Raw genomic sequence first — 72,089 nt, 5'->3', positions numbered from 1 at the left:
AGTCTATTTAGATGATATATTGATTTTTAGCATGAGTAAAGAGGAACACTTAGAGCACATTAGGATTGTGTTGTCTAAATTGAAAGAAGAACACGTAAACATGAATCTAGACAAGTGTGAATTTATGAAGTAGGAATTAGTGTACTTAGGCTTTATTCTTTCACAAGGAGATCTAAAAATGGATGAAGACAAAGTTGCAACAATATTGAGTTGGCCAACTCCTAAAAATGCCAATGAAGTGAGGAGTTTCCATGTCGTAACTCACTACTATAGAAAGTTCATCAAGAACTTTAGTGGGATATGTGCTCCCATGATGGATACTATCAAAAGTGGAATAAATACCAAGTTTGAGTGGACACCAGTAGAAAACAAGGGATTTGAAACATTAAAGAAGGAGGTAGCTACTAAGCCTATTCTTAAGTTTCCTACTTTCAATGAACCTTTTGTTGTCAAATGTGATGCAAGTAATATAGCAGTGGGAGGAGTCTTAAGCCAAAGCAATAGACCAGTGGCTTTCTTTAGTGAAAAGCTAAATGTAGCAAAACAAAAGTATTCTTCCCATGATTTGGAACTTTATGCACTTGTTGTATCCCTCAAGAAGTGGAGGCATTATCTCTTGCCTAAAGGGTTTGTAGTGTTCATTAATAACTAGGCTTTGAGTTTTCTTAACTCTCAAGACAAGCTAAGCCATAGACATGTCAAGTGGGTGGAGTATTTGTAGTCCTATACCTTCACCATAAAGAACAAGAAGGAGTAGCTCAATAAAGTAGTTGATGCTTTGAGTAGGAGGTTGCTTATTGTCTAAGAAATCCAAGCAAGGAGCATAGGGTTGGATAATTTTAAAGAACTCTACCAAACTGATGAAGATTTTGCAGCAACATACAAGGTGTGTCAAGAGCACCTAAACCACTTTCATGGTGAGTTCATAGACTATACATTGTAGAATGGATTACTCTTCAAAGGTGGGCAACTATGTGTGCCAAAAGGTTCCATGAGGGAGAACCTTATTTAGGAAAAACACAATGGAAGTTTGAGTGGCCATTTTGGCTTGAATAAGACCTTGGAATTGGTTCAAAGGTACTACTACTGGCCTAAAATTCAAAGAGATGTCAAAAATTATGTTGATCAATGCATCATATGTCAAAGAGTAAAGGGGACTTCTACAAATACGAGTCTTTATCAACCTCTCCCAATACCAAGTAGACCATGGGAATGTGTAAGTATAGATTTTTGTGGTTGGTTTACCTAGGACAAAGATTGGTTTTGATAGCATCTACATAGTAGTGGATAGATTTAGTAAAATGAGTCATTTTATTCCATGCAAGGTCACTCATGATGCAAGTCATATTGCCTGCTTGCTTTTCAAGGAAGTTGTGAGGATTCATGGTTTGCTAACTAGCATTGTATCTGACAGGGATAGCAAATTCATGGGACATTTTTGGAGATCCTTATGGAAAAGTACCAATCTCTCTTCTAGTTTATCCTACCATCCTCAAACTGATGGTCAAACTGATGTGGTCAACAGAACACTTGGCAACTAGTTAAGATGCTTAACCAAGGAGTATGGTTTGACATAAGATATGGTCCTTCACCAAGTAGAGTTTTCTTATAATGACATCATTAATAGAACTACAAGAAAGAGTCCCTTTAAGATTGTGTATGGGATACATCCTAGGGGTGTATATGAATTGAGAAACCTAGATGGACAAGTACCTAACAATGGTTATGCTGAAGATTTCAGTCAATCTATGAAAGAAGTGTATGAACAAGTAAAAGAGTCCCTCATTGATAACACCAAAAAAATCAAGGATAAAGTTGACCTCAAGAAGAGAGAAGTTCAGTTTGGTGTAGGGTACTTTCTCATGGTTCACCTTAACAAAGCAAGAATGGACAAGGGAACCTCTACAAAGCTACAAATGAGAAGAATTGGCCCATGTCCAATACTAGCCAAGTATGGGAAAAATGCTTACAAGGTTAAGTTGCAAGAAGATCTAGATATTTCTCCCATTTTTAATGTAACAAAATTGGTTAGGTATAAAGGCCCTCTTATTGAGGTGGATCAGCATGTGGAGGAAGCTTAGAAGGATGCTCAAACATCAACTTTACCTCCTAAGCCAAAGCTTTAAGTAGAGAGGATTTTAGATTCTCAAATTCATATAAAGACCAAACATGGCACATAAAAAGAGCACTTTGTAAAATTACATGGTAAACCAAATTCAAAGGCTACATGGATTCCTGAGAATCAATTCAACCTTAAAGGCATAGATCTCCACCTTTTGTCTTTAGAGGGGACTTAGCTTCTTTGGTGGGGAGTACAGCGTAGGGGCACCTTGAAACATAGAGCCCTCAACTTTTTCATTTTGGTTGTTTTATGCTCCAAGAGAGCCTTTGTAAGTAGGAATAAGGGTCATTGGACCTAGGTGTGATAGCTAGGGTGTAGGAAGTCAAAATATCCTTGAAAGAGTCATAAATGGCCTAAAAATCCCTTACCATAAGATAATGAGTAACCTAAAGGATGATTCAATTAGATTAGGGAAGGGTCCCTAGCATGGAATTGCTAAGGGATAGCCTAAATAACAAGTTAGAAGTGTTAAAAGGAGCAAGCAAGAAGAATTACAAAAGTTGCTATATTACAATTTTGCAATTTTTGCAAAAATGTTGATTTTGCAAGGAAAAGTTGATTTTTCTTTTTAAAACACTAAGGATGCTGATGCAAACCCTAAGGATGGAGGGAAAATACCTAGGAGGAGATATAAAAGACTTCCCAAACCCTAAAATGGCATAAGTGGTTATCATTTTGTACAGATAGCAAGCCGTGGTGTGGTTTTTACTTGCAAAAGACTAATTTTCTAAGTTTTTAAGGGTTTTGAATATCGTTCTTGAGTATTGTACCTATTGGATTCATAGATAAGGTTAATTACAAGTTTGTCTTTTTTTCATTTTTTATTATAGTTTTAAAAATCTTTCTTTTTTAGACAATTTGTTGTCCTCTTCCAGGTAGTTTGGTTTTAAAATAGTGTAACTCACTATCCCACCATTGGAATTGTATGAAATCTTGGGGATAATGAGTACACTCAATGTAATATATTGTGGAAAAATAAGGGCCCTTCAAAACACTAGCAAGCAATTTTAAGCTCTTGCCCTAGGTGAGCTAGAGCATGTCCGGCTAGGGAATAATGTTGTTGCAGAGCTTGTTTCTTGCAAGGTGATGAAGAAATTTTGAAAGTTGAATATGGAGATTGAAAAGGAGTGATAGGGTACTCCTTGGGTGGAAGGATAAGGTGTGTCTAATCCATTAAGGCACCCTAAAAGACCAAACAACAAGTTAACCTTGTGAACCCTTTAAAACCCTCAAAATCAGTACAAGGGTTGTACGACCATTCTAGGGAATGAAACCTATAAAATCTCAAAGCTCTCACAAATTGGGAAAAGGTCCATGAAGAAACCTTTGAAATTTTAGTGGAAGAAAAATGGGAAAATCCCTATTTTGTAGGTGAAATGGGGCTAATTGGGGCTCTTCCTTGTAGCCCTATTTTGGGGAAAAAGGGTGAAATCGGGTGGAAAATTAACCTTAGAAAGTTGTTGTAGCATGAAAAAGGAGTACTTTTCAAGTTTTCAAGACTCCTTCCATGATCCTATAAGTTATTTAGAAGAATGGTCAAAAAGACCTAGTTTTGTTGAAGACCTTGAATGCTCTTCATCTAGTATGAGAGCCTAGCAAACAACAAGAAGTGGAAATTGTCCAAGATAGTGGAGTAGGGTTTTGGATTTGGGGATATTTTCTTTAAAATGGTCCTATATTTCCATGTGGTGGTCTAACAAGATACATTAAGTCTCAAAGGTAGACAAGAAGCACGAATCAGTGCTTGGGTCATCCCTACTTCTCCCTATCATGTATGAACCACATATTGAAGTTTCCCAATCATTGATTTATAAGTAGTTTGGTTTACCTCCTTTGAATCATCATTCTTTGAGAGCTTATGTATAGTAGACATAAGTTTACAAACTGGTTTAGAATCTTCCATTCCAAATGCTTTCAATGTTTCCTTGATGTATTTTGATTGAGTGATAAATATCCCATCCTTCATCTAATTAACCAAAAGACACACAAAGAGTTTGATTTCCCCAAGAATAGATATTTTAAATTCTTTCTTCATTTCTTTAGAGAATTATTTACATAGGTTATCATGTCCTGTAAATAATATATCATCTACAAATATTTTTGCAAGCAATATCTTGTCTTTGAGGTCCTTCCTTGATATACAAATTGTTATCATCATGTCTATTCTCAAAACCAATTTTTACTAGATATCCATGAAGTATTTCATATCATGCTATAAGAGCTTTCTTTAATCCGTGTAAGGCTTTATGAAGTTTACATACCATGTGTCTTTGGCTTGGATCTATGAAACCTTCAAGCTAATCAATGTAGACTTCTTCCTCTAAGACTCCATTCAAGAAAGCTTATTTTACATCCATGTGATATATTTTGAATCCCTTTTGTGTTGCACATTCTAGAAGTGTTCTGACTCCTTCAAGTCTTGCAACAGACTCAAATGTTCCCCATAATAAATACCTTCTTTCTTGCTACTTCACCTTTTTCATTCATCTTATTTCTTAATATCCATTTTGTACCAATCACATTTTTATCCTTGGGTCTAGCAACAAGAGACCACGTTTTATTCTTTTCTATTTTCTCAATCTCTTCATTTGTTGCTTCTATCCAACTTTCATCTTCTAAAGCATCTTTTGTAGGTCTAGGTTCAACTTCACTAAGTAAAACCTTTTAATTTATTCCTTGTTAGTATGCCTTCTATCTCTCCTCCCATTGTTTGATCAAGTGCATGATACCTTCTAACATATTTGGCAAGCCTTGGATCTTTCTTTCTTTGCTCATAACTTGGTTCACTTGATTCTTCAAAATCTTTATCTTGATGCTTGAGTTCCTCTGGTTGAACTTGATGTAATTCGGGTAGTACTACCTGTGACTCGGGTTGTGTTGTCTAGAACTACAACTCAGGTTGAACTAATTGTGACTTGGGTGACTTTTTTGTGACTTCGGCTGAATTTCTAGTAAATTTCTAGGTGTAATTAGTTGTTGATTGATTTTAACCTTTTGTGGTAAGGTTTTACATTCTTTTTAGCATACAAACCTTTTGTAATCTTCATGCTCTTTGCTGCTCTATTCTTCACTTCCTTATGCAAACTCATCAATTTTCACATGTGCACTTTGTATGACTTTGTGAGTAGAAATATTCAGACATTTGCATGGTTTTCTTTTATTTGAGTACCCTAAGAGTATTGCTTCATCACTTTTTGCATCAACCTTTCCTTTCATTACATCTTTTAAGATATAACATTTGCTTCCAAACACTCTAAGATAGCAAAAATTAGGCTTATATCCATATAATAATTCATAAGGTGTTTTATTTGTACCTTTCTTCAATTGAACTTGGTTCAGTGTGTGAAATGTCATGTTGATTGCTTCTCTCTAGTATTCTGGTGCAACATTCTTCTTTGATAATAATGTTCTTACAAATTCCATGATGGATATGTTCCTTCTCTCTGTTATTCTATCCAAATTTGGAGTTTTGGGTGTTGATGCATGTCTTATGATTCCTCTTTCATTGCATAACTCATTAAATTCATTTGAGATGAATTCTCCTCCTCTATCTAATCTTAGGCATTTTAGATTTTTTCCCAGTTTATTTCTCAAATCTAGCCAAATACCATTTAAAGTTTTGATAAGCAGTAGACTTATCTTTTAAAAACATTATAGTCATCTCTAAGATAATCATCAACAAATAGAATGAAATATACATCTACATAGTAGCTTTCTACTCCAATTGGCCCACAAAGATCTATGCGAACTAGTTCAAAAACTTCTCTAGAGTTATAGGACTTACTTTTAAATATTATTTTACTCATTTTACCAATTTGACATTGTTTTCTCATTCCCACCTCAAGTTTCTTTAGATAAGGTATTCCTCTTACTTTGTTATTCTTGCTTATATTGACTAGGCTATCAAAGTTAACATGACACATTCTTTTATGTCATAGCCAACTTTCTTCAACTTGAGCTAATAGACAAGAGCTTTCATTGAGGTCTATGTAAAAAAAAATTACATTTTGTTTGATTTCCAGTCCCAACTAGTTTTCCTTTTCCATCTGGTAGTTTGGCTTTGGTATTCATGAATTCAACTTTGTATCCTATATTGTTTAGCTGACCTATACTAAGTAGATTATGTCTTAATTCATCAACCCAATAGTCATTCTCACATTTGATTTCATCAGTTAATACTATGAATCCTTTTCCTTTTACATAACATGGTTTATTGTTTCCAAATCTAACACTTCCACCATTATAGTGTCTAAATGTTAAAATTTTGTTTTGTCACCAGTCATGTGATTAGAACAACAACTATCTATGATCCATGTATAATTTTTGCTAACATGAGAGATAAGTGTCATCTTTTCATTTTCCTCATTATCAGATTCATCTTCAACAACAATATAAACTACTTCATTCTCATCATCATCACTATCAAAATCTTTTGCAATGTAACATGATTACTTACCTTTGCCTTTATAGTCCTTGTAGCTTTTGAAGTCTTTCTTGCATTTGAATTTGTTGAACTTATTTTTATCTTTATATTTTTTGTTTGGACACTATCCAGCAATGTGACCAACTTCTTCACATGAGAAATAAATCAATGGAATCTTTCCTCTGAACTTTCCTTTTTCCTCTTGCTGCCCTTTTTGCTAGGAGAGCTTCAATGACTTCAATATCCTCATTTGAATCATTTTCATCTTTACTAACAACTTGTTTTCCTTTTGAGTATCCTCCTTTTTCACCAAGGGTTAGTTTATATTTGAATTCAGATTCAAGATTCTTAGAAGGAGCATAACTATCAAAGGTGTGCAACTCAAAAGTAGTCAATCTTCCCACAAGAGTATCTAGGGTTAGATCACGTGTTGGATTGAACTCATCTCTTGAATAGATGGAACTCTAATTTCATAGAATAGAAGAAGAGTTCTTATTTTTTCATCATCAATTGTACCTACTGTAACTTTGTTTGCACTAACAATTTCTTTGACCCTTTCACTATACTGGGTGATGTTCTCACCTTCTTTCATTTTCAATCGATCAAACTTTCCTCGCAAACTTTCTAATTTAGCTCTTTGCACAATTTTTTCACCTCCAAAAACTTTCTTTAGCTTTTCCCACTTGTCAAAAGTAGTAGGACAATCCATGACTTCGTCAAATTCAAAATTGTTCAAAGAGAATGCAATATCAATCATCATAATGTTGTGATCTTTTGCTTCTTTTATTTGCTCCATAGTCATAGGCTTGGGTGGTGGCACATATTTGTTCTCTAGGTAGAGTACACCAACATTTTTGATGCTTGATATATGAAGCTTCATTAACTCCTGCCATGCTGAGATGTTTTCTCTATTAAGTTTAGGAATCTCCCTTTTGTAAGACATTGTGATCTTTAGCTTAGGTCCTTAAAAAAATTCCTTGCAAGCACCAATGTATTGATACCAATTGTTGGAAATGTAAGAGGAGTAACTGAGAGGGGAGGGGTGAATCAGTTACCACAAAATCAAATCCTTGTCCCTTAGATGTCAATACAATCTTCCACTTAACATACAATACTGAATAGGTCGGTCACTAAAATATAACTTATGCTCGATTAACAAAGCAATCTTAAGATGTATTGACCTGTTTTATCCTTTAGTGACTTAGTTGAAAAAATAAAAAGCATAAGTAAATAACATGAACACATATGACACCAAGATTTAACGTGGAAACCTAATTTGGGAAAAACCACCTTGCAACTCTAATTCTCAATAATTTTCACTCTTCTAAAGTGAGCCTTGTTAGGAACCAACTCTATTAATGGTTACAAAACATACTGTCAAGTATGACCTTGTTAGAGGATTTAGTTCACCCTATTAGGAGTGGTCTGGTAGAGGTTACAACTTAAATTTCACAGTTTCCTGCTTTGCCTTGCCTTTGCTTACATATCCATCTATTTCATATTCATTTTTGATACCCTTATTGTCCTTACAACTTGACTTTTCTTATATTACATCATAAGCTAGGAAAATTCAACTTGAAAATCCTTTCAAAATATTAATGAACTTCAAAATAGTCAACCTCAATTAATAAAACATTTTGTAGTTTCAATCTATTGTCACTCGGCCAACACTAGAATTGAACACTCGATTGACACTAATACTTCTTCATTTCTTCATTGCTTGACCACTTGGTCAATACCAAACTCTTTCAATGCCCAATCACTCATTCAATACTAAAAGTAGGAATCCTTTCATTAACCAACTACTCGATTAATAATGGAAAGTCTTCATTACTCGATTGATTGGTCAATACTAAGATATACAAGGTTAATACTGAAAACTCAATATTGCTCTATTAATACTAACATTTGTGTAAACATAAATGGAAATATACAATTGAATAATTGATTCCAACAAATTCCCTCTTTGCAATTTATGGCAGCACAACATGTCAACATAAATTGATAGAAGTGTAAGTAATTATATAATATCCTTAGTTTGATTTTTGATTCTCATCCATACTAGCTCCCTCTAAGATTTTACTTGGATTTGTCTCTATTACTTTTCTGTCATTTTCTCCCTCTTAGTTGTAGACTCCATCAAGAATTTCCATCAATCTCATTAATACTGAGCTTTTCACAAACTTTCATATCACTCTTCCACGTTGACATTAAAATCTCTCTCTTTGACATCAATTGCCAAAGTATACAGACATCTAAAATTACAATGTAACTTATGTATTGATTCATATGCAATATGCTCTATTATTTTTCCATGTCAACTTGATTGATCTTCCATACAACTTGGTTGATGCCTTACTATCTTTTGCTTTAGTGACCATCGGAAAGGGGAATAACCCCAAGTTTACCTCTTAGATACATGAATGCATCCTTAGGTAAAGCTTTGGTGAATATATCTTCTATCTTCTCCTTGGTGTTCACATATTCCAATCTAACCTCTTTATCTTGAACCAATTCCCTTAGGAAATGATATTTGATTGCAATGTGTTTTGTCTTTGAGGGCATCACTAGATTTTTGGATATATTGATTGCACTTACGTTATCACAATAGTTAACCACTAGTTCCTTTATTTTTTCCTTCATTCTTGACATCATCTACTTGATCCACATTATGTTAGAACAATTTACTACTACAACAACATACTCTACTTTTGTTGTGGATTGAGAAATACAATTCTAGTTCTTTCTTGTCCAAGACACTAGCCTCTTCCCAAGAAAGAATGCTCCTTGACTAGTACTTTTTTTGTCATCAATGCTTCATGCCCAATCTACATCAGTGAAGGCTCTTAACTTAAGATTTCATCCTTTCTTGTACCATTACCCATAATCTTTAGTTCATTTTAGATATATCAAGATGCTTTTAACTGCCATCATGTGTATTTCTCTAGGATTAACAAAAAATATTGCAACTATACTAACTACCATTGTAATATCAGGTCTTGTATAAGCCACATACTGAAGTTTCCCAATCATTGACTTATAAGTAGTTTGGTTTACCTCCTTTGAATCATCATTCTTTGAGAGCTTATGTCCAATAGACATAGGTGTACCAACTAGTTTGGAATCTTCCATTCCAGATACTTTCAATGTTTCCTTGATGTATTTTGATTGAGTGATAAATATCCCATCTTTCATTTGATTAACTTGTAGACCCACAAACATAGAGCGGCCAATAGAATCAGTCAGATTAAAAAGGAAGACAATATGATAAGGGAAGATAATGAGATAGTTGAAGAGGCCATCAAGTATTTTTCCTCTATTCTTACTAAAGATCTCAATTTGGCTGAAGAGGATCAAAATATTATCATTGATACCATCCCTTCTGTTATAAATGAGGCTCAGAATAGGACCTTACTAGCTATTCCCAAGTTGGATGAAATTAAAGAGGAAGTTTTTGCTTTGCCTGCTAAAAAGGCCCTTGGTCCTAATGGGTTCCCAACTTTTTTCTTCCAAATGTACTGGGATATTATCCAATATGACCTTGTCAAAGCTATTCAAGAATTCATTGGTGCTAGGAATCTGCTTAAAGAAATTAATGCTACTTTTTTGGTCTTGATTCCAAAAGTTATAGGGGCTGATTCTTTTGGATTTTTCGAGCCTATTAGCCTTTGTAATTCTCTCTACAAGATTTTTGCTAAAGTCTTAACCAACATAGTTATTAAATTACTTCTTGGGATTATTTCTCCATAACAATTTGGGTTTGTGCCTAGTAGACTAATTCTTGATTCCATCATTGAGGTCCATGAAGTTATTCATTCTTTGGAAGCTGGTAAACAGGAGGGCTTCTTGCTTAAACTTGATCTTTCTAAAGCTTATAATAGGGTCGATTGGGGGTTTTTGGATAGAGTGCTTGAAGCTTTTGGTTTCAATTCCAGAGTGAGAAAGATAATTTCTCAATTGATCTCCTCCCCTACCTTTGTGGTTATTGTTAATGGAACCCCTTCAAAAAATTTCAAATCTTCTAGAGGACTCCGTCAGGGGGATCTTTTATCTCCTATTCTTTTCATCATCCTAGCTAAAGGTCTGGGTAGACTTATTAATTCCAAAAGAAGTAGGGGGGATTTTGTGGGGCTAAAACCTTCTTCAGGTCCTCTGGTCTTTACCCATCGTCAATTTGTGGATGATACAATTTTGGGAGGTGAGGCCTCGGTTAGAGAAGCTTGGACTGTCAAAAGGATTCTCAATAGCTATTCCAAGGCCTCTGGACAACTCATAAACTGGGATAAGAGTTCGGTTTTTTTCTTCAACACTCCCCTTGATAGACAAAGGAAAATTTCTTACATCCTGGGCTGTAATATTGGGACTCTTCCCTCCATTTACTTAGGCCTTCCTTTGGGAACCAAACCACTTGACTAGTTTTCGGACAATCTCATTGACAGGTTTAATAAAAAATTGGTGGGTTGGAAAGGTGTTACTTTAGCCAAGCTGGTAAAGTATTATTAATCAAGTCTACCCTTCAAAACCTTCCAACTTCTGCTATCAACCTCTTTACTATTCCTCCCAAGGTTGTTGAGCATTTGGAGGCCATTCAGAGGCAATTCATGTGGTCTAGAACCAATGAGAACAAAAAATACCCTCTAGTGGCTTGGGAGAATATATGTAGACCCAAGAATAAAGGGGGCCTAGGGATTAGAAAGCTGAAACAAGTTAACAATGCTCTCCAAGCAAAAAAAACTGGAGAATCTTCAATTCTAAAGGGGAATGGAGAGATATTTTGGAGCTAAAGTATATGGAAAACCTGAGTCTCAAACATTTCATTAACAAAGAAGTTGATCCTAGGGGTTCTATTATTTGGAATGGCATACTGAGGACTAAGAGCTTTGCCTTTGACAAAGCTAAATGGAAACTTGGCAATGGAGAAGATATCAACTTTTCACATGATGATTGGCTCAGTGTTGGCCCTATCTAGGAAATTAAACCCTTTAATAGATGGGAAAATGTTTGCATTAATAGATTTGGGAGCAGGGTGAGTGACTATAGGAACTAGAATGAATGGATTGACTTGGTTGAGATATCCTTGGATCTCAAGGCACTCATGGACCTAATTAGACATATCCCCTTACCTCTCAAGAAAGACACCATAATCTGGGGGGAGATTATTAACATCATTTACATTGTGGCCTTTGGCTATGAGAATCTACAAAATTTTGGTCCTTCCCTTGTGTGGGTTAAAGCCTGATTCTCGGGGCTCATTCCAAAAATCAACATCTTCTTCTGGATTATGCTCCAAAATCGCATCCTGAGGGTGGATAACCTCACAAAGAGGGGAAATATGATGCATAACAAATGCATTCTTTGTAAAAATAAATGTGAGAGTGTTGATCACCTTTTCATCCATTGCCCTTTCATTAACATTATATGGTCTCTTTTCCTATCTTTTTTAACATATCCTGGTGTTTTCCTTCCAACATCCTGGATGTGTTTGAGCAATGGAACCATGGTAGATTTGGGAGTGATGATAGGGTTTTGTGGAATTGGACCTTACCCCATGTATGCTGGGGGGTATGGAAAGAGTGTAACAATAGAATTTTTAGGGACAAGGAAACTTAGGCTGAGGTTGTTTTCCACAAATGCTTTAATTCTCTAATGGAGAATTATTCTACTATGAAAGGTCCTATCCCCTCTATTGGCACCAATCAAAATAATAAAAGGAAGAGGGAAGGGTGTATATGGTTGATGCCACCTGGGGGATGGTGTAAAGCTAACTTTGATGGGGTGGCCAAAGGCAACCCAAGAAAGGTTGGAGCGGGAGGTATTATTAGAAACAACTTTGGAAAAGGTATTGCTATGGTGGTTTCTCCCCTTGGAACTCAAACCAACCATTATGTAGAGGCTATAGTGACTCACTATATTATTAAGCTGGCTAAAGATATAAGTGTGAGAAAACTTTGGTTGGAAGGTGATTCGAAAAAACATTATAGATTGCCTTAATGAGAAGAATAAACCTACTTGGACAACAAAGAATATTATAGAAGAATGTATTCTTCTTCTTAAATCTTTTGAAGAAATCTATGTGGCTCATGAGTACTGGGAGGCCAACCAAGTGGCTAACAGCTTGGCTAATTGGGCCATCAAGTACAAAGATATGGCCAAGTGGACGAAAGGTAGTAACCTCCTATCAGAAATTAAAGATATGATTGAACAAGAAAAGATCCTGGGAAGATTGGGCATAATTAAAAATCATTATAATAGATAATATGACTTAGGGGAAGGTCATAAATTTGATGTATAAATTTATTATGATAGTTAGTGCTTTATGAGGAATGTGTAGAAATGTGATGTGGAAGTACGATATCTCTCGTACTTCTCACATCAATCATCTTTATCTTTTTAATTCAATGATAGATTTTAGATTGCTTGATAATAAGACTAAGAATAGGCTAAAGAAAATGAGAAGAGACTCTTTTACTCTGAGGGGTTTCGATACTGGGTTTTTGGTTAGCATCAAGGACAAAATGGTTGGGGAAAGGCACAGGAGGGAATCAGAAGATGAAGCCCATAAATAGCACAGGAGTTCGAAGGTTTGGGAAATTTTTAAAAAGGGGAACTCACAACCTTTATAGAAAGGCTCCATGGTTGGAAGCCCTTGGTCACCAAGGCTATGGTGAAAAGCTAGAATGAGGGCATTGTGAAAATCAATGGAGTTAAGTTTACTGTGATTGAGGATGGCATTTCTACGGTCACTAGCATTCCCATCATGGGGAAGAAATTTTACAGAGACCGAAAAATCTCTAGCCAAGTGGTGGTGGAATTTACCAACAATTAAGAGGAGAAGAAAGCTCTTGTGAAGAGAGGTACCCATTATCTCCCAAATTCAATAAAGCGGCTATGGAGGTTTGTTTTAAGGGCTATTATCAAGTATATCACCCTTGATACTAGATTTGATCGGCCATGCACTTACCACTTCGTGATTTTAAATCACTTCAGGTATGGGGCCAAAATTTCTATCCCCTTTTATCTTTACTCTTCAATGAATGAAAATATAAATGAATATCAATAGAAGCACACTAGGAATCTAGTGCTCCATGAGGGGCTTTTACTTTTAATTTATGAGTTCTTCAAAGCTAGGACAATGGGAAAAAAAATTAAACCTAAAAAGGATGGGAAGAAGGATAGAGTGGACTCAGAAGAGTCAAAAGATAACTATTTGCCATCGGACACAGAAGATAGCCTAGATATGCACACAGAATCGAATAAGGATGATACTCTATAGAGAGGCTCTGGGAAACACAACATCAAATAGGAAAATAAAAGAGATACTACTCCTCAACCCAAGAATGACCTTAATTCCTCCTCTAATATGGAGTATAATGAAGTGGTTAAAGGAATGGACATGGGGGAGGAGAGTGCTAAAGGCGTGGAGGAGATTAGAGAAGAGGAGGGTTTGGAGAGGAAAAAGGGAAAGAAAACCATCACTATAAAAATGCCAAAAAATAAAGAGGATTTTGAGAATACTGTCAGGGGTCAAAAAAGAAAACATCTTGAAGCCAAGAAGGAGAAAAAAGGGGTTGAGAGGGATGTGTTGAAAGAAAGTGAGAGGGATGATCAAAACCAAGGCCTTGAGGATTTTGGTACCAACCGATACAAGTGCTCGATTACTGGCAGAGATAAAAAGGTGGTACGGAGAAATTTTGACACTACCTTAGCCAAGATGGGGTTAAATAGAGAATTAATTAGAACTCAAGTAAAAGAGGATGATGAAGGCAAAATACTAATGGAGAAATTAATCGATCTGACCTTGATTATTTTCAGTGACAATGCTAAGGAGCACTTGGATATGGATGCCATCAACAATGCCAAGAACAGTGTTGTCAATAGTTTTCGTACTACAAAATGGATCTTTCATGAACTCTAAGACCTAAAGTATAGGGTGTTCAGCCTTGAAAGAAAAAACTATAGCCTGAAGAACATAATTGTTGAGGAAGAAAAGAACAAGAATGATAGGGTGAAGGAAGTCATAAAAAGGGTTGAAATTATGGAAAGCTCCATGAGGATCATTGTAGAACAAAGCTACATTATCCTTAAGGAAGCCAATGAAAACATCAAGGTTCTTACCACCAATATGGAGGATTATAGAACTAGTAAGGAAGAGGATCTGACCTTCCACAACACCAAGGAAAAGACCCCTAAGGACTACTCTAGGAAGTGCACAAGATCCAACATGAGGAAGAAGGAAACTCCAGATCTTGATAAAGAGCATTGAGAAATGAAGGAGGCAGAAAGTAGACTTTTGGAGCTCAAAATCAATGCAATAGTAATGTTAAGAGAGATTTCTTAAGCACCCTGGCTTTTTTGGGATGGCCTAGCTTTTTGTCCTTTCTCCCTAGCTTTTCATTGGTTCCTATCTTTTTGTAAGATGTTTCTTTGGTATGCTTTTAGTTACTATTGCTACTTTAAACAATCTTTTATGACTATTCTTTTTATTGTATGGGTTTCAAGGCCCTGTTAAATCCTATTTTCCTTAATCAAAAATTTGTAGACCCACAAACAATTTGATTTCTCCAAACATAAACATTTCAAATTCTTTCCTCATTTCTTCAAAGAATGATTTACATAATTTATCATGTCCTATAAATAATATATCATCTACAAATATTTTTGCAAGCAATATCTTGTCTTGAGGTCGTTCCTTGATATACAATTTGCTATTATCATTTGTGTTCTCAAAACCACTTTTTACTAGATATCCATGAAGTCTTTCATACCATGCTCTAGGAGATTTCTTTAATCCATATAGGGCTTTATGAAGTTTACATACCATGTATCTTTGGCTTGGATCTATGAAACCTTCAGGCTAACCAATGTAGACTTCTTCCTCTAAGACTCCATTCAAGAAAGCTTATTTGACATCCATCTAATATATTTTGAATCTCTCTTGTGTTGCATATGCTAGAAGTGTTATGACTCCTTTAAGTGTTGCAATAGGGGCAAATGTTTCTATTGGAAATATAGATGAAGTCACTGAGAGGGGAGGGGTGAATCATTTACTACAAAAATAATTCCAAAAAAAATCCCTTAGATGTCTTTACTTACTATTGATACTTAGTAAATAGTGCAGCAATACTGTAACTCAGTAGATTAACTAATTACTGATCATTTAACATTCATTATTATTATGCTTGCAAAGGTTAAAATAAATGAACACAAGAGACACCAAATTTAACGTGGAAACCCAATATGGAAAAAACCACCAAGTAACTAGTCACCAATTTTCACTCTTCTGAAGTGAGCCCTGTTAGGAGCCAACCCTGTTAAAGGTTACAATGCACACTGTTAGGTGTGACCTTGTTAGAGGATTTTAATCACCCTATTAGGAGTGGCCTGGTTAGAGGTCTTTAGAACAATTCAATTGAACTATCGCCTGGTTAGAGGATTTACAAAATGGCTATTAAACCAACTCTATAAAGAGATTCTAGATTCACTGTTACAATGATTAGAAAGCAACAATGAAGTGACCTGAATGATATGCAACTTATCTTTTGTTGATTATAGATCTCTGTTCAGCTTCACTAGATCCTTACTGATTGAATACAACTTTACAGCTCCAACAGGATATCTAATCCTTCATCAGAATTTGCTCAATATTCGCTTATTCCATCATCATCCATATACACACACGCTTCAATTCACAACTTGAACATCTAAATATTACCTTTCAGATTATCAAGTTGGCTCAAATATAAGTTACAACAACTGAAAAAATCATTACATCGGTCGGCTGCACGAAATAATTGAACTTAATATCAAAACAATAAAATCCTTCACTGGCCGACCCAGCTCGGTAACCACTGCAAACCCTGCAAAAATCCTTTGTAGACCGAGTAAACTCGGTTAGCACTGACCTTCCATTGCTGACCTTATGACCTCGGTAGAAGCTAACTCTCTGCCACATTTCCTTTGATAATCGAGTGATCTCGGTAAACATTAGCTTTTCTTCGTTAATCTTGGGAGCTCGGTTAACACTAACTTTCTACTACAAAATCCTTTGATGCCCAAGTGAGCTCGGTAAACATTAACTTTTCTTTGTTAACCTTGGGAGCTCGGTTAACATTAACTTTCTGCTACAAAATCCTTTGATGCCCAAGTGAGCTCGATAAACATTAACTTTTCTTTGTTAACCTTAGGAGCTTGGTTAACACTAACTTTCTGCTACAAAATCCTTTGATGCCTCAGTGAGCTCGGTAAGAACTAACTTTACTGAGTAATGTTCAAGAACATTCGGTAGACACTATAAATTGCTTTACTAATCATCTAAGCTCGGTAGACTCTGTCTGATGACTGATATGACATTTGTGTAACATCAAAGACAATACACAATTAACAATTGTATCCAACAATCTCCCTCTTTGGCATTGATGGCAACACAACATGTCATAGCAGAATGAAATTTGAAAACAAGTCTAACAAGTCTTCTTCTGTCAGAACAAATTTCTATATTAGATAGAAAACTCTCCCTCTTTCAATAATCTCCCTCTGTGAGGGAATTCCATTACTTCTCTCAAACAAATTTCAAAAAGATATGACAGTAAAACTCTCCCTCTTTGACAACACATGCCAAAGACAACACAACTCAAATGAATTTTAATGTACCTTGAGTACTGATTCATATGCAATATTTTCTGATTATGTTGCATCAACTGATAGATCTTCAACTTGGTATGAATTGATGCATCACTAAAACTTTATTTTTAGTGAACTTCAGATAGGGGAGTGACCCCTAACTTACCTCTTAGATACAAGAATGCATCCTTAGGTAATGGTTTTGTGAATATGTCAACAATTTGTTCCTTTGTATGGACATATTCCAATCTGATCTCCTTATCTTGCACTAATTCTTTGACAAAGTGATATTTTATTGCAATGTGCTTGGTTTTGGAATGCATCACTGGATTCTTAGATATGTTGATTGCACTTGTATTATCACAGAACATAACAACTGGTTCTTTGATTTCTACCTTCATGCCTTCCAACAACTATTTAAACCAAACAATATTAGAACAGTTTACTACAACAGCAACATATTCTGCCTCTACTATAGATTTGGATGTACAATTCTAGTTTTTGCTTGTCCAAAAAACCAACCTTTTTCCAAGAAAGAATGCTTCTCCACTTGTACTTTTTTTGTCATCAAGGTTTCCTGCCCAATCAGCATCAGTAAACACTTTCAAATCCATATTACCTCCAAATTTGTACCATAAACCATAATCTTCAGTTCCTTTCAAATATCTCATTATTCTTTTGATTGCCATCATGTGATTTTCTCTTGGTTTTGCTGAAAATCTTGCTACAATACCAATTGCAAGGGCAATATCTAATCTAGTATGGACTACATACTACAATTTTCCAATCATAGATCTATACAATGTTTGATCTACTTCTTTTGATTAATCTTCCTTGGTAAGTTCTAATCCAGTACACATAGGAGTCCCAACTGGTTTACAGTCTTCCATACAAAACTTTTTCAATATCTCTTTGATGTATTTTGATTGAGTGATGTAGATACCATTTTTATTCTGTTGAATTTGAAGACCAACAAAGAATTTGATCTCTCGAAACATAGACATTTCAAATTCCTTGTTCATTTGTTCTGAAAATTCTTTGCAAAGATCATCATTCCCTGTGAAAACAATATCATCTACAAATATTTCTGCCAAGACAATCTTATTATCTAATCCTTCCTTTATATACAAGCTACTGTTATCATTAGTTCTTTGAAAACCAATATGAATAAGATAGTTATGCAATCTTTCATACCATGCTCTAGGGGCTTGTTTCAGACCGTACAATGCCTTGTGTAATTTGCAGACCATGTTCTTCTTATCTGGATCAACAAAACCTTCAGGTTGTTCAATGTAAACCTCTTCATCTAGTATACCGTTGAGGAATGTTGACTTGACATCCATCTGATAAACTTTGAATCCTTTGTGAGCAGTGTATGCTAGCAAAGTTCTGACTCCTTCCAATCTTGCAACACGAGAAAAAGTTTCTCCATAGTCTATTCCTTCTTCTTAAGCATATCCTTTGCATACTAGTCTAGCTTTGTTTCTTGATACCTTACCATCTTCATCCAACTTGTTTCTGAATACCCACTTAGTTCCAATCACATTTTTATCTTTAGGCCTAGGTACAAGAGTCCATGTCTTATTTTTCTCTATTTGTTCTATCTCTTCATTCATAGCCTCAATCCAACTATCATTTCCCAATGCATCATTGATATTTCTAGGTTCAAAATCAGCAAGTATACAAGTACCTTTCACCTTACTTCTTGTCATGGTTCCTTCAGATTTGTCTCCAATGATTTGATCTACTGAATGCTGTCTCCTAACATATTTTGCTAATACAAGTTCCTTTCCTTTTGAATGAATTTCATTGTTATCCTCTTGCACTTCAACTTTAGGTTCTGGTTGTTTTGGCTCGGTAGATATTGGCTCGAGTCCTTCAGACTCAATAGACACTTGTTCGATAGCATTAGAATGTAACTCGGGTTGTTGTAGCTTGGTTTGAACTTCCTATAACTCGGTTACTGATGACTCGGGAGTAGAAGATTCCTGATTGACTGGTACTGTATTAAGTTCAGTGAAAACAAACCTTCTATAATCTTCTGGTTCCCTTTTGCTTTCTTCTTCAGTCCTTTCTACAAACTCATCAACTTTCACATGTGCACTTTCTATGACTTTGTAAGTAGACAAGTTCAAACATCTATATGCTTTACTTCTGCAAGAGTATCCCAAAAATATTCCTTCATCACCTTTTACATCAAATTTTCCTTTTCTAGATTCTTTCAAAATGTAATATTTACTTCCAAATATTTTTATATAACTTACATTAGGTTTATAGCCATACCATAGCTCATAGGGAGTTTTGAATGAGTCCTTTTTCAGCTAGACTTGATTCAAGGTATGAATTGCAGTGCTGATAGCTTCCTTCCAATATTTGATAGCAATTCTCTTTTCGATCATTAAGGTTCTTGCACAATCCATGATAGATCTATTCCTCCTTTCGGCTATTCCATTTTGTTTAGGAGTTCCAGGGGCTGATACCTGTCTTTTGATTCCTCTTTCAATGCAAAAGTTATTGAACTCATGTGAAATGAATTCTCCACCTCTATCTGACCTCAAGCATTTCAATCTTTTCCCTGTTTCCTTTTCTACTATGGCCAAATACCATTTGAATTTCTCAAATGCTTCTAATTTGTTCCTTAGATACATGACAATCATCATTCTTGAGTAATCATCAACAAAAAGAATGAAGAACTTTTCTCCAGTATAGCTTTCAATTCCAATGGGTCCACATAAATCAGTATGCACAATTTCTAATATATCTTCAGACTGATAGTTTTTACTTTTAAAACTAGTGTTTCCCATTTTATCAATCTAACAATTCTTGCATAGATTGACCTCAGGTTTCTTTATGTTAGGAATGCCTCTTACTTTCTTGAATTTGCTTATCTTCACCAAATTATCAAAATTGACATGACACAACCTTTTATGCCATAATCAACTTTCTTCAACTTGAGCAATAAAACATGAACATTCATTAAGTTCAAGATAAAACAGGTTACCTTTAGTTTGAGTGCCTGATCCAATCAGCTTTCCTTTGTCATCCAGTAGTCTTGCTTTTCCATGCATGAATTCCACTTTGAATCCATTATTGAGTAGCTGTGCCACACTCAAATAATTATGCTTTAGTCCTTCTACCCAATAGGCATTATCACATATAGGTTCTTTGGTTAGAGAGATTCTTCCTCTTCCTTTTATACAACAAGGTTCTTTGTTACCAAATCTTACACTGCCACCATCATAGTCTTCAAAGTATTCAAACTTAGTCTTATCACCAGTCATGTGATGAGAAAAACCACTATCTATGATCCATGTATCATTTTTGCTCATATGAGAAATGAGTGCCATTTTCTCATATGAGAAATAAGTGCCATTTCCTCATCATTATCAGATTCATCTTTCACAGCAATGTAGACAATTTCATCTTCTTCTTCATCATTAGAATCTTTAGCCATAAAACATATTTTCTTACCTTTATCCTTGAATGATTTGAAGTCTTTCTTGCCATTGTACTTGTAGCCTTTCTTCTCATCTTTGTTCTGCTTGTTTGGGCACCTAGTAGCAATATGACCAACTTCTTCACATGAAAAACATATTAGAGTAACTTTACCTTTATATTTTCCTCTACCTCTAGAATATTTCCTTACTAGTAGAGCTTCAATCATTTCAAGATCATTGTCTGAAGTTTGGTCTGATTCATCTTCACTTCTTGACTGAAATTCCTTTTTCTTTTTGCTTTTCTCTTTGAGTGAAAGCTTGGCTTCAAATGTTGATTCAATGTTCTTGGAAGCTGGAACATAGTTGTCAAAGTTGTCTAGTTCAAATGTAGTTAATTTTCCAACTATGGCCTCTAGATTTATCTTGTGATTTGCTTCACATCTTCTTTCTTGAATTGCAGAAACTTTGATTACATAAATGGGAAGTAGAGTTCTAAGGACTTTACTTATTACTATCTCCTCCTTTTTATCTCCTCCAGATGCTTTGATTGCACTGACACATGCTTTGACTCTTTCAACATATTTTGCAATATTTTCATCCTCTCTCATCCTCATCTAATCAAATTGTCCTCTCAAACTTTTTGCTTTGGCTCTTCTTACATTATCATCACCTCCATAGATTTCTTTTAGCTTTTCTCACATTTCAAAGGTAGATTTGCAATCCTTGATATCATCAAATTCTTCATAACTCAGAGCATACGCTATATCTATCATCATAATGTTGTGGATCTTCTTTTCAGCAATATCATTGACAAATAGTGTACCAAATGGTTCTGCATATTTTTCATCATGGTATTTTAGTCCTGTATCTCCAATAGAAGCTAGATGAAGTCTCATCAACCCTTGCCATGCTGAGAAGTTGTCCATGTTAAGTCTTGGAATTTCCCTCTTATAAGACATCCTGATCTTTGGCTTAGATCCTTGAAATCTTATCATGTAAGCACCAAAAGCTCTGATACCAATTGTTGGAAATATAGATGAAGTAACTGAGAGGGGAGGGGTGAATCAGTTACTACAAAAACAATTCCAAAAATAAACCCCTTAGATGTCTTTATTTACTGCTGATACTTGGTAAATAGTGCAAGAATATTGTAACTCGGTAGATTAACTAATTACTGATAATTTAACATTCCTTATTATTATGCTTGCAAAGGTTAAAATAAATGAACACAAGAGACACCAAATTTAACGTGGAAACCCAATATGGAAAAAACCACCAAGTAACTAGTCACCAATTTTCACTCTTCTGAAGTGAGCCCTGTTAGGAGCCAACCCTGTTAAAGGTTACAATGCACACTGTTAGGTGTGACCTTGTTAGAGAATTTTAATCACCCTGTTAGGAGTGGTCTGGTTAGAGGTCTTTAGAACAATTCAATTGAACTGTCACCCGGTTAGAGGATTTACAAAATGGTTGTTAAACCAACTCTGTAAAGAGATTCTAGATTCACTGTTACAATGATTAGAAAGCAACAATGAAGTGACCTGAATGATATGCAACTTATCTTTTGTTGATTATAGATCTCTGTTCGGCTTCACTGGATCCTTACTGATTGAATACAACTTTGCAGCTCTAGTAGGATATCTAATCCTTCAGCAAAATTTGCTCAATATTTGCTTATTCCATCCTCATCCATATACACACACACTTCAATTCACAACTTGAACATCTAAATATTACCTTTCAGATTATCAAGTTGGCTCAAATATAAGTTACAACAACTGAAAAAATCATTACATCAATCGGCTGCACAAAATAATTGAATTTAATATCAAAACAATAAAATCCTTCACTGGCTGATCCAGCTTGGTAACCACTGCAAACCCTACAAAAATCCTTTGTAGACCGAGTAAACTCGGTTAGCACTAACCTTCCTTTGCTGACCTTGTGAGCTCGGTAGAAGCTAACTCTCTGCCACATTTCCTTTGATAACCGAGCGAGCTCGGTAAACATTAGCTTTTCTTCGTTAACCTTGGGAGCTCGGTTAACACTAATTTTCTACTACAAAATCCTTTGATGCCCGAGTGAGCTCGGTAAACATTAACTTTTCTTTGTTAACCTTGGGAGCTCGATTAACACTAACTTTTTGCTACAAAATCCTTTGATGCCCAAGTGAGCTCGGTAAACATTAACTTTTCTTTGTTAACCTTGGGAGCTTGGTTAACACTAACTTTCTGCTACAAAATCCTTTGATGCCCGAGTGAGCTCGATGAGAACTGACTTTACTGAGTAATGTTCAGGAATGTTCGGTAGACACTATACATTTCTTTACTGATCATTTGAGCTCGATAGACTCTGTTTGATGACTGATATGACATTTGTGTAACATCAAAGACAATACACAATTAACAATTGTATCCAACAGTCTCCCCATAATAAATACCTTCTTCTTGAGCATAATCTTTGCAGACAAGTTTTGCCTTATTTCTTGTTACTTCACCTTCTTCATTCATTTTATTTCTTAATATCCATTTTGTACCAATCACATTTGTATCCTCAGGTCTAGGAACAAGAGACCAAGTTTTATTATTTTGTATTTGTTCAATCTCTTCATTCATTGCTTCTATCCAACTTTCATATTCTAAAGCATCTTTTATAGATCAAGGTTCAACTTCACTAAGTAAACTAGTACCTTTTAGTTTGTTCCTTGTTAATATGCCTTCTATCCCTCCTCCAACTATTTGATTAGGTGCATGATACTTTCTGACATATTTGGCAAGCCTTGGATCTTTCTTTCTTTGCTTAGAACTTAGTTCACATGGTTCTTCAAGGTCTTCATCTTGATGCTCAAGTTCCTCTAGTTGAAATTGTTGTAGCTCGGGTAGTATTGCTTGTGACTCGAGTTGCACTGCCTAGGGTTGCAACATGAGTTGAACTAACAATGACTCAGGTGCCTTTGTTTGTGACTCGGATTGAATTGCCAATGAAATGCTAGGTGCACTCAGTTGTTGATTGATTTCAACCTTCTAAGGTAAGGTTTTAGGTTCTTCGAAGTATACAAACCTTTTGTGATCTTCATGCTCTTTGTTGCTTTATTCTTCACTTCTTTATGAAAACTCATTAATTTTCACATGTGCAGTTTCTATGACTTTGTGAGTAGAAATATTTAGACATTTGCATGCTTTGCTTTTATTTGAGTACCCTAAGAGTATTCCTTCATCACTTTTTGCATCAATCTTTCCTTTCATTACATCTTTTAAGATATAATATTTGCTTCCAAATATTCTAAGATAGCAAACATTAGGCTTATATCCATATAATAATTCATAAGGTGTTTTGTTTGTACCTTTCTTCAATTGAACTCAGTTTAGTGTGTGAAATGCCATGCTAATTGCTTTTCTTTAGTATTTTTGTGCAACATTCTTCTATGATAATAATGTTCTTGCACATTCCATCATGGATTTGTGCCTCCTCTCTACTATTCCATCTAGGTCTAGAGTTTTGGGTGTTGATACTTGTCTTTTGATTCCTCTTTCATTGCATAACTCGTTGAATTCATTTGAGATGAATTCTCCTCCACTATTTGATCTTAGGCATTTTAGATTTTTTCCTAGTTTATATCTCAAACCTAGCCAAATACCATTCAAAGTTTTCAAAAGCATCAAGCTTATCTTTTAAAAACATTATAGTCATCTCCAGGATTATCATCAACAAATAGAATGAAATATACATCCCCACAATAGCTTTCTACCGATTGGCTGACAAAGATCTGTGTGAACTAGTTCAAAAACTTCTTCAAAGTTAAAGGACTTACTTTTAAAACTTATTTTACTTATTTTACCAATTTGATATTATTTGCACATTCCCACCTCAGGTTTTTTTAGATAAGGTATGCTGCTTACTTTGTTGTTCTTGTTTATGTTGACTAGGTTATCAAAGTTAACATGACATATTCTTTTATGCTATAGCCAACTTTCTTCAACTTAAGCTAATAAAAAAGAGCTTTCATTGAGATCTAGGTAAAAAAAATTACCTTTTGTTTGATTTCTAGTTCCAACTAGTTTTCCTTTTCCATCCAGTAGTTTGGCTCTGGCATTCATGAATTCAACTTTGTATCCTATATTGTTTAGCTAAGCTACACTAACTAGATTATGTATTAATCCTTCAACCCAATAGTCATTCTCACATTTGATTTCATTAGTTAATTCTATGAATCCTTTTCCTTTTACATAACATGGTTCATTATTTTGAAATCTAACACTTCCACCATCATAGTGTTCTAAATGTTCAAATTTTATTTTATCACCAGTCACATGATGAAAACAACCACTATCTATGATCCATGTATCATTTTTTCTAGCATAAGAGATAAGTGCCATCTTTTCATTTTCCTCATTATTAGATTCATCTTTAACAACAATATAAACTACTTCATCCCCATCATCATCACTATTAGTATATTTTACAATGTAACATGATTTCTTACCTTTGCCTTTATAGTCCTTGTAGGTTTCAAAGTCTTTCTTGCCTTTGAATTTCTTGAACTTATTATCATCTTTATATTCTTTGTTTGGACACCTTGTAGCAATGCGACCAACTTCTTCACATGAGAAACAAATCAATATAATCTTTCCTCTGAATTTTCCTTTTCCTCTTGCTACCCTTTTTGTTAGGAGAGTTTCAACTTCAAGATCCTCATCTGAATCATCTTCATCTTTACTAACAACTTGTTTAACTTTTGATTATCCTCCTTTTATACCAATGGTTAGTTTAGCTTTGAATGCAGATTCAATATTTTTGGAAGAAGGAGCATAATTATCAAAGTTTTCCAACTCAAAAGCAGTCAATCTTCCCACAAGAGTATCTAGGGTTAGATCACGTGCTAGATTGCACTTCATCTCTTGAATAGCTGAAACTCTAATTGCATAGAATGGAAGAAGAGTTCTTAGTACCTTTTTTATTACTATTTCATCATCAATTGTACTTCTTGCACTCTATTTGCACTAACACTTTTTTTAACCCTTTCACTGTATTGGGTGATGTTCTCACTTTCTTTCATTTTCAATCGATCAAACTTTCCTCTCAAACTTTCCACCTTAGCTCTTTGTACATTTTTGTCACCTCCAAAAGCTTTCTTTACTTCATCAAATTTAGAATAGTTCAAAGAGGATGCAATATCAATCATCATAATGTTGTGATCCTTTGCTTCTTTTATTTGCTCCACAATCATAGGCTTGGGTGGTGGCACATACTTGTTCTCCAGGTAGAGTACACCAACATCATTGATGCTTGATATATGAAGCTTCATTAACTCTTGGCATGCTAAGATGTTTTCTCTATTAAGTTTAGGAATCTCCCTTTTGTAAGACATTATGATCTTTAGCTTAGGTCCTTAAAAGCTTTTCCTGTAAGCACCAATGCTCTGATACAAATTATTGAAAATGTAAGAGGAGTAACTAAGAGGGGAGGGGTGAATCAATTACCACAAAAAAAAATTCTTGTCCCTTAGATGTCAATACAATCTTTCACTTATCATGCAATATTGAATAGCTCGATTAACATTAGAATATAACTCATGCTTGGTTAACAAAGAACTCTTAAGATGTATTAACCTGTTTTATCCTTTAGTGACTTAGTTGCAGAAATATAAAGCATAAGGAAATAATGTGAACACATATGACACTAAGATTTAACATGGAAACCCAATTTAGGAAAAACCACCTTGCAACTCTAATTCACAATAATTTTCACTCTTTTGAAGTGAGCCCTATTAGGAGCCAGCCCTATTAAAGGTTACAAAAAATATTGGTAAGTATTGTGTGCACCCTAAAATGGTTGCCTAGACTACGGGCCCCCATTCTTCAATTTATTAATAATCCTGAATCAATTTATCAATTTCCTCAATCAATGCATTGCAATATCTTAATAAATCAATTCAAATCATTTCCCTTGATCAAATTGCAATTAATTCAATTATTTGAATATTTCTTAAGGTTTGATCATCTTATTCTAAATCTTATTTAATTAAAAGAAAACTTCTTCTTAATTTGATAAAATAGCTCCTATTTAGTTTTTAAAAAATCTTCTCTTTTAATTAAATAAAATAATTCCCTTTTAATTAAAATAAAATCTCTCTTTTAATTAAATAAATAAAATCCTCACTTAAATCTCTCCTTACGATGAAAAAAGGAAATAAATTAAATAAAAATAAATGAATAAATCTTTCTTTCTCTACACTTAAATGCACATATTTCTAAGTGCGATTCCTTAATTTCCTCTTTCCACTTTCTTATCAAACACTCCTCTTTTCTCATTGGTGGAATTTTGTCTCACATGGATCAAATTGTATTATCCCATGTTGGTTGTGAGAAGCCTCTCACCTCCACAATTGACTATATAAGGAGCCCTCTTCTTATCATTTTAGAAAAAAAGAAGAATAGATGTTAGTTGTTATAGAGGAAGATTTTATTGTTATGTTATAGGTCTAGAGAGCGATTTTGGAGAAGGAATTTGAGCATTAGGTTTTGAGCCTTAGGGTTTGGATATTGGAGCTTCATTGCAACTTATGTCTTCTTGTCTTCTTCTCTCATGCATCCATGGCTTCCATTGTCATGTTTCATTCTTGCATTTTTAAATTAGCTCAAAGTCATATTTGCTTCATAGATTACTATTGCATTATTATTTCCTTTCACAGATTAGATTTCCTTTCTTGCATTGCTTTACATTATTATTATTTAGATTACCTTGCATCTTCATTTGTATGCATATTGTAATCTTTGAATCTCTCATTTTATAGTGTACTTGCATATGAGCAAACTAGGTCAAATTGAGGGCCTCCATTACAAACCCTTGCACTCCATGAATAGAGAGTTATGGATCGCCATTCAAGATCTCATTCTTGAGTAATTTTGGATATAATGATTCATATAAGTGTGTCAATATTTTAGAACACAAGTACGACCTTGTTAGAAGATTTAGTTCACCCTGTTAGGAGTGGTCTGGTTAGAGGTCTTCAAACACTTCAATCTAAAAATGTCACATTGTTAGAGGATTTGCAAAATGACTGTTAAGTCAACTCTATTAAGAGATTTCTTTACTAATACAATGGTTAGAAAGAAACAACAATTTGACCTGATTTAAGAAGTAACTTTCTTTTCTGATTCAAATCTTTGTTTTGGCTTGACCTCTGGACCTTTCTGATCAGATGTTTCTTTACAACTTAACTATCACCGCTCCTGCTCTGCCTTGCTTTGGCTCACATATCCATCTATTTCATATTTATTTTTTATACCCTTCTTGTCCTCGGCTTCATTGCAACTTCTCTCTTCCTGTCTTCTTCTCTTATGCATTTATGACTTCAATCATCATGTTTCATCCTTGCATTTTCATATTAGCTTAGAGTCATATTTGCTTCATAGATTAATATTGTATTGTTATTTCCTTTCATAGATTAGATTTCCTTTCTTGCATTATTTTCCATTATTATCATTTAGATTAGCTTGCATCTTCATTTGTACACAAATTTTGATATTTGAATTTCTCATTTTATGGTGTACTTGTATGGGAACAAACTAGGTCAAACTAAAGGCCTCCATTACAAACCCTTGCACTCCATGAATATAGAGCTATGGATTACCATTTGAGATCTCATTCTTGAACAATCTTGGATATAATGATTCATAGAAGTGTATCAACATTTTAGCACACAAATATGACCTTGTTAGAGGATTTAGTTCACCTTGTTAGGAGTGGCCTAGTTAGAAGTCTTCAAACACTTCAATTTAGAAATGTCACCTTGTTATAGGATTTACAAAATTACTGTTAAGTCAACTCTATTAAGAGATTTCTTTACTGCTACAATGGTTAGAAAGAAACAACAATTTGACTTGATTTAAGAAGCAACTTTCTTTTCTAATTCAGATCTCTATTCTGGCTTGATCTCTAGATCCTTCATGATAAGATGTTTCTTTACATCTTAAATTTCACCTCTCCTACTCTGCCCTACTTTCACTCACATTCCCATCTATTTCATATTCATTTTTGATACCCTTCTTGTCCTCACAACTTGACCGTTCTTACATTACATCAGAAGCTAGGAAAAGTTAGCTTGAAAACCCTTTCAAAACATCAATAAACATCCAAATAGTCAACCTCAATTAATAAAATATTTTGTAGTTTCAATCTTCTTTCACTCAGTCAACATTGGAAGTAAACACTTGATTGACACTATGACTTCTTTCAGTCAATACCAAACTCTTTCAATGCTCGACCACTCGGTCAATACTGCAAGCAATAATCCTTTCATTAACCAATTGCTCATTTTACATTGGAAAGTCTTCATTACCCCACTACTCGGTCAATACTAAGATATACAAGGTTAATACTGCAAACTCAATATTGCTTAGTTAATACTGACATTTGTGTAAACATCAATGATAATATACAATTGAATAATTGATTCCAACAATACATTCAAAATACAATCTTGAGCTTAGAAACTCAGGCTTACAAAGTCAAATTCTTGTTATCTTCCTTCTATCTAATCTCATTATGCTTTTCCTAATCTAAGATCTCAAAATTTATAGTCATTAAGACAACAAGTTGGCATGTTAGGCAAGTTATTATAAAATATAGGTCATACCCCAAAGGAGAAATCAACGAACTTACAATCTAACAAACTAACATCCATGGAGACAAAGATAAGTCCACATGAAATCCATGAAGAGATCCCCAAGGCCGTTGAAAGCCTTGATACCATATGTAACCTTGTTGAAGCCAAACCCACATGTTACTCTAGCTACCAAGAAACAACAATGCCTCGAACAAAGAGAAAGATAATTGTCACATATAATGGATTAATTTCTGCAAACATAGGAATATGATCCATGATAGATCCACACTAAGGAACTAACCACATGGAAAGAGAAAAAAATGAACAATAAAGACCATTCCATGAACACCATACATGAACAATAAACATGAAATCTTTTTTGTTGATGCAAGATTGCTAAACTACCCAAAATGCTCATGCATCAATTAATCATAGTAGGAACTGTTGGACTTAAAAAAGAGCATCTATGTTATGGGGTTGAATTTCTTATTTGTCTCCCTTTGTGTTAGTAATGGATGCTTATTAACTTATGCTCTTGTGGTCTATGGATTTTGTCCAAATACTTGTAAGGAAAGCTCACGAGTTTGAGTTACCTTGGAACCTTTAGAAGTGTAACACATTCTTCTACTCATGTGTAATCTTATGGGGATCAAGATGCATTCTATTGCATGTATTCATCTTAGATATTTTAATGGTTACATGGTACACATTGTTACATGATGTATTTTCCATGTTTCAATTTTTATTTGTATATTAAGTGTATACTTTGTTTCAAGGGTTTCTTGGCAGACCTTTAACTTAGGCTTAGCACATGGTCAACTAAGTTCAATTCAATTAAAATGCCTCGCATGTAGTTGACCATCATTTGCATGATTTATATTATATTGTCTTGGTAGTATTCTCATTAGATTCATGATGGTAATCTAGCGAATGGTGTTGTCATTGAACCTTGCATTATTCAACAATTTTATATATTTTCACCTTATGGATTATGCAATTTGTATATCATCAACTATAGGTTATCTCGAAAGGCTTCCATTTGAATATGATTATGTATTCCTATTTTAGCTTTAGGATTTGTATCATCACATATTAAGAAACACTTATTTGTTATGCCAACAATTAAATAATCAAGACATTAATCTCTTAAAAATATCAATGACATTATCTTACGAACAAAAATATTTTAATTTACCAAAAAAAATGCCTTTGACATTAATAACAAGAGACACAATGTGTCAAAGTTCTTGCTAATAATTGGAAAAGAAGGAGAATGGAGATTTATAGGTAGAAAGGAAGGATATGAAGAGAGAGCTAAAAAAGAAAATGATATGTTATTATATGGATAATTAAAGGTAGAATGATAGAGAGAGTTTAAGAGAATTTTAAAAATATTAATAGTTATATTATTTTAAGAAATATATAAATAACAATATAAATTATATTATATGAATGAACTAGTCATTTCTACCAATTCAGTTATAAGTTGAAATATTTGATTTAAAAAAATAAATTGTTGATTACTTAATTCAAACTACCAAAATATCTGATTAGTTTGAGGGGTAGTATTAGTTTTACAATTTGTAAAATGGTTTAAAAAAAATTAGAATAAGATTGTAAAATAGTAGCTAGTAAAATATAGTGTAAACATAAATTAAAAAAATATTTTACAAATGACAAAAATAAATATCTATTGGTGTAAATAAGTATTTACTATTTACACTTACTTAAGTTTACTTAGGTTAATGCATATTTATTATTATTTATTTATTAGCCACCTAGGAGTATGCGTACTCTTATGAGTTGTTATGTTGATAACACAAGAGCCCACACCTCTTTTATGCACATGGTGTCTACAACACAGGAGTGAGCACACTAATTAAACACATGATATCTACAACCTTGTCATTCTTATCCACTCATCTAGAATGATGGATAAGGCATGTGCTTAGTTGTCATGATGCTTATCTTATCTCCTGGTTCTTTTTAGAGACATTTTAGGTGCTTCCTGAGAGACCTTTATATACAAGCACTCTTAGTGTGTTTGCATATCACATCACATACTGAATAAAGCAATGTATTATGACATACTTTGATTAATAAATCATATTCATTTTTAGGTCTACATTTGTGCTTGTGTTTGAGTTCTTAGTTCTTATGTGAATTTTTTTCGTAGGCAAATTCTTACAATATCAATGTAAAACTAATCAATATATTTAAAATAAGAAATATAAAACATTTAACTCTATATTTAGAAAAATATATAGTGATAATTAATATTGATTAGACATTCATTTGTGAGGTGAAAGATAAAAATAATTTTTTTAAAGAAAAAGTTAATCAACTTATCAAAAATGTGAAAAAGAAAAATTGTAATTAATGCATGATAGACTTGTTAGAAAATATTTGTATTTTCTTACAAATGACAAAAATAAACATCAATGTAAAACTTCAAAAGTTAATCCACTTGTTGTGGAAAAAATAAAGTTGTAATTAATGCATTCATGCATGATAGAGTTGTTAAAAAATATTTGTATTTTTGTTGGAGAAAATTGAAATTTCTCCCTACCAAAAATAGAATGGTCTAATAGAATAAATGAAGAATGTGATTTATAAAATAATAAAAAATTAAAAAACGATATAAACATTTGAAGATTCTTTTAATCTTTTAAATCTTATGAATTGATTGGAAAAGAAAGAAAGTTCCTCCCAATAATTGAAAAAGAAAGAAAATAGAGATATATTGATAGAAAGGCAATATAGAAAGAAAGAGAGCTAAAACAGAGAGAGTGATATGCTATTTTAAGGACAAGTAAAGGTAGAATGATAGAGAGAGTTGAAGGGAATTTTAAAAATAATAATATTATTATTATTTTTAAAAATATATAAATAAAAATAGAAATTATATTATATGAATGAACTACTCATTTCTACCAATTCAATTATAAGTTGAAATATTTAATTTAAAAAAAAATTGTTGATTACTTAATTCAAATTATCAAAATATCTAATAAGTTTGAGGGGTCGTATTAGTTTAACAATTTGTAAAATGATATTAAAAAATTAAAGCAAGATTGTAAAATAGTAGCTAGTAAAACATAGTGTAAATTTAAAGAAATAACATTTTACAATAGGAAAAAATAAACATCAATGTAAAAGTAATAAATATATTTAAAATAAGAAATATAAAATATTTAATTCTATATTTGAACTTGGTAAGAAAAATAAATTGTGATAACTAATATTGACTAGACATTTATTTTTGTTCAAAGTGTTGTGAGGTGGAAGATATAAATATTATTTTTTTGAAAATTTAATGAACTTGTCACAAATGTGAAAAATATAAAGTTGTAATTAATGCATTCATTAACTTACTTCAATTTACTTAAGTTAATGCATATTTTTTTATTATTTATTTATTAGCCACGTAGGAGTATGCGTACTCTTGTGAGTTGTCATGTTGACAACACAAGAGTCTGCACCTCTTTTATGCACATGGTGTCTACAACACAGGAGTGATCATATTAATTAAGCACATGGTGTCTACAACCTTGTCATTCTTATCCACTCATTTAGAATGATGGATAAGGCACGTGCTTAATTTTCATGATGCTTATCTCATCTCCTGGTTCTTTTTAGAGACATTCTAGGTGCTTCCTAAGAGGCCTTTATATATAGGCACTCTTACTGTGTTTGCATATCACATCACATACTGAACAGAGCAATGTATTAGGACATACTCTGATTAATAGGTCATATCTATTTTTTAGTCTATAGTTGTGCTTGTGTTTGAGTTCTTAGTTCCTAAGTGAATTTTACCCTTAGACAAATTCTTACATGGTATCAGAGTTATACCAAATTCTTACAATATCAATGTAAAACTAATCACTATATTTAAAATATAAAATATAAAATATTTAACTCTATATTTAAAAATATATATAGTGATACTTAATATTGATTAGACATTCATTTGTGAGGTGAAAGATAATAATAATTTTTTTTTTGAAAAGTTAATCTACTTATCAAAAATGTGGAAAAGGAAAGTTGTAATTAATGCATTCATTAATGCATGATAGACTTGTTAGAAAATATTTGTATTTTCTTACAAATGACAAAATAAACATCAATGTAAAACTTCAAAAGTTAATCCACTTGTTGTGGAAAAGATAAAGTTGTAATTAATGCATTCATGCATAATAGAGTTGTTAGAAAATATTTGTACTTTTGTTGGAGAAAATTGAAATTTCTTACCAAAAATAGAATGGTCCAATAGAATGAATGAAGAATGTGATTTATAAAATAATGAAAAATTAGAAAAAGATATAAATATTTAAAAATTCTTTTAATCTTTTAAATCCTATAAATTGATTGGAAAAGAAAGAAAGTTCCTGCCAATAATTTAAAAAGAAAGAAAATAGAGATTTATAGACAGAAAGAGAGAGAGCTAAAATAGAGAGAATGATATGCTATTTTAAGGACAAGTAAAAGTAGAATGATAGAGAGAGTTGAAAGAAATTTAAAAAATAATTATTATTATATTATTTTTGAAAATATATAAATAACAAAAGAAATTATATTATATGAATGAACTACTCATTTCTACCAATTCAATTATAAGTTGAAATATTTAATTTTAAAAAATAAATTGTTGATTACTTAATTCAAACTACCAAAATATCGAGTAAGTTTGAGGGGTAGTATTAGTTTAACAATTTGTAAAATGCTATTAAAAAATTAGAGCAAGATTGTAAAATAGTAGCTAGTAAAACATAGTGTAAATTTAAAAATATAGCATTTTACAATAGGAAAAAATAAACATCAATGTAAAACTAATAAATATTTTTAAAATAAGAAATATAAAATATTTAATTCTACATTTGAACTTGATAAGAAAAATAAATTGTGATAACTAAAATTGACTAGTTTTTTATTTGTTCAAAGTGGTGTGAGGTGGAAGATAATTTTTTTTTTTTTGAAAATTTAATGAACTTGTCACAAATGTGGAACAAATAAAGTTGTAATTAATGTATTCATTAACTTATTTAAGTTTACTTAAGTTAATGCATTTTTTTATTATTTATTTATTAGCCACCTAAAAGTATGCGTACTCTTGTGAGTTGTCATGTTGACAACACAAAAGTCTGCACTTCTTTTATGCACATGGTGTGTACAACACATGAGCGAACACATTAATTAAGCACATGGTGTCTACAACCTTGTCATTCTTATCCACTCATCTAGAATGATGGATAAGGCATGTGCTTAGTTGTCATGATGCTTATCTTATCTCCTAGTTCTTTCTAGAGACATTTTAAGTGCTTCGTGAGAGCACTTTATATACAAGCACTCCTAGTGTGTTTATATATCACATCACATACAGAATAGAGCAATGTATTAGGACATACTCTGATTAATAGATCATATCTATTTTTTGATCTACAATTGTGCTTGTGTTTGAATTCTTAGTTCCTGGGTGAAATTTTACCCTTAGACAAATTCTTACATGATATTAGAGCTATACCAAATTCTTATAATATCAATGTAAAACTAATCAATATATTTAAAATAAGAAATATAATATATTTCACTTTATATTTAAAAAAATATATAGTGATAATCAATATTGATTAGACATTCATTTGTGAGGTGAAAGATAATAATAATATTTTTTAAAAAAAGTTAATCTACTTATCAAAAATGTGGAAAAGGAAAGTTGTAATTAATGCATGATAGACTTGTTAGAAAATATTTGTATTTTCTTACAAATGACAAAATAAACATTAATTTAAAACTTCGAAAGGTAATCCACTTGTGGAAAAGATAAAGCTGTAATTAATAAATTCATGCATGATAGAGTTGTTAGAAAATATTTGTACTTTTGTTGGAGAAAATTGAAATTTTTGCCTATCAAAAATAGAATGGTCCAATAGAATGAATGAAGAATGTGATTTATAAAATAATGAAAAATTAGAAAAAGATATAAATATTTGAAAATTCTTTTAATCTTTTAAATCCAATGAATTTATTGAAAAAGAAAGAAAGTTCCTGCCAATAATTTAAAAAGAAAGAAAATAGAGATCTATAGATAAAAAGGCAAGATAGAAAGAGAAAGAGCTAAAACAGAGAGAATGATATGCTATTTTAAGGACAAGTAAAAGTAGAATGATAAAGAGAGTTGAAGGAAATTTTAAAAATAATAATAATTTTATTATTTTAAAAATATATAAATAACAAAAGAAATTATATTATATGAATGAACTACTCATTTCGACCAATTCAATTATAAGTTGAAATATTTAATTTTAAAAAATAAATTGTTGATTACTTAATTCAAACTACCAAAATATCTAGTAAGTTTGAGGGGTAGTATTAGTTTAACAATTTGTAAAATGATATTAAAAAATTAGAGCAAGATTGTAAAATAGTGGCTAGTAAAACATAGTGTAAACTTAAAGAAATAACATTTTACAATTGGCAAAAATAAACATCAATGTAAAATTAATAAATATATTTAAAATAAAAAATATAGAATATTTAATTCTATATTTGAACTTGGTAAAATAAATAAATTGTGATAGCTAATATTGATTAGACATTTATTTTTGTTCAAAGTGGTGTGAGGTGGAAGATAAAAATATTATTTTTTTGAAAATCTAATGAACTTGTTACAAATGTGGAAAATATAAAGTTGTAATTAATGCATTCATTAACTTACTTAAGTTTACTTAGGTTAATGCATATTTTTTATTATTTATTTATTAGCCACCTAGGAGTATGCATACTCTTATGAGTTGTCATTGTTGACAACACAAGAGTCCGCACCTCTTTTATACACATGGTGTCTACAACACAGAAGTGAGCACACTAATTAAGCACATGGTGTCTACAACCTTGTCATTCTTATCCACTCATCTAGAATGATGAATAAGGCATGTGCTTAGTTGTTATGATGCCTATCTTATCTCTTGGTTCTTTCTAGAGACATTTTAGGTGTTTCGTGAAAGACCTTTATATACAAGCACTCCTAGTGTGTTTGTATATCACATCACATATAGAACACTGCAATATATTAGGATATACTTTGATTAATAGATCATATCTATTTTTTGATTTACAGTTGTGCTTGTGTTTGAGTTCTTAGTTCTTGAGTGAATTTTGCTCTTAGGCAAATTCTTATATGGTGTCAGAGTCATACCAAATTCTCACAATATCAATATAAAACTAATCAATATATTTAAAATAAGAAATATAAAACATTAAACTCTATATTTTTTAAAATACATAGTGATAATTAATATTGATTAAACATTCATTTGTGAGGTGAAAGATAAAAATAATTTTCTTTTTGAGAAGTTAGTCCACTTATCAAAAATGTGAAAAAGCAAAGTTGTAATTAATGCATTCATTAATGCATGATAGACTTGTTAGAAAATATTTGTATTTTCTTACAAATGACAAAAATATACATCAATGTAAAACTTCAAAAGTTAATCCTCTTGTTGTGGAAAAGATAAAGTTGTAATTAATGCATTCATGCATGATAGAGTTGTTAAACAATATTTGTATTTTTGTTAGAGAAATTTGAAATTTCTCCCTACCAAAAATAGAATGGTCCAATAGAATAAATGAAGAATGTGATTTATAAAATAATGAAAAATTAGAAAAAGACATAAACATTTGAAGATTATTTTAATCTTTTAAATCTTATGAATTGATTGGAAAAGAAAGAAAGTTCCTGTCAATAATTGAAAAAGAAAGAAAATAGAGATCTATAGATAGAAAGGCAGGATAGAAAGAGAGAGCTAAAACAAAGAGAATGATATGCTATTTTAAAGACAAGTAAAGGTAGAATGATAGAGAGAGTTGAAGGGAATTTAAAAATAATAATAATTATATTATTTTAAAAAATATATAAATAACAATAGAAATTATATTATATGAATGAACTATTCATTTCTACCAATTCAATTATAAGTTGAAATATTTAATTAAAAAAAAAAAAATTGTTGATTACTTAATTCAAACTACCAAAATATCTAGTAAGTTTGAGGAGTAGTATTAGTTTAACAATTTGTAAAATGATATTAAAAAAAAGAGCAAGATTGTGAAATAGTAGCTAGTAAAACATAGAGTAAACTTAAAGAAATAATATTTTACAATTGGCAAAAATAAACATCAATGTAAAACTAAAAAATATATTTAAAATAAAAAATAAAAAATATTTAACTCTATATTTGAACTTGGTAAGAAAAATAAATTGTGATAACTAATATTGACTAGACATTTTTTTTTGTTCAAAGTGGTGTGAGGTGGAAGATAAAAACATTATTTTTTTGAAAATCTAATGAACTTGTCACAAATGTGGAAAAGATAAAGTTGCAATTAATGCATTCATTAATGCATGATAGAGTTGTTAGAAAATATTTGTATTTTTGTTAGAGAAAATTGAATTTTCTCCTTACAAAAAATAGAACGGTCTAATAAAGTGAATGAAAAATATGATTTATAAAATAATGAAAAACTAGAAAAAGATATAAACATTTGAAGATTCTTTTAATCCTTTAAATCATATGAATTGATTGGTCAATTTAATTGAAAAATTGAATTGAATGAAAGCAATAGTATGCTGCCTTTGACAAACTAATAATAATAATAACACCTTACTAAGGTGACCAATTAAAATGATTATGATGATGGATGTTTCAATATATGCTATAACAATAAAGGTTAAATATAAGTGATGATAAATATAGCTGTCATCTCAACAGTCACCCTTAGCACGTCCTCCATACCTTTGCAATCCTATATATTTACCTTCACCTCCTTCCATTTTATCAAACTCTTTCAACTACCATTTTCCTGTATTGTTGAGTTCTTTTTTGGTACTAAGTGATGGCGGAAACAAATGTAATAGAGCTGCAGGAAGATGGTGACGTCGTTGTTTTATATGAAGAGAAAAATGGGCAAAAAAATAGGTAGAAAAATGAGCAACCTGTAATTCTTGTGAATCCCATTGAGGTGCCAAAGCATGACTCAAGTGAAATTGAAGGAAAGAGATCTCTTCGAGAGTGTTCATCAAGATGGAGATTATTGAGACTTATTTGGGGCAAATTGTTAAAGATTTCATTATTACTCTTTCAGTCTACTTTAATGACTCCAAGCAGCCAACCACAATGCATGACTAATAATTTTGGGGCTGAATGTGATGAAATTTTTTCTATTGTAGTTTCCTATAAAATACGTTGTCTTGTTACATATAATGATCCATCTTTATTAGTTTATGTTTAGTAAACATAGACCATTCACCTAGTGGAAGGGTTGGCTATTCTTGCTACTCTTGAGAAAGCCCATGCTTTAGGGTAGAGAAAAATAGTTTGTGAATTTGATTCCCAGGTTTTGATCAACCTGCTTATTGAACCAAAAGTGGCTGATGTTAATTGACAATTGGCTAGGATTGTGCAACAAAATTTGCAAATTAGTTCTTTGATGGAAATGGTGAATTTTGCCCATATTCCAAGGGAGTGGAATAGGGTAGCTAATTGTTTGGCAAAATGGGCTTCCAAGCATGCTGAGGGATGGAGAATTGAGAAATGGGAGTTGGTTCCTCAAGAGCTTCGTTTTGACTCAAGGAGCATTCTTGATGAGAATAGGTTTGAGAATGATGTTAGATGATGGTGTTGGTTGGTTTATCTCTATATGGGCCTGTGCTTTTGTTTCTTCTCGGGACCTTAGGTCTTTGATCTCTTTGTATTAGTGCTTTCTGATATTTAATAAAAAATTTACCCCTTTATTTCAAAAAAAAAAAAAAGTTTAGCAAACATTAAACATTTAAAGATCTCATTTTTTTAATTAAGAAAAAAATATTTCTATATTGACAAAATGCATTTTTTTTTTAGAAGTTTCTATTTTTTTACAATTTTCTAATGAGAAATATTTATGCCAACTATATTAAAAAGTTGAAATATTCTAAAGACACAAAGTAAATATATAGAAACTTCCTACTTTTCTAATTGAAATTAAAGATGTTCAGAAATAGTGAGAAACTTCTATATATATTAGAAAAATGGCATTTCATATAATATAGTTTCAAAAGTCTATAGAATATTTTTAAAAGTATATAGAAAACTAAGATGTTTCTATGTTTTTCAATTGGATGATGTAGTTTAGTTACAAATACTTAAATAAAGTAAGATTATGAGATTTTTTTCATATTTTCACTCATAATAAATTCTTTTAAAGTTTTATTTCAATAAAAATTATAATTTTTTTATTATTAATAATCTTTTATAATTTCTTTGAAAGTAAATCAATATGATTAGAACATAAATGACAAAATATATATATCATAGATTTTAGAGAGGAACAATTCATTAGTAATAATGCAAGTCATGATAATAGTATGGTGAAATATTTTGATTATTAATTTTTGTATTATTGAGACAATAATTTGAAATGACAATGAGTGTTAGGATATGAAATACAAAATTAATTTGTAAGAATTAACATGCTAAATTATATAATTATATAGATACTTAATATTGGCTTTCTCATAATTGTCACGATTACCTATTCTTAAAAAAAGTTATTCAAAACATGGGATACATGCATGTCTTTTAAAGATTATATTCTTAATACGATGGTATAACTAACATGGCACTAACAACTACTTTTTTACTAGCCATTTAAGAATATAAAATTAAATATACATGTTAAAACCTAACCCTTACCCTAATCCTAAATAATGAATGTACATCCTAAATGATAAACTATAAATCCTACTTGAAACCATAATTCTAAATGGTAAGCCCTAATAGAAAATTATGTAACATAACATAAATAATAAAACCTAACCTTAATAGTAATAATAAATGTTAAACCCTAATTTTAAACTTAAAATTTAGATGATAAACCTAAATGTTGAACCCTAATCCTAACACTTACCTTTATCTAAATTCTAATATAAATAATATCCATAACCATTATATATATATATATATATATATATATATATATATATATATATATATATATATATATATATATATATATATATATATAGAGAGAGAGAGAGAGAGAGAGAGAGAGAGAGAGAGAGAGAGAGATGTAAATATGTGATATGTAAAATATACATATTTATAGAGTATATTTAGTTTACATACATATGTCTTCATATACATTTAATTTAATTTAATTTAAACCTTTAACCAAATTGTAATATAACATTAAACCTAACTTTAAATTAAACTAAATTTAACTCTAATCCTAAAATTACATCAATAATTTCTAACACTAAGCCTCCTAAAAACATCAAGCCAAATTGATCCCTCATGTTAAACTAAATCTATACTTAACCATCTTACTATTTATCACAGATCTAATAAATTATGATTCCTAAAAATACACGTTCCCAACCCCAATCCTCCTAAATTTAAATTAACACTACATACCAAGTTGAACTCTACCCTTAGGGACATGTGTGTGTGTGTGTGTGTGTGAGAGAGAGAGAGAGGCAGGGGGGGGGGGGGGGGGGGGGGCGGGGGGGGGGGGGGGGGGGGCTGAGGGGGGATATCTTGAGAGTAGTGAGGGGAGAGAGTCCATAAACCATTAATAAGTAATAGATAGATATGAGAGGGAGAGGGAGAGGGAGAGGGAGAGAGTGGGAGAGGTAAATAAGGGGAAAGATATAATAAGAGGAGAGAGCTGGGAGAAACATATAGGAGGAAGGGCAAAAATCTTAGGTGGGCAAAGAGAAGCGGGAGATGAGAAAGATGAGGAAGAGAGAGAAGGGGGAGAGTTAGAGATACAAAATAGTGCTCAATAAGGAGGATAGTTAGGGCTCGTAATAGAAAAATGGAGTGATGGAAGGGGGAGAGAGGGACAAAAACATAGAGTAATTGCATAAGGACATGTGAAAAAGAGATTATAACAAGATGAGGAGGGGGTGAGAGACATGAAGAAGACATAGTGGGTAAATAGCGAGGATGATATGGTGAAAGTGAGGAGATTTGAAGATCGAGGGAGGGAGAGAGAGAGAGAGAGAGAGAGAGAGAGAGAGAGAGAGAGAGAGAGAGAGAGAGGTGGTAATTAGGGAGAAGATATGGTGGGAGTGTGAGAGAAAAAAAGAGGAAGAGACATGAGATAGATCACAAGAAAAAGAATAAATAGTTCTTAAGATAAATAGGCATGATAATGATTCAATGAGAGAGAGAGGAGGGGTGATACAGTGGGGTTTTTGTTGCACCAAAAATATCGATCTATCAATGCATGATACAACCACACAACTTATGTTACACAAGAGGTGGTTAAGTTGATTAAGTGCTTGTCACAAATTCAGAGGGGAGCCCTGGACATTTTTCCAAAAATCTTCCCCTTGGCATTACTCAAGAGTCTAAGGATTTGAAGATGTGACTAGGCTCTAATACCACTTCTTAGAGTGGGGTTTCTATTGCACCAAAGTATTGATTTGTGAATGCTCGATACAACCACTCAACTTATAATACATAGGAGGTAGTTAAGCCCTTGTCATGAATCCTGATGGGAGCTTTGGACATTTTTCCAACATCTAGAACTTGTAAGAGAGAGTGGGAGAAGGGGGAGAGGGTGACCAACGTGTGGTAGAAATAAATGGCAAATAGGATCTGGGATGGTGAGAGGTCACAATAACTCTTATGTTAGGTTAATAAGAGACAAGATAAGACATAGAGCTAGAAAGAAACAAGATACTTAGAACTTAGAACTGAGTGAGATGGTGATGGAGGATAGAAGAGGGGAGGATAATTACAAGGGGATATGTGTGAGAGATGGTATGGGAGAAAATAATTTAGAGAATAATTAATGTGTGTGTGTGTGTGTGTGTGTGTGTGTGAGAGAGAGAGAGAGAGAGAGAGAGAGAAAGAGAGGGGGGGGGGGGGGGGTGTTAGTGTGAGAGGGTAATTATGCAATTATACTTTTTGTCTCAACTTCTCATCCTTTTTTGCAACCTCATGGGAAAGAAATAAGGGGAAGAGGGTATACAAAAGATAGGGAGGGGGTAGAGACATGACATAGAGATCAAGAAAGAGGATAGTTAGGATTTAGGATAGACATAGAGAGAGAGAGAGAGAGAGAGAGAGAGAGAGAGAGAGAGAGAGAGAGATGCACGCATATATAGACTCACATATACACACCTATACACATGTACACATATACATAGAAAGAGAAATGGTACACACACACACACACATACTAACAAAAATTGAAAATATAATTTGTACCCTAAATTTAATTTTAATTACATGAATCAAAAACATTCATTGGAGAGAGAGAGAGAGAGAGAGAGAGAGAGAGAGAGAGAGAGAGAGAGAGAGAGAGAAGGTCATTTTTAGTCAGTGTGAATGCATTGCTGATACTTAGGGGTAGATATAGAGGATAAATAGGGGTAAGAGATTGTGACAAGAGGGAGAGGAGACTTAAAGAGATTAAGGAGGCAGGGAGGCAGAGAGATGATGTAGAGATAAATGGTAATAAAGGAGAGGATATGGTAAGTAGGGGTGGAAATAAGACAAAGGAAAAAATGTAGGAAGGTATGAGGTAGAAAGAGGCAATGTTGAAGGGGAGAGTGATTAACTCGAGAGAAAGAGAATAATTAGGGCATTGAATGGATGGAAATAGTGATGGGGTGAGGAATTTGGGAGGAAGGGAGGGAGGGAGAGAGAGAGAGAGAGGGGGGGAGAGGGAGGGGGGAGGGAGGGAGAGAGAGAGAGAGAGAGAGAGAGAGAGAGAGAGAGAGAGAGAGAGTGCCCAAAGGTTGAGAGACATGGGCTAGGGAATCAAGGAGAGATGGGGTAAATATAATAATTAGGAATATGACAGATAGACATGGTAATGAAGGAAGGAAGAGAGGATAATAGTGATAAGTGGGTGGGTTAAATAGGAGAGGATATGTTAAGAGGAGGGTGGGTAGAAAGGGAAAGAGAGTAATTTTAGGGGGAGATATATGTATTACATGAATCAAAAACATTCAATGGAGAGAGAGAGAGAGAGAGAGAGAGAGAGAGAGAGAGAGAGAGAGGGTCTTTTTAGTCAGTGTGAATGCATTGCTGACACTTAGGGGTAGATATAGAGGATAAATAGGGGTAAGAGATTGTGACAAGAGGGAGAGGAGACTTAAAGAGATTAAGGAGGTAGGGAGGCAGAGAGATGATGTAGAGATAAATGGTAATAAAGGAGAGGATATGGTAAGTAGGGGTGGAAATAGGACAAAGGAAAAAATGTAGGAAGGTATGAGGTAGAAAGAGGCAATGTTGAAGGGGAGAGTGATTAACTAGAGAGAAAGAGAATAATTAGGGCATTGAATGGATGGAAATAGTGATGGGGTGAAGAATTTGGAAGGGAGGGAGGGAGAGAGAGAGAGAGGGGAGAGGGGGGGGGAGGGAAGGAGGGAGAGAGAGAGGGGGAGAGGGGGGGGGGGAGGAGAGAGAGAGAGAGAGAGAGAGAGAGAGGAGAGAGAGGAGAGAGAGAGAGAGAGAGAGAGAGCCCAGAGGTTGAGAGACATGGGGCTAGAGAATTAGGGAGAGATGGGGTAAATATAATAATTAGGGAATATGATAGATAGACATGGCAATGAAGGAAGGAAGAGAGGATAATAGTGATAAGTGGGTGGGTTAAATAGGAGAAGATATGTTAAGAGGAGGGTGGGTAGAGAGGGAAAGAGAGTAATTTTAGGGGGAGATATATGCATTAAATGTTTGGGAAAGAGAGATGTGAGAGAGAGAGAGAGAGTAAGAGACATGATGTAAAGATATATAAGGTATTTAGGGGGGAGCAATCACTAGAGGGGTAGAGAGATGGAAGAAAGATAGAAGGGGGAGTGGGGAGAGATAGAAGAAAAACATAGAAAGACAATAATTTATGCCTGAGAGAGAAAATGGGGGAGGGATGAGGGTAAGGTGTGAGGTAGACATAGTGTGAAGGATGAGAGATAAAGAAACATGAGAGTTTTTGAGACTTTAATTTAATGAATAATACACAAACCATGTATTATAAAAGTTGAAGCCTTAATAATTCTCTAACTCTTGATTTCCTTAAAGAAGTCCACTATAACCTTTTCTCTATTGCAATTATACTTTTTGTCTCAACTTCTCATCCTCTTTTTGCAACCTCATGGGAAAGAAATAAGGGGAAGAGGGCATACAAAAGATAGGGAGGGGGTAGAGACATGACATAGAGATCAAGAAAGAGGATAGTTGGGATTTAGGATAGACATAGAGAGAGAGAGATGCACGCATATATAGACTCACATATACACACCTATACACATGTACACATATTCATAGAAAGAGAAATGGTATACACACACACACACACACACACATATATACTAACAAAAATTGAAAATATAATTTGTACCCTAAATTTAATTTTAATTACATGAATCAAAAACATTCAATGGAGGGAGAGGAAGAGAGAGAGAGAGAGAGAGAGAGAGAGAGAGAGAGAGAGAGAGAGAGAGAGAGAGAGAGGTCTTTTTAGTCAGTGTGAATGCATTGCTGACACTTAGGGGTAGATATAGAGGATAAATAGGGGTAAGAGATTGTGACAAGAGGGAGAGGAGACTTAAAGAGATTAAGGAGGGTAGCGAGGCAGAGAGATGATGTAGAGATAAATGGTAATAAAGGAGAGGATATGGTAAGTAGGGGTGGAAATAGGACAAAGGAAAAAAATGTAGGAAGGTATGAGGTAGAAAGAGGCAATGTTGAAGGGGAGAGTGATTAACTAGAGAGAAGAGAATAATTAGGGCATTGAATGGATGGAAATAGTGATGGGGTGAGGAATTTGGGAGGAAGGGAGGGAGGGAGAGAGAGAGAGGGGGGGAGAGGGAGGGGGGAGGGAAGGAGAGAGAGAGAGAGAGAGAGAGAGAGAGAGAGAGAGAGAGAGAGAGAGAGAGAGAGAGAGAGAAGAGTGCCTAGAGGTTGAGAGACATGGGCTAGAGAATTAGGGAGAGATGGGGTAAATATAATAATTAGGGAATATGATAGATAGACATGGCAATGAAGGAAGGAAGAGAGGATAATAGTGATAGTGGGTGGGTTAAATAGGAGAAGATATGTTAAGAGGAGGGTGGGTAGAGAGGGAAAGAGAGTAATTTTAGGGGGAGATATATGCATTAAATGTTTGGAAAAGAGAGATGTGAGAGAGAGAGAGTAAGAGACATGTTGTAAAGATATATAAGGTATTTAGGGGGAAGCAATCACTAGAGGGGTAGAGAGATGGAAGAAAGATAGAAGGGGGAGTGGGGAGAGATAGAAGTAAACATAGAAAGACAATAATTTATGCCTGAGAGAGAAAATGGGGGAGGGATGAGGGTAAGGTGTGAGGTAGACATAGTGTGAAGGATGAGAGATAAAGAAACATGAGAGAGTTTTTGAGACTTTAATTTAATGAATAATACACAAACCATGTATTATAAAAGTTGAAGCCTTAATAATTCTCTAACTCTTGATTTCCTTAAAGAAGTCCCACTATGACCTTTTCTCTATTGCAATTATACTTTTTGTCTCAACTTCTCATCCTCTTTTTGCAACCTCATGGGAAAGCAATAAGGAGAAGAGGGCATACAAAAGATAGGGAGGGGGGTAGAGACATGACATAGAGATAGAGATCAAGAAAGAGGATAGTTAGGATTTAGGATAGACATAGAGAGAGAGAGAGATGCACACATATATAGACTCACATATACACACCTATACACATGTACACATATTCATAGAAAGAGAAATGGTATACACACACACACATATACTAACAAAAATTGAAAATATAATTTGTACCCTAAATTTAATTTTAATTACATGAATCAAAAAACATTCAATGGAGGGAGAGGGAGAGAGAGAGAGAGAGAGAGAGAGAGAGAGAGATGAGAGAGAGAGAGAGAGAAAGAGAGAGAGAGAGAGAGAGAGAGAGAGGAGAGAGAGAGAGAGAGGTCTTTTTAGTCAGTGTGAATGCATTGCTGACACTTAGGGGTAGATATAGAGGATAAATAGGGGTAAGAGATTGTGACAAGAGGGAGAGGAGACTTAAAGAGATTAAGGAGGCAGGGAGGCAAAGAGATGATGTAGAGATAAATGGTAATAAAGGAGAGGATATGGTAAGTAGGGGTGGAAATAGGACAAAGGAAAAAATGTAGGAAGGTATGAGGTAGAAAGAGGCAATGTTGAAGGGGAGAGTGATTAACTAGAGAGAAAGAGAATAATTAGGCATTGAATGGATGGAAATAGTGATGGGGTGAGGAATTTGGGAGGAAGGGAGGGAGGGAGACAGAGAGAGGGGGGGAGAGGGAGGGGGGAGGGTGAGAGAGAGAGAGAGAGAGAGAGAGAGAGAGAGAGAGAGAGAAGAGAGAGAGAGAGAGAGAGAGAGAGAGAGAAGAGTGCCCAAAGGTTGAGAGACATGGGCTAGGGAATTAGGGAGAGATGGGGTAAATATAATAATTAGGGAATATGATAGATAGACATGGTAATGAAGGAAGGAAGAGAGGATAATAGTGATAAGTGGGTGGGTTAAATAGGAGAGGATATGTTAAGAGGAGGGTGGGTAGAGAGGGGAAGAGAGTAATTTTAGGGGAGATATATGTATTACATGAATCAAAAACATTCAATGGAGAGAGAGAGAGAGAGAGAGAGAGAGAGAGAGAGAGAGAGAGAGAGAGAGAGAGAGAGAGAGAGAGAGAGAGGGTCTTTTTAGTCAGTGTGAATGCATTGCTAACACTTAGGGGTAGATATAGAGGATAAATAGGGGTAAGAGATTGTGACAAGAGGGAAAGGAGACTTAAAGAGATTAAGGAGGCAGGGAGGCCAGAGAGATGATGTAGAGATAAATGGTAATAAAGGAGAGGATATGGTAAGTAGGGGTGGAAATAGGACAAAGGAAAAAAGGTAGGAAGGTATGAGGTAGAAAGAGGCAATGTTGAAAGGGGAGAGTGATTAACTAGAGAGAAAAGAGAATAATTAGGACATTGAATGGATGGAAATAGTGATGGGGTGAGGAATTTGGGAGGAAGGGAGGGAGGGAGAGAGAGAGAGAGGGGGAGAGGGAGGGGGGAGGGAAGGAGAGAGAGAGAGAGAGAGAGAGAGAGAGAGAGAGAGAGAGAGAGAGAGAGAGAGAGAGAGAGAGAGAAGAGTGCCCAGAGGTTGAGAGACATGGGCTAGAGAATTAGGGAGAGATGGGGTAAATATAATAATTAGGAATATGATAGATAGACATGGCAATGAAGGAAGGAAGAGAGGATAATAGTGATCAAGTGGGTGGGTTAAATAGGAGAAGATATGTTAAGAGGAGGGTGGGTAGAGAGGAAAGAGAGTAATTTTAGGGGGAGATATATGCATTAAATGTTTGGGAAAGAGAGATGTGAGAGAGAGAGAGTAAGAGACATGATGTAAAGATATATCGAGGTATTTAGGGGGAAGCAATCACTAGAGGGGTAGAGAGATGGAAGAAAGATAGAAGGGGGAGTGGGGAGAGATAGAAGTAAACATAGAAAGACAATAATTTATGCCTAGAGAGAAAATGGGGGAGGGATGAGGGTAAGGTGTGAGGTAGACATAGTGTGAAGGATGAGAGATAAGAAACATGGAGAGAGTTTTGAGACTTTAATTTAATGAATAATACACAAACCATGTATCTATAAAAGTTGAAGCCTTAATAACTTCTCTACTCTTGATTTCCTTAAAGAAGTCCCACTATGACCTTTTCTCTATTGCAATTATACTTTTTGTCTCAACTTCTCATCCTCTTTTTGCAACCTCATGGAAAGAAATAAGGGGAAGAGGGCATACAAAAGATAGGGAGGGGGTAGAGACATGACATAGAGATCAAGAAAGAGGATAGTTAGGGATTTAGGATAGACATCAGAGAGAGAGAGAGAGAGAGAGATGCACGCATATATAGACTCACATATACACACCTATACACATGTACACATATTCATAGAAAAAGAGAAATGGTATACACACACACACACACACACACACACACACACACACATATACTAACAAAAATTGAAAATATAATTTGTACCCTAAATTTAATTTTAATTACATGAATCAAAAACATTCAATGGAGGGAGAGGAAGAGAGAGAGAGAGAGAGAGAGAGAGAGAGAGAGAGAGAGAGAGAGAGAGAGAGAGAGGGTCTTTTTAGTCAGTGTGAATGCATTGCTGACACTTAGGGGTAGATATAGAGGATAAATAGGGTTAAGAGATTGTGACAAGAGGGAGAGGAGACTTAAAGAGATTAAGGAGGCAGGGAGGCAAAGAGATGATGTAGAGATAAATGGTAATAAAGGAGAGGATATGGTAAGTAGGGGTGGAAATAGGACAAAGGAAAAAATGTAGGAAGGTATGAGGTAGAAAGAGGCAATGTTGAAGGGGAGAGTGATTAACTAGAGAGAAAGAGAATAATTAGGGCATTGAATGGATGGAAATAGTGATGGGGTGAGGAATTTGGGAGGAAGGGAGGGAGGGAGAGAGAGAGAGAGAGAGGGGGAGAGGGAGGGGGGAGAGAAGGAGGGAGAGAGAGAGAGAGAGAGAGAGAGAGAGAGAGAGAGAGAGAGAGAGAGAGAGAGAGAGAGAGAGAGAGAGAAGAGTGCCTAGAGGTTGAGAGACATGGGCCAGGGAATCAGGGAGAGATGGGGTAAATATAATAATTAGGGAATATGATAGATAGACATGGTAATGAAGGAAGGAAGAGAGGATAATAGTGATAAGTGGGTGGGTTAAATAGGAGAAGATATGTTAAGAGGAGGGTGGGTAGAGAGGGAAAGAGAGTAATTTCAGGGGGAGATATATGTATTAAATGTTTGGGAAAGAGAGATGTGAGAGAGAGAGTAAGAGACATGATGTAAAGATATATAAGGTATTTAGGGGGAAGCAATCACTAGAGGGGTAGAGAGATGGAAGAAAGATAGAAGGGGGAGTCGGGAGAGATAGAAGTAAACATAGAAAGACAATAATTTATGCCTAAGAGAGAAAATGGGGGAGGGATGAGGATAAGGTGTGAGGTAGACATAGTGTGAAGGATGAAAGATAAAGAAACATGAGAGAGTTTTTGAGACTTTAATTTAATGAATAATACACAAACCATGTATTATAAAAGTTGAAGCCTTAATAATTCTCTAACTCTTGATTTCCTTAAAGAAGTCCCACTATGACCTTTTCTCTATTGCAAATGATAATGTAGCTTTAAGGATAAAATTTAAGCTAACACTAATTCAATTGAAAACTCTAATTTCAATCCAAAGTTTAATTCTAATTAGTTCAATAAAAAATAAAATTGATTGTATTAATTATTAAATAGGTGGTGATTTATTTATTTTTTCAAAGGGAATCTGTTTCATTAAGCATATATTAACTATAACAAATTATAATTTAAAAAATAATGTATTTCATTTTGTATCGCGAGTGCTACTAGCTTATATATATTATATATAAAAAATAAGTCGAGAGATATCCTTCTCGAGGCACCTATTTTCATAATCCCATAATTTTCATCATCACATATTTATGTGAGTCTAAGAGACGTGAAGAAATGATTCAAGATTCTTGATCAGCCTCATTTTTACTTCCATTTCCTCTGTAATTTTCACGATTTTAATAATAATTATATTTAGTCTATTTTTTATTTTGTTTTTTTGACATGTAAATGAATGTCAATTTTTTTTCAAAATAAAAAATGTTTATATTAAAGATTGCTGCCACTGTAGAAAGCCCCTCTCGGCTTAATAAACATAATAATGTATTACATAAAGTAAATAAATAAAAGAGATATAACTTCAATTTTGAAGGGCCGAAAAGAGGTCAAGTCAACAATCGAACCTTATTGTATTTTTAAGCTCTTCCCCAACCTAAAGTGGCACAGGAGGCCCGAATTCATTCCGTTTCGCCTGCAAAGCATAAACCTAAAACCCTCACTGTATTGCCCCGAAGAATCTCTTACGGGGATTTAGCCATTCTTTTTGCAATTCTGTGAAAGCTTTTGGTTCTGTTGTTAAAAACCTGTACTTCACAAGCTTCAAATCATCATTCATTGACAGATAATAGAAACTCCCATTTACAACAATGGCAGCTGTTTTGGATGAGCAGACTGCTACCAAGGTCATCCGCCAGGTAACTGTTATTATCTACTCTTATAACCTCCCAGTGTGCTTGCTATCTCCTTTTTATTGTTTTGATTTATTGGATTCACATTTGGTATACCTCTCTGTTATGGGTTTGGGCTCTTGCCTCTGCAAACAGGTGGAGTTTTATTTCAGTGACAGCAATCTTCCGCGGGATAATTTCTTGAAAAAATGTATTGAAGAGAGCGAAGACGAGAGTATCCTTTAGCGTTTAAAATGATCTTTTCCATTTTTTCAACCAGTTTTTCCTTGACTACAGCTAACAACAGGGGTCAATCTTGCTTTGATTTGTTCCTTCAAGCGAATGAAGGAGCATTTGGGTTTGAAAGAAGATGTAGGACCCAACAATGTTCCCGAGGAAAGTGTTTCTGCTGTGGCAGAAGTGTTGCGAAAGTCTGCTTCCACTCTCCAGCTCTCTGAAGACGGTGAGTTGGTTTTAATGCATCTTCCTTCTACTAATTGGTTTTTGATGTTTCTAAGGAAGTTTTTTGTTGCTCCATTAATGTGATATATTTCTTTTTAAGTACATCGATTCAAATCAGAGTTTTAGATAGGTTACCTAGATAATAATATAACGGAAACACGTGATAGAAAAGTGGAAGCAAGTGACAGAGTTGTGTTTTAATTTTTTTTTGCAAATTGCCTTCATGGTTTGAGCTAAACCCTTGATGAATTCAGTGTTTCATCTCACCGTCTTTGTTTTGGTTTGCAAGCAGAAGTTTTTTGTTATTGGCAAATCTTTTTGTAAAACTATGACATTCATATTATCGGGAGCGATTTTAACCTACATATTAAAGTCTTGTAAATACTGTCTAATATTGTGGATACACCGCAACCTTATTACATGTGCACTGGAGTTATAGCGTGCCTTATTGTGACAGTGGGACTTGATCCCAGGTCACTAGAGTCACTCAATCCAGCACATTGCAATCCCTTTTATTAATCATTCAATTGAAGATGTGGAATATTATAATGTTGTCTGACTAGTTTTGCATTGGACAGGCAAGCGGGTGGGGCGGATCAATAAATTGGTAAAACCTGAGGAGATTCTCGAACAGGTGGACACAAGGACTATTGCTGCAAGTCCTTTTCCTTATGATGCAAAACTTGAAGATGTTGAGCAATTTTTTGGCCAGCATGGAAAGGTATTGTTGCCTATCTGCATTCAGAAATTATTTATTTTATTTATTATTCTTTAAACATTGCCGAGCCTTTGCTGTGGGAGTTAGGATAGGCAAGATGTGTCAATACTATCTTTCCAGGGTAAATTGGGCCTTAATATCCAATGTGTTTTCTGATAGGTTTGGTGTCTGTGTAAATGAAAACTTGAATACGAATTTGGAGAATACACGTGTTTAAAGGATAGGACTTCTGATTGGGGTTAGCAATTAGTGCTTGTTACTATGTCAAATTTTATGGCTGAATGCACTGCCTTTGGTCCATTATGCTAATAGCTGAGTTCTAACTACAAGATCAGTTAGGGGAGTTATGGTGGAGTGTGCGAATACTGTAAAAACCCTTAACATAATTTTGACATCTGTTTACAGCTCAAACATTCATTACACCCAATTGTAGAGAAATCTATATAGAAACAGAAACCTAATAAACAGGCATAGACATGTTGAATACATCTATCTAAAAGGTGTTGAGAGCTATCAATCACAAGTGTCAAGGGGCATATCTAACCTATATCACAGATTCGGTATAAGTTCTTTAGGATTCTTATCTTTGGTGGCCTTTAAATGATATATATAAGATATTTATGTTAGTAGCAGTCAGCATGAGTTGAGCCAAATGTGTTTTGTGGGTATTCAAAATAATGTCAACTGATTTAGTTTGTTATCCATGATACACACCAATATATAAGAGACCATAAGTTCGTGTTTTGATTTCATTAACATTCAATAAGCTGGACTATTGTGAGTAAGTCATATTGACTCTTGAATTCTGGAACTTGTAGGAGGTCTTGCAAATCACATTTTATAAATGAATAAAGTTGGGACTGCACATAAATCTTTAGAACTGTAGTTTTCTCATAAAATGTTAAAATGGTTGATTGTAGAACTCTGAGAACGCAGAGCTAGTTTGATAATTGTTTTCTCTTTCTTTTGTAACAGTTCATCCTCAACGTCATGAATCTGTGTGAATGCAGGTTAATAGTGTACGATTGCCTCGTCATGTTGCAGCGATTAAAGTATTTTGTGGCTGTGCTTTGATAGAATTCTCATCTGAGGAAGAAGCTAATGCTATCTATAAACTGAAGGTGGCCTATGATGGTGCAGAATTGGAGTTTAAGTCAAAGTAAGAATGCAAATTGAGTACATAGAGAACTAATTTCCATTTTGCCTGTGGTCATGCTACATAGTTCTATATTTCTTAGAATTTTATAGTGTATTCTTGGAGAATATAATTTATATAGTCCTTGTTTCTACCATCTTCTAGATTAATATAATTTTTTGTCTAGAATTGTTTTTTAATAAACACTTACATTTGAGGATGTTAGAGACCATTTCACTTTTTTTGAGTGTTTTCGAGAATTTGTCTTTTACATTTTGAGTTAGCTGTAATTTTTTTTTGTACAAGCCGAACTGGAGGGTTGAACATCAACAATTTTTTTATTATAAATTCATTCTACTACAAAGATATCAGCTCTTTGATGCTTGGTCTTAAGCCCATAAAAAGCCCATAAAATGCCTAATAAATTGAGGTGATAAATTGGGCATGCATGGATCCATATATCACCATAAACGAGCCCTGCATAGATCCATGTATCCCTATAATAGGATATATATAAACGTGTTCGTTAGGCAGACTGAAGGATCAGAAAGAACAAACATAAAACTCAAAGATCAAAATTTAAGAGAAATGCAGAAACTGGACCTTCAGTGTAGTCGTCAATGCTCTGCTACTTGTAGAGAACTAATACCTGAGGCTGCTCAGTGAGATAGAATGATATGCATAATAGAAGTGTTGGATATGATACCACAAAGATTATATCATACGACCATTCATATTGATATCCTCGCTCTTTGTTGGATTATGGCTATGATGACCAACTTTTTGCATGATGATTCTATGAAAATTAAATCATGATTAAAATGTGCATTGTTTGCTATATAATTGATCCAGGCTTCTAGCAGCATCATCCTTGATTTCCATTGCTAATGCTATGCAGATCCTTGACAATTATTTCTTGTAATCTTGTTAATCTCAGGTTTGGTTTTCTTCATGAGCTTGGCCACTGTATTTATCTCTATTTCACTAAATATTTGGTTGCCATAATTCTTATCAGAGACCATTAGGCTGAGATGTTTGAGTACTTTGAAAACATTGAAGGACCCAGTCTCATTAAGTTTCATAAGGTGATTAAATTTTCGAAGCTATCCAGTATGCCTCTGATGGATCCCAGTCTCATAGTGAAGGGATGCAAGTATGGGTTTGTGCTGGGAGTGGATTGGGTATGCCCAAGGTTACACCTAGAATGACCCACAATGAACAGAGGTTGCTTGGGCAGGAGACCCTCGGCATTCAAGCCACTCTTGGGTGAACTAAAGGGGACCCAAAGGCTGCTCAAATTTCCAAAATAAACAAAAAACAGTTTTTAAAAAATAGTCTTTAACAAAAATGTACCAAATCATCCTTGATTTCCATTGCCAATGCTGTGCAGATCCTTGACAATCATTTTTCGTAATCTTGTTAATCTCAGGTTTGGTTTCCTTCACGAGTTTGGTCACTGTATTTATCTCTATTTTGCAAAATTTTTGGCTTTCATAATTGTAATGAGAGACCATTAGGTTGAGATGTTTGAGTTCTTTGAAAACATAGAAGGACCCAATCTCATTAATTTTCATATGGTGATTATATTTTCTAAACTATCCAGTATGCCCCTGTCTCATAGTGAAGGGATGCGATATGGGATTGTGCTGGGAGTGGATTGGGTATGCCCAAGGTTCCACATAGAATGACCCACAATAAACGGAGGTTGCTTGGGCAGGAGACCCTAGACATTCAAGCCACTCTTGGGTGTACTAAAGGGGACCCAAAGGCTTCCCGAATTAACAAAATAAACAAAAAACAGTTTTCTTTAAATATCATTTCAAACTAAAATGTGCCAAATAATTAATTTCCCAAACCTTAAAGAGGGGTGCTAACTGTTCATCCAAATTGATCTCTCAATTTGTAGCTTTCATTAGTTATTGGGATCTCTTATGACATAAGAAACTTGAAAACAATGAGGAGGTTTTGGGAGTGGAGACCAAAACTGATAACTTAGACAATTATCTTTATGACTGTCATAACAGCATTTACCAAATGATTAAGCTAAGTTACCAGATTCTCTCCAGCAAGCCTCAGAGTCTGGTTCAATTCTGTACAAAGTTGAGTCCCTGTCAAATTCTCCCCAAATTCTCTTGCAGAGCTACGAATTCTGTCAGAGGAACCCAGGCAGAATTTGCAGTGAATATGAAGAATTTGCTGCCCAGCGGCCAAATGTGGGCTGAATTTGGTCTCAAAATATTTTTATAGACTTTTTTAAAGTGTCTTTTTTTTCCTCCCAACCCTAAAGTGATGACTAAAAAGACCAAAAATGATCTTTTATATGTCATTTATGCATTTGTGAATGAAAATGAAAACTTGCTTATAGAATTGACAATAGGTGACATCCAAATCGACAATTATAGAGGAATGTCTTTAAAAAAGATATGATATCTTTGAATCCAGGGATTAAAATTTGAATCTCAACTTTTAATCTAGCCTGGTTAGAAATTTTCTAACCAATACAAAATAAAAATTCAGATAACTGCACTTATCTTTTGTCAGTTGCTTTCATTCTCAAACTGTCCCCATATTATGGAAATATGTTCCTTGCATGTGACTAAGCAAGTGTATCATGTTGATGTATGGCTAAATGATGCAATTGATATCCTATTGAACTGAAACATAGATATGGTAGTGTATTTTGCTATGTTGCTTTACTGTTAGCACAGTGATGTATGGACGTATTTGTTGTTACATATATATACACACACATACATATTTTTAAAAAAACATGTGTTTTTGTATGGATGAACCCGCAACAAATCCGAACCCAACCCCAAACAAATTTGGATGAATCTTGAATACGCATCCATACCAGAATCTGAATCGTCAACACAGTCATTAAGTATTATACTATGAAAGGTTTAAATGCCATTATTGTTATAAACTATTATACCATATGATTATTAAATTTTTGATGGGATATATGATTTATTAAATTTATTTAAATATGATTATCATTTTTATTTTGAAAAAAAATGCAGAGACATAAAAAGCTGTTCCAAGCTATACCAAACCCAAGGAAGTTTTTGCCATGGTGGCTTACTGGAACCCCTTAGCTGTATCAGTGCCAGCAACTTAGTCGATTTTCTGGTTTGGACCTCTTGTCTTTTGATGTTTCTCTGATTAATGTAGTTTGCCACCTTGAAAGGCCGAGTATTGAAGCATTTATCAATTGTTACTAGTACTATTTTGTCTATAACTAGGATCTCTTGTTTGGCAACATATTTGAATGATGGTTGAAGTTGATAGCTCATAGCATAGAAAGCAAAAAGTGCAAGTCTAGTGTCAAAAGCTGTCAGGAGGGATGTTTGCTTTCCAAAGAATTTAACTTTCTTATTTTTCTGCCTACTTTATTATACATATATGTAGGTATGTATGTACATATATGTACACACACACACACACACACACATGTATATATGTATGTATGTATGTATGTGTGTATATATATACACACATACATATGTATATATACATATAATATGTGCGCACACACACGTGTTATAGAGGAAAAACACAGTTTTCAGTTCACAGGTACAGGGTGAATCCAATCTCCCTGTATTGATAATAAAGGAAACATATATAGTTTTCTGTTCAGGCACTTGTGCATGGCGAACCCAATCTCAGCAGCCTATCTGCATGAGCAGAGGAAAGCAAATCTGCATGCTTATACACACCCACCCACCCACACATATATAGCAGAATTATGCTTTTCTAATAAAAATTTCTATTATTTTAAAACTTGTATCTAATTAAACCTATGGTCATGTGGGTAAATAGTTTGGAAAATTTATACTTAATTACAATGAAGTGTAGAAACTTTGAATACAGCAGATTACGTTTTCTTTGTTGTTCACATCTACTACATTCAAGATATGTTTCTTTCCCAATCATATATGAATCATATCTATGAGTCTGCAAATTATGTCTATTTTGAAACAACCTGTTTTTAAATTGCCATTTAGGTCTATCAGTTTATAACATTTTAAAGAAATTTGAATATGTCCATCACCTATTTAACTTAACATCTGTGGAGAAAAGATAAGAGGAATTGAAGAAAGTGTACTCTAAATTATTGGAAGAAGTTGATTCAATCAGAACTTATTTTGTATGTGTCAAGTAACAGAAAATAACGTGTTGAGAAACAAAAGAATTTAATTAGGCATGTGTGAGAAGCCCTAAGAAAAATTGAAAATAGTATATGGAAAAATGCCCAAGTAATCTTAGAATTTGAATGTCTTTTCTCAGTAATTTTTAGCTTGGCGCTGTTTAACCTCTATTGTGGTTCAACTATATGTGATATCAACTTATGAGTTTATGCTTCAGGAAGGAGTTTGTTGCTGAAAGGAAGGCTTTATTAGAAGAAATTCACAGTGGTGAGCATGGGTCCACAAGGAACAACTGGCAAAAAAATGGCTGGTAGGTAGTTCTACAAAAAAGATAATTTTTGCTTTTTATCGTACAGCACTAGTGCTTATTTTTTATGATGTTTTCTGTATTTAGTGCTGAAGGTGCTTCAATGGATGATAGTTATCCAAAAGGTATGGTCATAGCATTTACTTTGAGGAAATTATCCCAGCAAAATTCAGGGGAACAGAATGATTCTACTCTGGAAGAATGTAAGAAGAGTCCTGAGCAGGCTACAGAGGATGATAAATCTGCAGAGGCAACAATAGACGTTAATCCTGGGGAGGAAACAGATGCAAAGAAGTCTGGAGATGCAGAAAATAAGGAGAATGTGGAGAAAATTACTCGTGAAGATTTGAAACAGATAATGAAAATATATGGAACTGTGAAGGTAATAATATGATTCATTAATGAGTCATTTTAAAATATTGTTTAAAGTCCAATATAAATGCTCCTCCCGTTATTTTTATCATTTTTACTTATTTGAATGAATTTGGTTGACTAAAATTATTTTTTAACTTAACTCATAATCTTTAGTAAGTTGTTTAATTTTTAATTTTGGTGTTTTAAGTGTGTTAGCAATGCCTTGTTATCAAATTTACAGACTATCACAGTTTCACTGGGCACATGTGCTTTGGATCTTGTAGACATTGAAATTGACTCTTCTTCTATTAAACATTCCTTCATCATCCCCCTTCATAATTAACTATTTAATTATCTTACTAATTAACCCTTCCCCTCATATTAATTGAATAAAATTAATTATTTAATTAATTTGCTGTTTTCTCCTTTTATTTAAATAATTTTTTAATTATTCAATTAATTCATATTTTGTTGTTGTTTTTATCATTTATGATTAAGTAATTTTAACAATTATGTAATATTTCCTCTATGGTTGAATAAATTGTTATATTTATTCACTATTTATATTACTCTTTTAGTTAAAAAAGAGAGAAAATATTCATTTACTCATGCCTTGCTCACAAAATTAAATAATTTAAATAATTTAATCCCTTTCTTCACTCTCCAGCCTCTTGCCTTATTCCTTCCAGCCTCTCACCACTTGTCCTCCTTTCAACATCTTCCCACTCTCGCCCCTGTCATTGGCAAATTTGATCCTGTGCAATCTCAGTTGTCCATTTTCTTTGGGTTAAATTCAAACCCAACCGCTGATCCTTTCTCCTCTCAGTCTATAAATTTGAACCCCTCCATCTGTTTTCTTGTCAACCATAACATATGAGCTTTCTTTTTATCTAACTTGTGTTCTTGCAAATTTCTGAGAGCGATTTATTAGCAATTTGGAAAGAGACTCATAGACCATGGAGATCTTGGGATGAGTGCTAGCTTTGTGTTCATTGCTTTTTGTTTGTTTATTTTATTTATGCACTCATGTTTCATGTTCTTCATAGGATAGCTAGATGTTTAGACAAGTTGGAAGGTTTGTGGTCGCCTTTTGGTGGTCTATGTGCTTTGTGCTATCTGATTATACAGATCTTTATTTAGACAAACTGTCATATGTGTTATCAACAACCTAGTATCGAGTACGGATCATAATACTTATGCCAACTCTTTTAACTGTGTTAATAATTGGAAAGGGTGGAGATCAAATCATCCAATGAATGGAAGTTCTTGTCCCTTCATAAGCTAGATTTTGCAGATCATTTCTCATTTGGATGCCTGATCTATCATTAGAAATGAAGAGTAATTTAAGAGGCTTTGATGAGATTCTGTTTCCAATGCCTTCAGATATTCAGTACGAACGTGTGCTTTCTGGGTCTGCTTTCAGGTGACATTCACTTTTGAGCAATAGCACAGCTTGATTTTTTTTCATCTTCTATTATTGGAAAATTCAAATGATGTATGACAGATGATATTTCTGTAATGTCTCCAAATGTTGGCAAATTAGATTAATTCAATTAATTATTTTAAAGTTGTCAAAATAAATTAAATATTAAAAGGACTACTCTATTTTAATTAAGTTAATTAAAAGTAACTTCAAAATATAAGTATTAATTTTTTTCAAGCAAAGTGGGCCAAGCCACATATATTACTATATTAGTAGGTGAGAGTGGAACTTAAGACCTCCGATATGGAGGTTACCCCAGTTCACCGCTACACCATGGGTGGGCTCTCATTAAAGCGACTGTTATAATGTCAATTGTAAATTATAACATAAAGTTGCATTTTAGAGAGATCAAATAAAGTATTTCTCTCGAAAAAGGGGAATGGCTATTATGAAAGGAGGAAAAAGGGAATTGTGAAGGCATTCTGAAGATTTGTTATTTTCATTTAGAGTCTTTTCTTTGTGAGCTTGAAGCTTTGCTTAAAGGTCCAGTAAAACCCTAAGATGAAAACCCTAGATGGTTTGGTGATTTGGACAATAACCCAAGTCAGCCCCCCTGGTCGATCTGCATGTGTATTAACTACATTGTTCAATTTTGTGGACGACTATCCTACATGACCACGATTTGGGGATAGTATCTCACAAGGGCTTGATGACATTATAGAGGGAATTGTGTGGGTATCTTGCGTGTAAGTTTTGTGCATGCTCTAGCATAGTAACAACTGTATATTTGATGTAACAGCCATGCACGCTTTATATCAGAATCATTTTCAGTAGATTTGTCTTTGTAGTTTTTAATTTCTTTGGAAGTCTATATAGTTTCCTTTGCATGTTATTTTGCAATGAAATGAAGCAAATCATGTCAAAAATTGGAAATCCAAATCAGATTTTAGACAATATCCTAGATTGGGATATTTCAATTTCAAAACATGAGTCATTATTCTCCACTGTATGGATCTGCTGAAAAAACTCTTGAGCCATACACATGACATAATGTTGTTTGCTTTTTGCAAGATTAAAATCTACATGCTTGTAGTCAGTTTATCCACCTATGCTAGGAATTCTTCATCTTTGATTTTTGAGAACATTTGTATGCTATCCAGGTTTACTCTTGGATCCTTATTAGTTCAAGATATTTTCTGGAAGATGGATATGAGTAAGCATTAGTTGGAAATGCCATAGTTTCCTGAAATTATGATAATGGCTTTTCGACATCACAATTGAGTACTTGTTTGAGCACTTCTATTAGAAATTTTTCCTAGTCATGTAGAAGATGCCAGATCTTGCTCTTATAGCATAAATAGTGTTTCCTTGACTTTGTACCTATTGATGTGAGCTTTATGCCACTACAACATCAGAATCAAACACTTAATATTTCCAGATGAAACGCCAAATATCAAATCCTCTCTTGGATAAGGAAGCTCATATGCTAAACAACTTATGTATAGTGTGATCAAATGAGACAACCTCAAGGTTCCTCCTTATTGTGGACTTTCACCCAATTATAATGATTTGATATATTGCCTACCACAAAGGGAACACTCTTCATTCAATGGATATCATCCTAACTACTTCCACCTAAACAAACTACAAAAGGATAAGGGTTGAGAAGGCTAATCTAACTCAAAAAATGTAAGGTAATGTTGATGATGGAGTGTGAGACTCTGTCAAATAGGCATAGGAGGGTTTTATCTTCTAAGGATACAGAAAATAGTTTTCACATTCTCAATACTCATTCAAATACCCCATGAAGGCACAATCCAAATGAACATCACCAAGGATCCGTTTGGTTTGTGGAATCAGTACAGAATTGGCTTTTGAAAAAACCGGATTTGGAAACTTTTGTGTTTGTGTCCAAAATTTCAAAATGAAATTAGAATTGCAGAAATCTAATTTTACCTCAAAATTAGGTTATCAAACTTCCCACTAGCTACTTGGAATTGAAAATCAAAGCCTGGTTACACTTTTTTGAGGGGTGGAAAAAATTACTTTTTTTTGAAGCTCAGGTCGAATGGAGGAAGCCAATTTGTGTGGTGTGCGTGGGAGCTCGATTGCTTGGATCTGATCGGCTCACTGTTAGAAGATTGCCCTTGGTGATCAGATCTCTACTCTCTAATGTGGGTTGCAAATGCTATTTGGGTGGTCGATCCAATGTTGGACAAGGGATTGAGAATGAGTATGATGTGAATAGGGCGATCCAATGTTGGATCATTGCCGAGTGAGCCAAGAGGTCGAGAATGTCGATCGAGAGGAGCAATATCCACAACCCAAACTTGGTGATCTATGTGTGGTTCGTTTGCAAAGAAATGTGGAGGATCTGTAGACTATCACAAAAGATCAATGGTGGATCTCCTCACATATGATTGACCTTTGGATGGGGGATCTTTGTGTGCCTCTACGCATGTTGTGTTGCTTGACTTTTTCAAGGGTTTCCTAGCTTGCTAGGTGGATCGTATGGTGCATTGTCTTTGGTGGCAAGTTTGATTCATGCTCACCTCGCTATCCAGAGAAGGATTTCTGAAGTGTTCACCATGGACATGCATCCTACTACAAGGATTGGGAAAGGCATGCTCTTTGATCATGTTATAGGGCTTGGCGGTAATGTGTCCATTTTGCACCATGTTACCCTTGGCGGCATTGGCAAGCATAGTAGCAACAAGGATCCGAAGATTGGTAATGGGGTTTTGATTGGCATTGGGGCTACCATTCTCGACAATGTTAAGATTGGCAAAATGGAATTATGCATTTTCGAGGAGGAAAAAGTGGCAGCTAGAGATATAAATCGGATTTGGAGTGGAATCCTGAATGGTTCCACTTTTCAAATCTGCCTTTCCCTTCATCCATGGTTGATTGTCGTAATTCCAATTCTAATTTGAGCAACCAAATGCAGAAATGGAATCTTCTCACTCATCGTCTAGGTAAACCAAATAGTTCTAAAATTGCAAAAATCATTTTCAAGATTTGCAAATCCTTGAAGTTATTATCAAGATTTGTAGAAATCTTGATTTCTACAATTCCACGAACCAAACGGATCCCAATAGAAGTTAAACACTTGCAATTTAGGCCCAAAATAACCTTACACTGTTACAATCAACAAGTACCAAAAGGTATAGACACTACTCCACCATTAATCACCATTCAACAGTATCTTTCATCTATCTACTATTTCTACTCAACATGAAATGAAATCTAATCTAAGTGAGGAAGTGAAGAGACCATCGAATACTCCAAATATTCATCATGAAAACCAACAATGAAAGAAGGAATAATTTTGATAGTATCATGGCAATGATTTTTCCAAGTCCCTACCATATTTCTAATCTAATCTCATCTCTAATCTCATGCATTACAAATGGAGGAGGCCTTGGCCTCTTATAGTTCAATTACAATGAAGGGCCAAGATTGATTCAGTATCAAGTGCCAAGGTTTATCCACCAAATCCCTAATCTACTTAACGACTACAAGTATTAAATATTAGCCAATTACAATTAAGTGCCACCTTTGTGGCCAATTAGAGAATTACATTGCTTTCATGGGCCAACAAGAAAATAGATTAGGTAGAAGCTTGCAAGAAAAGATACTCATTAATGGGCCAATGATAAAATGCCACATGGGCTTTTGACAAATCTTTGTTTAGAAGATAATTTGCTTTGACTTTTCCTTTCTCGACAAATACAAAGAATTTGGATATAATATGATGAAGTCCCTCCATTAGGACACTTGGCATGTTCCAATTAGCTGAAATGTGCACCATAAATACTCTTAGTTCTCTTCATAAGCTTTTTCTACTTTTGGAAATTGTCTCCTTACCTTGGCTTGTTTTTGCATTCTTGAACACTCCTTGATGTGTAGACCTCGATCTTGGGTTCGCAAGCATCTTGTTTGTACTTGACCCTTATCACCTTAGTTAGCTCCCACCATTCTTTATCCTACAAGGCTGACCATTTGTAAATAATCATGGAATTTTAGACGATAATTTCAACATATCAAGTTAGTAAGGCTTAGAAAATCATCACAAACATGCTTTTTTAAAATTCATCTCTTGCAATGATAGGAAACTGGATATGTAGTCAAATATGCAATTCAATTTTCTGTCAAAATGTTTCCAATCGATTTTATTTAAACCACAGCTTTCATTTTAAGTTCAATAACAAAATTTGATGTATAAGTCAATTTGAATTGGCTCCCTTTTGGTTGAATTCGATTGATAATTTTGCAAAATTAAGGGCTTTGGAATAATTCAATTTTTAACAGTAAATAGACCGACCTCAATTGATAAGAGTAGATGCAGCAACTTTCTTATTGACTTTTTAACACCTTATATAACTTGCATCAAATTTCGTTTCTAAAACATGAGCACACTATTCCCATGTTCTATATGTTAATCTCAGAAAGGTTTAATATATCATAGTAACACGGGGATGCGTCCCCCCCCTTTTTGCCCGGCGTCTCGGAGACTTCAACGCACCGGAGACTTGGGGACTCCGTCTCCCCGTCCCCAACGGTGCCACTAGATTCCACCACCTCCACCGAGGATGGGGGACATCCTGCTATTCACTATTTGCAAATTCGACTATTTATGTTTAATGTTCGATGTTCCAATTCAATGCAATGTTTCAAGTATTCACTCTTTTACATCTTTACATCCTATATTGCAATACATATTTTCATAACTAACATTTTTAAATACCATATGCATAGATATATACACCGCTCTTGTCCCCTGCTGCCGTCCCCCCGCCGTCCCCAAATTAAGGCCCCTCTGTCCCCCCGTCCCGGAAACTTGTCCCCTCGTTTCGCCGTCCCCCCGTCCCCCAGGGTGGTGTAACTATGGAATATATACAATAGTATATAATAATATATGCACATGTCTTAATGTTCAGAACTTCGTTTGGTTTGGTGCATCGGATTGAAACTGGGATATCTATCACATTGTACCTAAATTTCTATATTGTCTAGTTGTATTATATGCTAAACTCTGGTGCATTGGCCTGAAACTGGGTTATCTACCTCATCATACATATATTCCTATGTTATCTAGTAGACTAGTTATATTATATGTTAAACAGTTGAAGGCTAATTGTTGTTATGTTTGAATGGATGACCATAACCATATATGTCAGATAAATATTGCTACTTCTTCTCATTTTATCACTGAGCTGCCTTCTGGGCGATTTTTTTGTTTTGTTTTATACTTGGTACTGGATTTGCCTAGTACGTTCCCTTATCTGATATGAGCTATTTTGCCTTTTTAACTCCATAAACTATTTAGTGTTTACTTATTTTCATGTAAATAAATATCGATAAAAATTTGTTTGTGAATAACATGTGCTCAAGTTATTGGAAAGATTCATTCTATACTTCAAATGTGTAGTTAACTATTAATAATGTGTATCCTTTGAAGAGTTTTGACTTTTTATAGGTTTATTTGTATCATTCAATTATTTACAATAATGTTTTGTGCAGTATGTTGATTATTCTATGGGCGAAGATTCTGGGTATGTCCGTTTTGAACAGCCTGAAGCATCTCAGAAAGCACGAGCAGCAGCTGTACTTGCTGAAGAAGGTGGCTTGATTGTGAAGAACTTTATTGCTGTGTTAGAAGCAGTTGATGGTATGCATACTTTTTTGCTTGAGATATGTGGGCATGTTGCTTTAAAATATGTTCTCCAGATAAGCACATAGTAAATAACTATTAAGGTCGTGTTTCTATATTTTCTTTAATTTTCCAGGGGATGCTGAAAGGGAATATTGGGCTAAACTTCGTGGCTTACAAGGAAAGCGGCGAGAAAATAGTGGCAATAATAGGGGAAGGTATCTTTCATAAATTTTGGTACTTACAAATAAAGTCTTGAAAGTGGTACACATTATTGAGGGACTGCCTTCAGTGTTGTGTTTTCCCTTGATTAGATTATTTACTTGAATCAAAATGACCTTTTACACTAAACTGCTTCTAACAAAGATTTGAGATTAGTACCAGCATGTTTTAGTGCATTAGCTGTTTGAAGCTTAGGAAAACCGTATAGCCTCCAAATGGCAATGCATGCATTCTTTGGTGAGATATGCGATTACAGATTTTTGTTATACAATTTCATGCCTTGTAATCATGAGCTGTGACTCAAAAGCATTAAGTAGGGATTCATCTGGGAAGATGTGATATTGATATTCATAATGGATTGCATTCCTTGCCTGCTTTACAATAACTGTGAGACCTGCAGCTTGCATTGATATTGTTTTTAATAGAATTTGAGGCTTGCTGTTTGTGGGGTAACAAAAAAAAAGCAGGGGCCTGGATTAGGTTTGGTGATGTGCATATTATTTTCTTGAACTAATACACCCAAGGCAAACTCAAAGATGTGTGCTGAAGATTATGTCTGTTTTATGCCATTTAAGGATGACTTATTCATATTTTGGTCAACAGTCTGTTTAGTTGTACTGCAGAGAAGGTAACCATGAAGTTTTTTGGAATTGGCTTTTCAACCTGAACAAATACGTAACTGTTTTTTTGGTAACGGAGCAAATGGCAATACTTCCCTAATCCGGGATTAGGGTATGCAATTAAATCCACTGGAATGTTTGCTTAATGTTCGAGAAATCGCTTAATGTTCCAGTAGCGAAAGAGACATTGCTTAATGTTCCAGTAGGGAAAGAGACATGGGCCATCATTACTCATTCAGGAAGCATGTTCTATCAATGTATTGTCTGCATTCTGTACACAGTCATAAGCGATTGCATCATTTTTGCAGTAAAACTGTCAGCAATTTCTAAATTTTTCCTTTTTGTATTTGATGATAAGTTTCCATCCATATCCATTATGATTTTGTCAATGACTAGTATTTTTTTGTTGATACGCTTAATTATGATTTGTCCTACATACACAATAAATTCGGTTGTAAATGTTTGTACTAAAATTGTGCCATATCAACATTGTTGGGTTTAACAATGCCTCTCTCATTTGGTAAGTGTGTCATACATTTCAGAGGTGGACGTGGCAGAGGAGGAAGACAATCTTTTCATAATCGAAACTCATATAACAAGGAGAACAAACACAAGCGAAGTGGAGAGAGTACCGAGTCTGGAAAAGATGAACGGCCAAATAAAACCCAGAAGGTGGAAGACAAGGCTGAGACTTCCAAAGAAGTTGAGTGTAACTGAACGTGCAAGAGAACTTAGCAGGCTATGCTATTTGAAAATTTTGTTTGTTTCTTTGTTTCAAGTGAACCATTTTTGATTTCTCCTGTATTTCTTTCTTTCTTCCTCTTCCCATAAGAAGGGATGAAACAGAGAATTTTTTTGAAGGGAGAGAGAAATATAGGGTAGCTTTATTTTCAAGGATTCATAGTGTGAATGCCTCTGGTACGAAAACCCTCTCCCACAAAATCAAGTTATATTCCAGTGGTCTAAATTTGCCAGAGTAAAAAAGGCACATAAATCTTAAGCATAGCTCATGGTTTTGTATAGTTTAGATATAAATTTGGAGGCTATAAATAATCTCTTTATATTATGATAGACGTTCTGTGATAAAATTTGGAACAATTATGGGCTTATTTATTTATTTTATGATTCTTTCACTCAACAAAATATCAAACGGCCACGGGATTTATAATTATATACAAAATTTGGAACAAGTTATGGGTTTTTTTCCATCTTGTTTGTTATATCTGTGATTTCTTTCCCTTGCAAACATTTGAAATAGTTATGGTTTTTTTATTTAATCTTGTAATTTTTGTTTATCTTTTTCTCTTCGGAAAATTTGGAGAACAGTTCAAGGGAGGAATATTGTAGAAATACAAATTTAGTAAAAGTCAAAGGCAGTTTTCACAGTTTCTTCAAAGTAAAGTAAGAGACACTCCATTATGCAAGCAGTCTACGTGGAAGTTTGTGTTCAATTTATAATAATAATTGTTTGGGCTGTACAATTTGTAAGCGAGGACATTGCAATTTGATTTGTGGGTTGACTCGTACTAGATTCTTGTAATCTTATTTGCTATTTGTGAAGTGGTATTTTTCCTCTCACTAATGAAAGGGATGAGACACAGACAAGATAATCGTTGATTATGGAAAGACAACAAAAACAGCCTAGTGGAACAATGACCACTAAAAAGGATAGGACAACACAAAATTCTGTAAAACCATGCAAACTATCAATCCAAGTTCAAGGTGGTTTGAAAATTTGCTTCAGCAATTTTTGCTTTAGTACAATGCCAGAATCCTTCTTTTATATAGTTATTTTGGAACAATGAAAATTTATTAGATGACAAGTAGAACCCTTATCAAACTTTGATTCTTTAAAGACATCTTGCATTTTACAATATTCAAGAGACTTGTCTTCCATCTGTGCCACCTCAATGGTTTTAATGGATTCCTTGATGGTGGAAGGTGTTTGATTCTTTTCCCTCGTAAAGATTTTTTTGCTGCTTTGAGCAACTAGTAGTAGCATGGCCCGCTTAAAAAGAAACAAAGGCAAATAATTGAAGAGTCTTCGAATTCCATCTGCTACACCCAACCACCATATTTGTAAAATAAAGAGGGAGTACCTTGATTTGTCCATTCACAAAACCTAGTGAACAATAAATGTTTTTTAACATTTGATGATGGGATCAAAAGCACCTATTTCCAACACGAAGTCTCAAAACCGCTGGAGTTTAAACATAAGCTGGGGTTTTAAACATAAGCAACAATAGGAGGAAATGCTATTTCCTTGTCACAACCATCAAAAGCTCATATGTCTCATTTTCACAAAGTTACCCTAACATTATGTAGTGACCTATGAGTCGATAATACCTCTATTAATGCTTAAGGATTGTGTTTTTCAAGATTTTTTTTTAGCAATTTTATTACATGTAATTCGTGGATTATAAGTGTCAGTAATCTATTTTAGAAAACTTCATATACATTTTATTATGTATCAAAATTATATTTAGATTTCTATTATCATCTCACGAGTTATCTATTTTAGAAAACTTCATATACATTTTATTATGTATCAAAATTATATTTAGATTTCTATTATCATCTCACGATTTAATACGAAATTATGTCAGTCATAGACATATATGAAGTATAAGGGTACTTATTACAAGAACAAATATCCAAATTTATAATCAAGGTATGACATTGGATATGAACTAAATAAAAATATTGATTTTTAATATGAATTATTGACATATTAGATACAAAATCATTAAATAAATTGATTAATAGACCAATCATGTTTTATATATAAGCTTATATTATATAAACTATATAATATTTATCAATTTACAATCCACTTGGACTTTTTTTATAAAATTATAATTGATTTTTTATGTTTATATAATATGCACATAATATATATTTTTAATTTTTTTATACTCTTAAAAAAGTATGAGTGTTTAAGTGTTTCATTCATTCTCATGAGAGATGGGTTCTTCTTAACCACTACTCATGAAACATGGGTCAATGAGTTTGATCGCCAAATATGTTTTTTAAATAAATTTTTAGTTTTTCACTTATAATATTATAAATGAAGTAATTTTTCTACGTAAATACATAAATTTAATATTTTTTTGAATTTGTTAAAGTACAACTAATAAAATTAATTATCTATCTGTAGAGTTTTTCTAAAGGAATAATGCTTGGTAAGCTTTTTAACTTGATTGACTATGGCATAACACACTCTCTACCTTTGCGTAAGAGTATAATTGATTTATTGAAAAATGATTTGATAGCATATCATAAATATTATATTATTCATAAAACATTCTTTTGAGGAACAAATGCAACCTTACAATCTCAGTCCTATACATACATATTGATGATAATTTTAAGAAATCTTCTTTAAGAAATATATAAAATCTTGACTTAATTTCCATTATTTTGAAAAAAAAATATAAAACTTTATTAGTGATTATTTCATCATTAGGAATTTGTAGGAAACTTGGGTAAATTTGTAGAAAACCTTAGTAAAACTTAAGAGAAAATAACCAAATGCATTAATTACCATGGTGGATCCCTCATTTGAAAAACTAAATTACTATGAAAATAAAACTTAAGAGAAAATAACCAAATGCATTAATTACCATGGTGGATCGTTCATTTGAAAAACTAAATTACTATGAAAAAGTATGGGCTTAAGGGTGAAAATGAAGTTTAAGCATGGTCATGTCTATAATTAATTAATTAATTAATCTTTAGATGAAACATTGGATATGCAAAAATGGTCCAAAATATGTGTTCACTAATTTTTTTTAATGAACATTGTGCCTATATCTATTTATATATAAAAAAAATGATTCACAAATAGTAGGGGGATGCAAGGCAATCCTTTATGAGTCATATAGATAGAACTTGGATATCAAAATGCAAACAAGTGGAGATTGGAAAAAAAATGAAGACATAGCTTAGGGAGAAAATTACACAAATGAAAGTTAAATAAGTGGCAAGAGTAGCGCTAAAGGATGGGGGTAGATGATCTCCATAATCTAGTTTACCTCATACATCAATGGTTAAGGGTGACACCATGAAGGCCTCCTCTCATTGGAAACACCAACGTCCTCTTTATCTTTGTCCTCTCACATGAATGTAAGGTTGACACCATCAATTTGTGGGGCTATTTGGCAGAAATGGGTGATCCACCATCAAACATCAAATTATGGCTAGCTACTATCACCACTAAATAATGGGATCACATCCCTTGAACTACACCTAGAGATAAATTCTGCACGCATTAGACAAGAGGAGAACTACCTAGAAGAAAATTCTTACCACCTGATTAGTGGCGGGGAGCTTGAGACCATATGATCTAAGAGAGACAAACAAAGGAAATTAGATCACACTAGTAGTTGTGAGACAATTAATGGATGTAGGATATGGAGCAAGCCATAAACAATCTAGAAACTATATAAGGGGAACTCCCCTAATTCTAAAAAAACTATTGATGGTGGGCCACCTCTAAAGCAACTTTATTAGCCTAGACCTAGATCTAGAGCATCGCATTGTTACAAATGCAAGCTTTAGTGAAAAAAATACATTTATATCAACATAACTATGTTAAATTAAATTATATTCAATCTATCCCTAAAGGATAGAGGATCTCTGTTAACCTCATAATGGTTTTTGACACTTGAGTGCCAATACACTTAACCACTTTCTATATTGGAGCCGAGTACACCATGTATGCCGAGCCACAACATGAGCCGAGTCAGGAAATACTTCAGGTGCCGAGTGAAGTTCAATTGCCGAATGACTTTAGGTGCCGAGCATGATACAAGTGCCGATTGATATTTAAGTGCCGAGTCATAGATGATGCCGAGCAATACAAAAATGCAATAGGAGCCAAGTAAGCCAGTTTGTTATTAATGTCGAGCATCTGTAATCAGCAAGTGCCGAGTAACACAGAATGTACATACGAGTTTGTAACTTCATTGATTCATATGTAAACTGTTTTCATGGCCGACACATGACGAATCTCGAAGGATTAAATGATAAGATCGAATATTTTGTATTTCCTATGCAATCTACATGCAGCCAATAAGAAAAATGAAGAAGGCATGCAACCAATAAGAAAAGTGCAAGGAATGAGCGGGAAGCAAAGATTCAATATGGATCGTAGATCCATGCCTAACCCTAAGTCTTTGAATGTCTTTATAAAGAAAACAAAATCTCATTAGAAAAAGTAGTGGATGTACAAGGGTGTGGAAGGAAAACTATTTCAGAGTAAAGAGTATCAGATCTCAGAGGATCAAGATCAGAGAAAGTAGATCAAGTGCCTGTATTCAGCAAACGAAGGATTGTAAGCTATCAGGTTTATTGTACCTAATACTCTCTAGCAATTGTATTAGAATGAAAACCCTATGGTGATAGGTTAGCTTAACAACTATTTTGTAGATCCTTTAAATAGGTGATTAAATCTTTAACAAGGTGACACTTCATGTAAAGTGTTTGTAAATCCTTTAACCAGGTCACTATTGATACAGTGTAAAACCTTTAACAGGGTAGGCCTTTAACAAGGCAGATCATCAGAAGTGGTCAAACATTATTACTACAGTGATTTTGTGGGTATCATCCCCACCCCAGTTTTACCTTCTTATTTCTGGAGGGTTCTGGGTTACCAAAATCTCAAGTGTTATGTGGTGATGCTTATGTGTTTCTCATAAGTGTTTGATATGTTTATATGCATGCAATCTACTTTCAGTTAAAAAGTTTGAATGGTCAAAATACAGTACTTCTGATTCACACCCCCCCCTCTTAGAAGCATTCTTCCTATTTGAATATTCCAACAATTGGTATCAGAGCAAGGTTCTCACAAGAAGAAGTCTAACAACTTGGAGAAAAAGATCTAAAGATGGAAGTCTTCAAACTTGGGAAGATTATTGACAATCAAGTGATTGATGTGCAACTGGCTCTACACAAAGTAGAGGAAGCAAGGGAGGAATTGAGAAAATCCTTGAAGAGAAGGAAGGATATAGCCATAGCTGAAAATGATATAAACTACAAGGAGATTGATACCACAACACTGTGTACCAATGGAGACACTAAAGAGTTTGATGCAGCAATAGTAGAATTGATGGAGAATAAAAAAGTTCAAGCAGATGAAATAAGATCTCTCAAGATGGAACATGAATCTCAGGCAATAATGTTATGTGAAATCACTGAACAAAAGAAAAGAGCAGTTGAGGACAAAGTCATGATGGAAAATGACAAAAGAAATCTTGCAAACAGATTTGAAGAAAAATGTACTAAATTATCAAGGATCTCAAACATGCAGATGGATACACTTGCCCAAATAATGAATCTTCATCATGAACTCAACATAAAAGATATTGAGATCTCTACTTTGAAGATGCAGAATGAACAACTGCAGAATGAATTAAACAGAGAAAAAGAGGTAGCAGAGAATCTCAACGAGTCAAGTGAAGCCATCAAGTATTTTGAACAGTTGCTGAAATCCCCAAGATCCGCCCATGATACATCAGGACTTGGATACAACATCACTGAAGTTGGAGAATCATCAAAGAGTGTTGAGCAAAAAGATGACATAAGTAAGAATTCAAAACTCACCTGTCATTACTGTAATAAGAAGGGGCATACTGCTAATGTTTGTAGGAGTAGGAGATTCAATCAGCCAAATACACCCAAGAGCAAGAGTTACTGTCACAAGTGCAACATGCAAGGACATA

At 33.9% G+C, this 72,089-nt stretch overlaps 1 protein-coding gene across 1 annotated transcript; it reads left to right on the top strand.

The window, feature by feature from the left end:
* Window positions 1-50,097: 50,097 nt before the first annotated feature.
* Window positions 50,098-66,465, top strand: LA1 (La protein 1). The gene is made up of 10 exons (XM_089787270.1): window positions 50,098-50,349; window positions 50,479-50,557; window positions 50,630-50,785; window positions 51,363-51,505; window positions 52,513-52,661; window positions 57,006-57,098; window positions 57,183-57,477; window positions 64,396-64,543; window positions 64,662-64,743; window positions 65,910-66,465. Exons 1-10 carry the CDS (start codon window positions 50,302-50,304, stop codon window positions 66,082-66,084), a joined length of 1,368 nt encoding a protein of 455 aa, XP_089643396.1. The 5' UTR covers window positions 50,098-50,301; the 3' UTR covers window positions 66,085-66,465.
* The last annotated feature ends 5,624 nt before the right edge of the window (window positions 66,466-72,089 follow it).

This window comes from Cupressus sempervirens, chromosome 6 (assembly GCF_028749045.1).
Source record: "Cupressus sempervirens isolate cs-2001-9-10 chromosome 6, ASM2874904v1, whole genome shotgun sequence".
Taxonomy (NCBI): domain Eukaryota; kingdom Viridiplantae; phylum Streptophyta; class Pinopsida; order Cupressales; family Cupressaceae; genus Cupressus; species Cupressus sempervirens.
The sequence above is the reverse complement of the archived record's forward strand: the minus strand, read 5'-3'. Positions and strand labels throughout refer to the sequence as shown.

Excerpts from the sequence above, each read along its gene's own strand:
- LA1 (XM_089787270.1), top strand. The coding sequence starts at position 50,302 with ATGGCAGCTGTTTTGGATGAGCAGACTGCTACCAAGGTCATCCGCCAG. Across the intron at positions 50,786-51,362 it reads TCTCCAGCTCTCTGAAGACG|GCAAGCGGGTGGGGCGGATC; the intron begins GTGAGTTGGTTT and ends TGCATTGGACAG. Across the intron at positions 64,744-65,909 it reads AGTGGCAATAATAGGGGAAG|AGGTGGACGTGGCAGAGGAG; the intron begins GTATCTTTCATA and ends CATACATTTCAG.